We start from the raw sequence: 71,541 nt of genomic DNA, 5'->3' as shown, positions 1-71,541 counted from the left end.
TCGATCATGAAATGCTGGCCTGACGTGCTGAATGAGCAGCACCGAGAATGGTCAACGAGTGAACATAAAATGCTGGTCCGGCAGTCGAGTAGCGAGGAGTTGGCAATGCTGAACGAGCGATCGGAATGATACCGATCGGATGGATAGATGCCGGACGAATGCTGTCGTGCGAACGATCGTAATGCTGCCGATCGGATGTATAGATGCCGGACGGACGATGCCGCGCGTGCAACTACGATGACGTCGATCGGTAAGATAGATGTCGGGCGGACGATGCCGCGCGTGCGACCGCGGTGACGTCGATCGGTCAGATAGATGCCGGGCCGCGAGGACTGTTCGACCCCGAACGGGGGAGATAGATGTATGATATACTGGTCCGATGTACTAGTCCTCCCGGCCGAACGGCTCGGGGGCCTTCGGTGATAACTCGACCCCGAACGGAGGAGATGAATAATCAGGACAAGCTGGCCGTGACCAGTGAAGGCCGCACAACCCCTAACAGGGGAGGTATGATATCTGAAGATGACGACCATTCGACCCCGAACGGGGGAGATAGAATATACGATATGTTGGTCTGTGCAAAGATCTTCAGACCGGGGGGTTTATAGTCGCCGGTCCGACTGCGGCCCGACTCTTGGTCGGTCGCCCGGGAGGTTTATAGTCGCCGGCCCGACTCTCGATTTTTAACGACGGTGCTCGTCGGCGCGGTTTTTATAGCCGGTCGGCGCGGCTCTCGATTTTTATCGACGGGGCTCGTCGGTGCGCCCGCTCGGATTATTTATAGACGCCGGCTCGTCTCTCGATATTTATCGTCGGAGCTCGACGGCACGGATATTTATAGCCGGTCGGCGCGGCTCTCGATTTTTAACGACGGGGCTCGTCGGTCTCCAAGTGAGACTATATACCCGGCCGAACGGCTCGGGCCTTCACATCGAGCGCTGGGCTCGGATATAAACATCCCGGCCGAACGGCTCGGGGGCCTTCGTCTTCGGGCCTGTGGCTCAGAGATAAACCTCCCGGCCGAACGGCTCGGGGCCTCGCCGTCCCGTGGCTCGAGATAAACCTCCTACCGAACGACTCGGGTTCACCGAGCCGATATAAACCTCCTACCGAACGGCTCGGGGCCGACCGAGCCCGTGGCTCGGATATAAACCTCCCACGATCGGCTCGGGGTTTCGAGCCGTGGCTCGATATAAACCTCCCGAACGGCTCGGGGCTTCGACCGAGCCCGTGGCTCGGATATAAACCTCCGGCCGAACGGCTCGGGGCCTATATAGCTCAGATGATATAAACCCGGCCAAACGGCTCGGGGTCTTCCGAGCCCGTGGCTCGGATATAAACCTCCGGCCGAACGGCTCGGGAGTCGAGCGCGTGGCTCGGATATAAACCTCCGAACGGCTCGGGGCCTTCGCCATCGAGCTTGTGGCTCGGATATAAACCTCCTACCGAGCGGCTGGGGCTTCGACTCCGAGCCCGTGGCTCGGATATAAACCTCCCGAACGGGCTTCGCCTTCGAGCCCATGGCTCGGATATAAACCTCCCGACCGATCGACCTCGAGCACGTGGCTCGGATATAAACCTCCCGAACGGCTCGGGGGCCTTCGGCTTAGAGCCCGTGGCTCGGATATAAACCTCTTCGAGCCTGTGGCTCGGATATAAACCTCCCGGCCGAACGGCTCGGGGGCCTTCGACTTCGAGCCTGTGGCTCGGATATAAACCTCCCGGCCGAACGGCTCGGGGGCCTTCGTCATCGAGCCTGTGGCTCGGATATAAACCTCCCGGCCGAACGGCTCGGGGGCCTTCGACTTCCCGGCCGAACGGCTCGGGGGCCTTCGTCTTCGAGCCTGTGGCTCGGATATAAACCTCCCGGCCGAACGGCTCGGGGGCCTTCGACTTCGAGCCTGTGGCTCGGATATAAACCTCCCGGCCGAACGGCTCGGGGGCCTTCGACTTCGAGCCTGTGGCTCGGATATAAACCTCCCGGCCGATCGGCTCGGGGGCCTTCGTCTTCGAGCCTGTGGCTCGGATATAAACCTCTTCGAGCCTGTGGCTCGGATATAAACCTCCCGGCTGAACGGCTCGGGGGTCTTCGGGACTAATACAGATCATATAACTGACAGGATAAATACCAGAAAAACTGACCGTGATCATGAGGATGGCAGAACTACCCGGCGTCGTTCATCTTCACGTTCCAGATCAGGCGCGTTCCCACAGACGGCGCCATTTTGATCCTGTCTGGAAGCTGAGAAAACGAACCTGCCGGTGTGACGTGTCTGGAAGGTTGACCGCATCCCCATGACCCGGTCGGTGATCTGTCCGCTACGTTGACCAGATCGTCAGAAGTCCTCCTCCGGTCAACTGTACCTGTATCCAGCGACCGGGTTCCTCCCGGTCTCTGGTACCTCGGTGCTCGAGGCGAATCCCACAAATGTATAAATATCCGGATAATAATAGAATATTGAAATAAATGCAAAGAAGGTACGAGAACGTACCCTGGCCCAGGGGGGCGCCCTCGGATGGATGGATGAGTTGGTCATGGTGCTGACCGAGTCGTCGTGGCCCCAACCATGAGATGGGTGGGGACCCGCTGATAAGCCGAATCTGATGGTGGCGATATACAATGGCTCATAGGCCGATACGCGACACGCAGGCCGGATCATCATAGCAGTAATACAAAGAACAGAACATCACGGCTCGACGGCCGGAAAATACAATGGATGCATAGAAACACCGCAAAGGGCCGGATCTCAAATGTACAGCCATCGATGCGAGCTGTCAGGACGCCGGAGCTAACTGTGTGGGCCGTCGGAAGGGGCGGCAGTGGCTGCCGGCGGTGGTGACACCACCTGCTGGTGATGGCGGAGCTAGACGCCGGGGGCATCTGCTGCCAGAGGCGGCTGTGGCCGGAGGCGGATCCCACTGTAGGGTGATGTCGGGAGCTGCCGGCAAAGGAGGCGCTGTGCGCACGGAGGCTACCGGCGAGGAAGGCGCTGTGCGCGCGGAGGCTGCCGGCGAGGAGGGCGCTGTGCGCGCGGAGGCTGCCGGCGAGGAGCCTGAGAGGAAGGAGGTAGCAGCTCGCCAGCGATGAAGGAGGGGACGAGGCTGGCGGCTGGGTTGCGAGACGTGGAGATATCACAAGCGGGAGATGGAGAGGAGGAGATGGAGCGACCTGTGGTCGGCGTCGGCGTCGGCGCCGGCGAGGAGCCTGAGAGGAAGGAGGTGGCTCCATTTCCTTTGGCGGCGGCAGCCTCCTTCCTGCGTGCAAGCTTTTTTCCCCCCCCTTGCTGTGAACGGCGATTCCCCCAAAAAAACCCCTCAGCCCTAGCAATCCTCAATCCCTAAAATGCCCTCCACTTTTCTCTTAATTCCTTCTCTGCCCCCTTCATATCCGGATCAATATTAATTAATTTATTAATAATATATATTAGTTTTATTTAATATTCTTTTAATAAATTATTAATTTAATAATTAATATATAATAATTAACTCCATTTTTTATTTTCACTAAATTTATTTACGAACAAAATTTCATAAAAATATTATTGAAATTTTAATAATTTACCACACTAACAAATAAATCATTACAATATATCATAAAATAAAACATAACATAATTAAAACAGAATTAATTAATGATTAACTTATTCTTCACTAATTATATTCATAACGTGTCTAGACGTGTTCAACTAAGTCGACTCGAAGCTGGTAATGCACTTCTCTATCGTGTAGCTCGCTATAATTCTAGAGGTACTCTCGGAATTCTTGGGTAGGGTCCATGACTATTCGTGCCGGTGGAGGAGAGTCTTCATCTGACCAATTGACTGATGCATCTCCTTCATCCTCAATAATCATATTGTGTAAAATAATGCACGTATACATGATATCCCTTAAGTCATTTTTATACCAAGATCGCGCAGGACCTCTAATTATTACCCAACAAACTTGAAGCACTCCACATCCTTTCTTGCAGCCTCCTATCTCTCCTTGAATCTTTTTCCTTTTGGGATCCTGGGGACACGGAAAGCTCTTCACGAACGTAGCCCATCCGGGTATATACCATCTGTCAGATAGTATCCTTTTGTATATGATGTATCGTTTATCGTGAAATTAACATCCGGAGTATTTCCCTGTAGGACGGCGTTAAATAATGGTGATTCGTTAAGAACATTTATATCATTACGTGACCCTACGACACCAAAAAAAGTATGTCATATCCACAAGTCTACAGACACGACAACTTCAAGAATTATTGTTGGGACATCATAATCGCCTCTAGTAAACTGGTCTTTCCAAACGACGAGGTAATTCTTCCACTCTCAATGCATGCAATCAAGGTTGTCCAACATTCTAGGAAAATTGTGTCTTTGCTCATGCATTTGAAGCAAGCGTTGAGTGTCAGCAGCATTGGGTCTTCGCAAGTATCATGCCCTAAACACATCGATCATACATCGACAGAAGTTGATCAATCAATCAAGGGTAGTTCTCTCTCCCATCCATACATACTCATCTAGAGAGTCGGCGGGGGTGCATATGCCAATTGACGAATAGCCGCCGTGCATTTTTGAAGTGGTGACAAATCTTTCCTTCCAATTGCATCTCTCCTCCACTGAAAATACTCTGAATAATCTGTCAGAGCATTGACTATGCGAACAAATAACTCTTTTCACATGCGAAATCGTCGTCGAAAGACTTCAGCGTGAAATGTTGGAACATCCGAGAAGTAATCTCGAACAAGGCGAACATGCTCGTCTTCACGATCCCAATCCACATATCTCCGATTTGTAGCTCTTTGAGAACTTCGAGTTTCTTGACGTCTCTGCTCTTCCTGCTCAAGTAACGTAATCATCATTCGATCAGCATCATCTTCCGCATCTTCCCACATCTCATTTCTCCAAAATTCACGGATATTATTTTCTCTAAAGCGATGAAAATCTTCAGACATTTCGAATATAAATGAAGTTTTAAGTGGTTCAAATCAAAAATACAATGGAATGGAGAATCATAACTTCCACATCGATATATATAGACTAATCTGTAACAGCTAGTTTATAACGGTTATTTTACAACGACTAATTTATAACTGCTATTTTACAACGTCAATTTTATAACCGTTATTTTATAATGATTATTTTACAACGACTAATTTATAACAGCTATTTTATAACGACTATTTTATAATGGATATTTTATAATGACTATTTTATAACGGTTAGGTTGTATCGGTAATACAATAAAGACACTTTTTTATTTAAAAAACTCATAATGACCAACATAAATAAAAAAAACTTACAAATCAATGAACTATAAAGTACAACATAAATTTAAAAAAATATAAACGTCCACAAACGACAAAGACCAACATAAATTAAAAAACATAAACGTCTACAAATGACAAATCTATTGTAGGTCACATCTCTTTGTAATTTCTTCAACTATTTTTATATGCCAATGAAGTTGTGCTTTGTCATTCCACTCGTATCTTTCATAATCATATCATAATCCTTTTGCTTTAGCTCGAGTTCCTTAAGCGCCAATTTTTCCTTTTGATATTGTTGCATTTGTTCCCATTTCATGCTGAAGTCTTCGTCTTCTGTAACTCTGGCTTTATTCTTTCTTTTCGTCTTCTGTTGCCCTATTGGACGTGAGCAAATTTCAAAGTCACCATCAGTATCCGAATTGGTTGAAGAAGTATGTGCTCCTGATTCGGAAGTCCTCGCCTTCTTGTCAGCATGACGACCAAGAGATTAGGGAGCTCATTTCTCGCACTCTGTTATAATCTTCCATACGTGTTCATATTTGAAAGTCTTATTCTTGTGTACCTTTTTCCGCATATCATGTATAGCGGCTAAAACATCAGTGTCACTTTCACCACTAGCCCGATTGTTGAAAGAATTATTGTACCATCCTGAGAACTTACCAATATCAGGCATAACCCGATAGTAATTTTGACTTTATCGATGTCCATTCTCTTGTTGTCGTATCCGTAGGCCGATTATCATTATAGTACGTGGTGGTACATTGCCAAAAATGCTTATTCTTTTGTGATTACCAACTTTTGGGTCATTGGTAATAGTTCTCTAAGCTCTTGCAAAACATTTCTCCTCAGCTGTTGACCATATCACCTTAGCTCTATTACGAAAGGCATTCATTTCTTTGTCATCCTCCTCATCATCCTCGATGTTAATATTTTCTATCCTAGGTGTCGTCGAATGTGATGGAAATTGTGAGCATAGTATTGAAATTGGTGCTGGGAGCTCTCTATCGGATCCAGATCCTCCCAGACTCACCTGTCGAGATTATTCAACGACATGCTTGATGGAGATGGAGTAGTAAATACTTGAGAAGGAGGTTGCATCATAAACTGGCCACCCATTGAAGCATAATCAGATGGAAACATGAAAAACGAAGCATGAGGAACAACATTCGAACAGTGAGAGTATTTTGTGAAAATTGAGTTGCATAAGCAAATTGAGACGGATGAATATTGGGAAGAGAACGCGATTGAGAATTTTGAGAGTTTGAATTTCCATCTGTATTTAGAGAACTAAATAAATTATTGAATGAACCACTGAATCTTTCAGCCATTTAGCATAAGGAGATAAAAATGTCGTGGTAGAGAAATTGTGGAGAAAGTTTTAGATAGTGAGTAGAGAAATGAAAAATACTTCTCTATTTATAAGTTAAAAAAAGTTATTGTTAAATTAAAAAAATATCAAATAGCCATTTTTTTTTACCGTTGTCTAAAAAAATAGACGTTGTCAAAATGAACGTTGTCGTTCATTTTTGCAAAATGAACGTTGTTGTTCATTTTTGCCAAATAAACGTTGTTCATTTCATTAAGTTTTTTTTTAAAAGAAAAAAAATAACAAAAATAAGTATTTGCTTGACAACTAACAATGGGACCCATGTCCATTAATTTGTTTATTCTTAAAAGTACTATGAAGCCAACATCCAATTTTGGATGTTGGCTTTTTGAATCCTCACTTTTAGGAGATGTGCAATGCAATTGGGTTTACATAACTCAACTTCTTGGGTTTTGTAAACCATCGTTGCAGATACCCTTATGAGCATAAAAGCAAAAACTTTTTTTTGAAAAAAATCTGATCAATTTCGGTGATGGGCGCCATAAGTTGCAAAATATTCATCTCTCATTTTATCCTATCCGTGGGAGCTCACTTAAAGCAAGATTAGACTTACATGATATAAAAATTAGAAGTGAATTGTATTTAAACAAAGTTGGAGATAAATTTAATAAACTATATTCACATTGACATTATAAGAAAGACGTGAATTTTATCAATTTTTAAAATCTATGAAGTTTTCTGATAGATATGCTGCTAATATATCTAGAAATGTGAGTGTAAATGATGGAAAGTTACATGGACTAAAATCATATGATTGTCATGTCTTGTTGCAAAAAATACTTCCAGCGGCTGTACGAAAATACTTTCCAAAAAACATATGCGACACATTAATTGATTTATGTTATTTTAAAAAAAAAAAAAAGATAACTGCAAGATCTTTATACATAGTAGACTTATATAAAATGGAGAAGAAAATAGTTTTCATATTATGTAAGATGGAACAAATATTTCCTCCAACATTTTTTGATGTTATGATTCATTTGCAGTTCATTTACCTCGTGAAGTCATGTTAGCTGGACCTATTTCTTCACGATGGATATATCCCTTTGAATGATATTTGGGCAGACTAAAAAAATGTATTCATAATAAAGCAAGGCCTGAAGGAACTATTGCAGAGGGCTATATTGTAAATGAGCCATTGACTTTCAGGTCCTTATATATGAGTAAAATTGAGACAAGATTTAGTAGGCCAGAACGAAACCAAGATGTTCAACCCGTAACATGTAATTTAAGTGTTTTCTAGCAACAAACAATAGTATTTGGCAACCCACATAATTTGAAGTTGTCTTTGACTTTGTTTAAAAAAGCACATTGGTATATTCTCAACAATTGTAAAGAAATTGACCAATATAGGAAGTAAGTTTTTACATTATGTAATTTTATTACTTATATTTCATTATACAATTGTAACATAATTATTTGTTTATGCAGCGAACATATACAACTTCTATTACATAAAGTTCATTCAAATCAACTTCTCCAATATCATGAGCAAGATTTTCCACAGTGGTTTAGGGATAGAATGAAAAAGTTAAAGAATTTAACAAATTCAGAAATCACAAACGAGTTAGTTTATTTAGCAATGGGACCTGATGTTGAAGTTCAATTATATGATGCCAGCATTGTAAATGGTATTCGATTCCATACAAGGTCCCGTGATTCTCACATAACTACTCAGAATATCGGGGTTAGCGTACCATCATCTAATGACGATGGCAATTTAGATTTTTTTAGAATATTGAAGGATGTTGTTCAACTATTTTACTCTTTCAGATATAAAGTACAATTATTCTGGTGTGAATGGTTCCAGTGTAATCCGAAAAAAAAAATCAATAGTTGAAGAGTTTGGTCTCTTATCTATTGACACTTCTAAAACATGTTATGATGATGACCCATTCATTTTGGCCAACCAAGCATTTAAATGATATAAAGAATGGAGGCCATTGGAAGGTAGTGCAAAAGGTTCAACATCGAGAAATATACAAAGTAACTGAAGTTGATAAAGTATCTGAAGAAATTGAATCCGGAAATAATTTCAATATTGAGACTAACCAAGATAAATTTTCTAATGAAGCAACTTTAGTAGTTGGTGAAGAATTAGAGATATCCCAACTTTGTAGATTAGATGTTGAGCATCAACATATAAATATGTCAAATACACAAGTGGAGCTATCTAGGGATGCTCAAAGTTTTCTTAACGATGAGGATGAAGATACTGAAATTGATAGTGACGTAGATGATAAATTATCTCTTTTAGATGATAGTGATGATTAATTTTTATGAGCATAGAAAATATGTTTTTCTTCATTTTTAATTTATTACTTGTATATACCTATATATGTTGATGCATATTTGTTGATATATATATGATGAATATGTGACAGTCATGTCGCCCAAGAGAATTGAGCTTTTACCAGTTTTGGAGACACTTGCAGATGATAGTTCTTCTCGTGGTTAGTTGTTTTATATTTAATTTATAAAAATTTTATTTAGATATTTCATCTGTTACTTGTTAACACTATTGCATTTATAGGTCAACTGCTATGTAGGGAGACACGTGACACCCATTCCGATCGGCTGAGACACCAGATCAGTCATCAGGGTAGATTGCCTGTTACTTTCCGTCAGAGCAATGGACATCCCATTGGCTCTAACACTGCTTCATTTATGACCAAGCTAGGTGTCTCGATAAAGAAATTTGCTCCCTTACAAGCTAAGAGTTGGAAGCACGTCCCTACTGAGAATAAAAAGATCATATACGATTGACTATCAGTAAGTATACGTAATTCAACATATTTATAACCACTCTTTTATTACTAACCATGTGCAAAATAATTTGTTTTCATACTGCTTTTGATAAAAGTTTTCAGGAGGGTTCATCGTCGGTCATGAAGGAGACTGACTGATTGATGAGTGCACGATATAGAGACAATAGAGCTAAAATGCATAACTATTATAAGAAGTTATCACACCTTCCTCCTGATGAGCACCGACAGCATATTCCGATTGAGTTCTGTGAGATTCAAGATGATTGAGACTACATGTATGCTCTGTTTGAATCTGAAACATTTCAGGTAACTCATTCTATAACAAATGTCTTATTTATATAAACATTTAATTAATTGTTTTATAACTATTGTTTTATTTATACAAAATTTTGTGTTGTAGAAACGATCTACAATAAATGCTGAAAATCGAGGAAAACACCCATATAACCATCGCGAAAGTTCTAATCATTCATCCAGTATACTTACGACGATGTAAGTGTTAATTTTATAGGTATCATATATTATTTGTTGATTAAAATATTAACACATTATTTTTTTTAGATTGATCAGTCAAAAAGAAAAGATCATATTACTATTTTTCATGAAACTCATTATAGCTCGAAGAAAGGGTGGATTAGGGATACGATAAAAATTGCATATGTATGTTTTGACCTTATTTAGAAAATTTGTACTTAACCGTGCATAATTATTTTTTATAAATTTTTTAACATGTTTATTTTTTCTAGGATGATATGGTGAAACTACATGATGAGTATATTCTATATATCACAAAATCCAGAAGAGCGCATCGATATAGTTCAAGTTGCAGATACAATTTGTGATCAGGTCCGCGAAAATATTATTTAATAACCACAGATATAGTTTTGACTTTTTTTTTATAGTAGTTTGTAGTTTAAGTATCATCTTATTAATTCTACAGATCAGGTTGGTTAAATCAATTAGGGTTACGTTCGAGATATTATATACATATGCAATTTTGACTCTTGGTCAAACTGACAAACCTATAAAAGAATTCTAACAGTGCTTCCTCTGATCAGGAAATTAAAAAAACATGGAAGGAGAATAAACAATTTACAAATGCGTGAATAAGTGAATATATTTACCCCTCTTATACTCAATTTACTTTTAATGCATGAAATTGTACTAGTTCTAAAGCCATTGCTAAGTGCACTTATAATATATTTAAAAATAAAAAATAAGAAGATTTAAGGAGACCTTTTAGATACTCTGAGTTGGCACTTAATGGAATCACATCAAGCAAAGCTTTGGTGCAGCCTTAGAAACTGAGCAACTTTTGAAAAGCTTACAAGTTTAACCAGTGAGGTTAGAGCTACACACTGATGTAAACTTGCAGAGTTAAAAGAGGCATGCCATCTGCCAACATTGATTTTCGCAAGACTCCATAGCAAAAGTTTCCGATTCTAAAAGATTTGAGAAGGTGCAAGCACAAAGTCTTTCGTGCTTTTCAATATGATTCATATAGAAGTAATTAACTCTCGAGGATATCTACATTTCATAATCATCTAATTTGGTTCTATTTACTCTTGAGTTAAACCCGTATTCATAAGCTTAATATATATCATCATATCATATCATACGTTTTATTATATTCAAATTTTGTATCAAGTCCTCGTTACTTGGTCTGGATACATCAAAGAACTTGGAAGTTGACTGAAGTAAGTTAGGCCCACTTCTTGAGATATCATATCTTCATCCAGATCAACTAACGCTGTATTACGTGAAAGACTTGAATCCACCCAAAGTGAGTTAGCGAACACCAGAATTCAATTAGCAAACACCCAAGATGAGTTAGCATCAATAAAATCACGACAAGATATGTTTGAACAAATTCTTAACTACTTAGCACCTGAAGCATTAGCTTCCTTGACCCATGATTCATCTTAAACTCCACCACCTCCTCCTCGGTTTTGGATTTTGATGTTGTGGACTTTTGGATGTGAATATATATGATGTTGTTCTGGACTTGTTTTCCACTGGTTTGTATTTTTGGTTGTGAACTTGTTTGGATTGTTGGTTGTGAATATGTTTTGAACTTGTTTGGATTGTTAGTTGTGAACATGTTTTCAACTTGGTTTGTGAATGTTGTGATTTTATTTGTGTTGAAGTATAAGTTATTTGTTGGTTTATTTGCAAATTTGTTGTTAGGGTTGAGATCCTTGTTGCTGGCAATGGCAGCAGGTCTGATAGTAACTATGTTCTGGCACCAGCAACTGCTCATCGGATCAGTGGCATAGGGCAGCAAGAAGGGTTGCCAGCGACTGGAAGCTCGCGACAATGAGCAAGTAGAGCCTTTCTCCTTGTTGTCTGGTGCCCTTCGTGGCTACTGGAAGGCAGGCAGCCGAGAGGGAGGAGGGTGACCGACATCTAGGCAGTGTTAAAGAATGCCTAGAATGGTCGGTCATGTGCGACAGCCGAGCGGTTGTAGCCCTCGCTCTCATGATGAATAACAGTGGCTTTGTCACCGACTGTGATGTGCCCTCCACATTTCGGCTCTAGCAGAGAAGTAGTGATACAACGACCGACGATGGAGACCAAGGAGAGGGACATGACGCCAGCTGCTCCTACGCGGTGGCACCGAAGTCAGATGCGAAGAGGCAACGCACGGCGGTGGTTGGCCCCTTGGGATAGGAGTGCGGGGCTTCTTCGAGAAGGCGACGACGGATGCTCGTCGACGATGACGATCACGCCATTGGACACGACGCAACCGCTATAACACAGGTTGTGATGATTGTTATGTTTGTAAATTTGTATACAAGATATAAATGAAAACAAAAAAATGGGTTTTTTTTTTTTAAATAGTGATTAGCGACGAAATAACCCTATTTCGTCGCTAAACAAAGATATTAACGACGAAATTTATAATTCGACGCTAACCACTCTGATATATTACAACTCATTGTAACCTTTTTTGCGACGAACTTTTATTGTTTAACGACGATAAATATTAGTATAAAAAACTTTAGCGACGAATTTTGAGCCTTTCATCGCTAATATGGGATATTAGCAACGAAACTTAAAATGTTTCGCCACTAAACTATCTGCACAAATCGATCAGATCATTTTTTTTGCAACAAATTATATAAATCCTTGCAAAGTATTTAGCGACAAATATATCTTATTTCGTCGCTAAATGGCCCGTTATTTATGACAAGATTTTATGTGTTTTGCGACGCAAAACCCTCAAATCATAGCAAATTAAATGTTAGCGACCATATATTTTAAGTCGTCGTTAATATCTTTGCGACAATATATCATCATTTAACGATGAATATTGGAACGTCGCTAAATGATTAGCGACGATTTGTATATTTTCGAAGCTAAAATGTGTTTGCGACAATTTTATAACGACGACCCTAGCGATGAAATTTTATCGTTGCAAATAATTTTCGGTGATGAAAATTCATGTATTAGCGATGAAAAAATTTGTCACTAAATATCTATTTTCTTTTAGTGTTGTCTCATGAGCCGCAAACCATGAGCTCGTGACTAGAAGGATGAAGACCTTGCAAGCAGATATAGAGCTTGCGGCCATAACAACGGTAAGGCTCATGAGCAAGTTATAAGTTCGTGATAGACAAATAGTTCCGCTCAATTTTGAATAGATAAAAATTTGGCCAAAAAAGTAGATTAACAATCCATGCTTTGATTATGCTTTCTGACTCTCTTGGACGATTAATTCTATCCCGCGGATAGTTACGGACCCATTGTCATGTCATATTATTTAAACATTTTCTTCTGCTTCTTCGTTCTCGCTCCATGCTCACCGCGTCTCGCCGTGCCTCGTCACCGCTGGCCACCCACCCGACCGCCTGACCACTGCAGAACTATGGGAAAGCGATTGCGTCCGTGTTGGGTAGGCGACTAGATTCCGGCCGCTTGCCCAACACAGACGCGATCGCATCCAGAATCCGGCACGGTCGCGTCCGGATTCCGACGCGATTGTGTCAAGATTCTGGTCACTTGCCCAACACGGACGCAATCAAGCTAAATTTCGGCGCGATCGTGTCCGGATTCTAACGCATTCCAACGCGCGACCTGGCAGATGGTCGGCGGTCGGGCGGATGGCAGCGTAATATATATATATATATATATATATATATATATATATATATATATATATATATATATATATATGCTTGCACTAATATTTGTAAAATTATTACATTTGACATCATAATATAATTAATATCCTAAAGAACCATCATGAGTTTTATTTCCCACTTACCACATCAGCTATCAATCCAATCAAGCATATTATTTGCTCTGCAAACCATGATTTCCACCATTTCAAAGTTTTACCTTTCCTTTCTCTTGATTTTTAATATCATCGAGTCTCACATATGACATATCATTTGTTAGATGATCAGTCTTGCCTATTTAACAATTACTTTTAGCTTCTCAGTTAAAGTTATTGGAAGATAGTCAGAACTAAGATAACTTGAAGAGAGTGATTGAGTAGAGGGCTCTAGTAACATTAATGAGGGACATAAGGAGGTTTAACTCAGGCCATGAGCATATACGTCTGTTCTGAGAGGAAAATCATGCGGGGACTGGTGAGGCCACCACGTGTATCTATATCTCGAAAATGTTTTTTTCTCATATATATATATATATATATATGAGCATAAAAATTATCTTTGATTTATTACTTAATTGAATATATCATTCAAGGAACTTTTAACGTTCCTCTCTTTATAATATACTAATATTAATTTTAATATTCTATTTATTTTTTTTAATTATTATATTTTAATTATTGAAAGTTATATAACATGTATAATAATTATTTTCGTTACACAAGGGGCCGAGCTAGAATCTTGATTAAGAGCAGGTAACACTATAATATAATTAATATAGTTATATATATATTCAATTTTTTATAGTTTATTTTGATGCTAATAAATAGTGATTTTCAACAAGCGCTAATGAAAAGTATGAGAGCTTTGATTTGAGAATAAATATAACTCTAGATGTTGATTGTTGAAGATATCATAATATGGTAGTGAGTCCCTTACAAATCAAACTATTATTGAAGGTGAACAACCTTAGCTTTCCCCTATCCACCCGCCAGGAAAATTCAAAAGTACTCGTGACAGTGTATCCCCCCAACCCCCCTCTGTCTTTTTGACTTGTTAATTGTTTTTACAAGACACTATACACTATCTTGCTTAGTTGCTCCACCAATTAATAGCCGTATTGCAATATCAATTTTGATTGTGATGCTTTGTGAATCTACCAATTGTCTTTCTACCAATTGGAGTATCTTCGCGATGTGTGAGATCAAACTAAAAAAAGGTACAAATTCGTATTGAAATATGCATAAATAAATCTTATATTATTCTCATGGGTACATGGGTAATCATGATATCAAGTCTGCCAACATATTATTGGACCACTCTATGATGGCTAGGGTGTGGACAACTGCCCAAACTAGGCCATGCTCTACTCCTGATTACAACCTCTCAAATCTAAGGTGACGTTTGGTTTAGGGGTTTGAAAATGAGTGAATGAAATAATAGAAATACAAAGTGTTTCGTTAATAAGTTTGGGAATACAAATTTTGGAATCATTCCTAAATAATTTGGAATGACAAAACCCAATTAAATAAGCAAGCGAGATCCTCTGGTCCCGTCTGCCCTGGTCTGCTCCTAGACCAGGGATATTGATAAGTGGAGTCAATGACCCCCACTTATTTAATAGGTGGTGTTCCATTAAACTCCATCTATCACTTCAATGGACCAGGGCCCTGGTATACTAAATGCGGACTAAAGGATCCCTGCTCATTAAATAAGTGGATTTAAAATTCATTCCCGATTAAAAGCAGCTTTGGGTGGAGAAAATATTGGTTTTTCTTTTTCCCTGGTAAAAGACTTTATTTTTTTGCCTAAGCTCAACTTCCTCAAGTGTGACAATAGTGTCGGCTCTCCGGTGCAAGTCATCATAGGCTCTTCGAGTGCGTTCGTCGTTGTCTCCTCTTTGACTTCATCTTCCTCCCTTGGTGTCGCACTCCACAACAAGTTAGGAAGCTCAATGTATCCCTTAACCCTAAACCTTTATTTCTTATTTTGCAAAAATAAAAAAAGAGGGGGGGAGGAGGAGGGGGTAATGCGGTTGTTTGACGATTGCACTGTTGGTGAATCTGCGAGGTAGCCTCCTGAGCAGTCGTTGCCCAATCAAGCAACTACGTAGCCACTGTCGTGTCCTCTTCTTCATCAATGGCAAGGATCAACTATTTTTTTATTCATTTTTTTGGGATTGAGATTAGATTAAGTGGGGGTTCATGATGTTTAAGAAAGTGCATGATTTCAAGAATTTTTTTTTAGTGGTTTAAAGATCTACATATGTTGCCAATGATGACTACTATGCTTTTGGATACTGAAGTATAACATTCTTTTGTTTTACATATGTTGCCAAGTAATAGGCACTATCATTTTTGAAAGACAACCCCTATTAATACAGTTTTGCAATGTAGGAGAAATGTATAGTACAAGTAAACAATAGAAACTGCTAGCTATTTTTAGTGTTGATTTACTAAAAGTTGAGGTTTGAAACTAGTAGTTAAGATAGTTTAGAAACATGTATATAAAAAACAATGAAGAAAGAAAAATAAGCAAGACATTCTAGGATTAGTTGCTAAACATGTCCCAAGTTTTGAAACAAATTTGATCAAAACAAAAAGTTTACATTAAGTTTTTGAGGGTTGTAACAATTGTATTCACCAGTTAATTTTTTGGGTCCAGAATAGTCATCAATAGGTATATACTACAGGTCCATGCCACTATATTTTTCATTAGCTTTTCATTTTTGTTTCCATTTGCAGGTGGAAGTGGAACAAGCTAATTTCATTCTTTCCAACATTTTTTGGAGTCGAGCAATGAAAATTCTCACTCTAATACCTCTCAAGTTTTATTTCAGTATGCAAGATCTCACCGTATGATTTCTATTAAAGAGTTAGGCGAAACTTTTTGGTGGCCTTAAGTTGTTGACTGTAATCTCATATTTACTGAATTAGTATAATTTTGTAGAGTTTGAAGGTTGAATTCGTTAACTTTCTAGTTCATCAAATAACACACATTGTTCATACTCCTATTGAAGTGCTGATTACTTGTACGGCAGTACTCATCGCCTAAGGATTCAGAGAGCAAGTTCCCTTTCTTTCCTGGGATAGCTGATGTTATTTCTCAAGCTACACATAGTACAGGGAAGGAAGTTCATTGTCTCCTCGGATGGATCTAGTGGCTAGCGCATGAGATGTTATCAACATGAAATCAGGGGTTCGAATCTCGACAAAATCGAGGTAAATACCTCATTTATATGTTAGTTTCTATTCTAAAGACTAGTAACCGTCCGTGATTTATTTTCACCGTGTTGGTCTTAGAACGAATTGACAGGGACACTGGAAACGAATATATTCACCTTTTATCACTAAGAAAGGAAGCTCATTTCAGCATTCAACATGAGACTTGAAGAGTTGCTAGAGCTATTCAAAGGGTTGTTGCTGCTCTTAAAAGGGGTGCTAATTTAAGATAAAAGGAGGGGAAATTTAATAATATTACATATGACAAAATGAATCCTTTCTTTTTGAACTTGTTAGTAGCAATTTCACCAAATTTCCATAATTTTATTTTCATGGTAATTGTTTACTTTTACATCATGACAACCACCTTTTTTGTTACATTGTATGTTTCGTTATATATGTTGGATATTGGGGCCTAAATGGACCAATACGATTTTGAGGAGGAAAAATCGGAAGCCATCAATTGTTGAAAGTCGTAATTGACTTCAAAATTGAAATCTACGTTTCGCGTAGATAGATTTAGACTATTAATTTGCTCAAAACCGATTAAGGGTGAATGAGAAATTAATATTCAAAGTCGGCCCAAAATAACGTTGGTTATTCATTAAGGAAATGCAAGGGAGAATAGTCCCACATCGGAAATTTCCGATGTGCATTCCTTACTTATTAATGATGTTGAGTTATTGGAGTTAACTCAGAAAAGTACCAGGTACTCTCTGCTCAGGGGCGAGCGGTGCTGACCGCGAGCCCGCCACGCGACGCGCGAATGGGCGCTTAGGCGCACTTTGCATCGTCGCGAGCATTGAGGAGCATAAATTTATGCTCGGTGACATCAGGCCTACATGGCACTGGGTGAGCGGTGCTAGCACCTGTGAGCACGGCACCCGCCATGTGCGCACGTGGGCAATGGGCGCTTTGTAGGCGAACTTTGCGCTTCGCATCGACGCGAGGTTGGTTGGGCGATCGGATGGCAGCCGTTGATCAACGTTGATCACAATGAGTCACGATCTGACGGCTTGGGATGAGACATGATCTGAAGCATCGGATCAATGGATCCAGATCCGATGGCTGATAGATCTGAGGGTCACAACTCTTAGATCTGATGGATGAGATTAAAGGGGCTATGTGAAGGGTTATAACTCTTCAGTCCGGACGGCCCAGATTAATCCACCCAAAGGTCACACCCCTCCCTAAAGCCTCTTCCTTCTGTATAAATAGAACCCTCCAGATTGGAATCAAATCACTCAACTTAATCTTCTCTTCCTCAAGTATTCACTCACTCATCTTGTGCATTCAAGAGTCCAAGAAGCCTACGAGAAGGTTCGCTGGTCTCGGAAGTCGGAGTGCTACGATTCCGAGACGATTGTCGTCGTTGTATCTTGGGAACGAATTGCAACAATCCGTTAAGCACCGTAGCGGAGCAATATCGTTTACGGAGATAGTGTCGAACACTAGCCTCGACGATCAGTTTGCATACTCCGGAATTTACCGGTAACAACAGTCGTAAACGATATTCCGTACAAACTGATATGGCTACCAACGACGTTCCGACCACTGTTCCGACGGCCGTTTCGACCGCTGTTCCGACATCCATTCCGCACGGAGAAAAGCCGGAGAAATTCACCGGAGCCGACTTCAAAAGATGGCAGCAGAAGATGCTGTTCTACTTAACAACACTAAACCTTGTACGGTTTTTGCGTGAAGACCCGCCAGTCGCTACGGACGGTAGCAAGGCTGCTTGCGATACGTGGACGCACGGAGATTTTCTGTGTCGCAACTACATTCTCAACGCCTTGGACAACACGTTGTATAACGTGTATTGTTCATTGGAGACAGCGAAATCTTTGTGGGAATCGCTTGAGAAGAAATACAAGACCGAAAATGCCGGACTGAAGAAATTCATCGTCGGCCGGTTTCTGGATTTCAAGATGGTGGACTCAAAGAGTGTCTCATCTCAAGTCCAAGATATGCAATTAATACTGCATGATCTGGACGCCGAAGGAATGAAGTTGAACGAGTCATTCGCAGTTGTTGCGGTAATTGAGAAGCTCCCTCCGTCATGAAAGGATTTCAAGAATTACCTAAAGCATAAGCAAAAGGAGATAGGGCTGCAAGACCTGATCCTGAGGCTACGAATAGAGGAGGATAATCGAAAGTTATCCGACTGCAGAGGAACCAAGCGGACTATAGACGATATGTCCAACCTGGTCGAGCCGAACGCTAAAAAGCCGAAACAGTTCAAGAAGAAGGCACAAGCGAAGAAGTTCAAGGGATCCTGCTACAACTGTGGAAAGGCAGGACACCTGTCCAAGGACTGCAGACGCCCGAAGAAGTCAACCAAGGGGCCAAAGGATGCTGCGAACCACGTCGCAACCTCTCTTGAGGACTTGGATCTCACTGCGGTTGTATTTGAAGCCAACTTGGTGGATACCAACCCGAAGCAGTGGTTCATTGATACTGGAGCAACTCGTCATATCTGTTCCGATAAGGCGATGTTCTCCAAGTATACTCCGATAAATGGCGGGAAGCTCTATATGGGTAATTCCACGGCGTCGCCAATTGTCGGACTCGGAAAAGTTGTTCCGAAGATGACGTCCGAAAAGGAGCTAACACTCATTGATGTACTCCATGTTCCCGACATCGTAAGAACCTAGTTTCTGGAGCGGCACTAGTTAAGGCGGATTTAGGCTAGTGTTCCAGTCAGACAACTTTGTACTTACGAAGAATAATATCTTCGTAGGAAAGGGTACCTAGAAAAGGGTCTATTCAAAATGGTTGTAATGCCTGTACTCTGAAATATTGATGGTAATAAAATAAATGCTTCCAGCTATGTTGTTGAGTGTTTTAATTTGTGGCATGATCGACTCGGACATGTGCATAATAATACTCTTAAACGTCTCGTCAAATTAAATTTATTACCAAACGTCAATGTTGACGGAACACACAAATGTGAAGTGTGCGTGGAAGCAAAAATGACGAAACTACCTTTTCATTCGGTGGAAAGGTCAACGACTCCTCTAGAGTTAATACATAGTGATCTATGCGACTTGAAATTTGTGCAAACTAGAGGAGGTAAAAAGTATTTTATTACTTTTATCGATGACTGCATAAAGTTCTGTTATGTCTTTCTTTTAAGAAGTAAAGACGAAGCCCTAGAGGCATTTAGAACTTATAAAACAGAAGTTGAAAATCAACTTGACAAACGAATTAAAATAATTCGTAGCGATAGAGGTGGAGAATATGGTGCACCGTTTAATGAATTTTGTTCAGAATCTGGCATTATTCATCAAACAACGACACCTTACTCACCTCAATCGAACGGTGTTGCCGAACGTAAAAATTGGACACTAAAAGAGATGATGAATGCCTTGTTGATAAATTCAGGCTTACCTCAAAACTTGTGGGGGGAAGCAATATTATCGGCAAATCACATTCTCAACAAAATCCCTCATAAGAAAAGTGATAAAACTCCTTATGAACTATGGAAAGGCCGCGAGCCATCGTACAAATACCTGAAAGTGTGGGGGTGCTTGGCAAAGGTCGAAGTACCTAAACCAAAGCAAGTAAAGATCGGACCTAAAACGTTCGATGCGGTATTTGTCGGATATGCCCATAATAGTAGTGCATATCGTTTCCTAGTTCACAAATCAGACATTCCTGATATTCATGTGGGAACAACTATAGAATCTCGGAATGCAATATTCTTTGAAAACGTATTCTCAAATAAGAAGGGAAATGTTGAAAATGATAACAACGGAAGTTCAAACGAGAATGTCGCTACCGAACTTAGCTGTTATAAAAGAACTATTGACGATCAAAACAAAGAGCCACGTCGTAGCAAACGGGCTAGAGTTGAGAAATCGTTCGGGCCAGATTACATGACTTTCATGTCAGAAATGGAACCAAGAACATTAAGTGAGGCTCTCTCTAGTCCCGATGCTCCAATGTGGAAAGAAGCTGTCAATAGTGAGATTGAGTCTATCATGAATAATCATACTTGGGAATTAGTAGACCTTCATTCTGGTAATAAACCATTAGGTTGTAAGTGGATACTAAAACGCAAGTATAAAGCTGATGGATCAATTGACAAGTATAAGGCCAGACTTGTAGCCAAAGGGTACAAGCAAGAGGAAGGCCTTAATTACTTCGACACCTACTCACCAGTGACAAGGATTACGTCCATACGAGTGCTAATAGCCATTGCAGCACTGTATGACCTTGAAATACATCAAATGGATGTTAAGACTGCGTTCTTAAATAGTGAGTTGGAAGAAGAAATTTATATGGAGCAACCCGAAGGGTTCATAGCTCCAAGAAATGAGAAAAAGGTGTGTCGACTTGTTAAGTCGTTATACGGACTTAAGCAAGCGCCTAAACAATGGCACGAAAAATTTGACAAAGTAATGCTGTCAAACGAATTCAGAATAAATGAATGTGACAAATGCATTTATGTCAAAGACACACCCAAAGGCTATATAATCGTCTGTCTGTACGTAGACGACATGCTAATAATGGGCAGTAATCATGATGTAATCATGACTACAAAGAAAATGTTGACCAAAAATTTCGATATGAAAGATATGGGTCAAGCAGATGTTATATTGGGTGATCCTGTCTGAACTAGGAGTCAACGGACGCTGGGGACGTGGCGCTCCCTGCTGGATCCTTGAGTGCTCCGGCGAACCTGCAACAAGACCGAGCCGGGGGGGGGTGTCCCGGCGACGGCCCTCCGACGCTCAAGTCAGGCGAGGAAATAGCAAAGAAGTGGCTTCAGAGATCCAGACGCGCGTACCTCCGGTGAAGAAATAGAGGCCTTATATAGAGCTATCGAAAGAGCCCAGGCACGTCGATCGAAGCAGTCATCTGCTTCAGACCATACCTGTCAGAAGAGCATATATGAGGCCATATCGCTATCATATCCACCTCTCCCGATGTGACGGCGGAGCTTCCATCGCAATCTCTGCACGGCCTTATCATCGACGCGGCCTTCTCCGACATCCCATATCTCGAGACAAGCGATAGGCCGCCGGCCACCTTTGTACCGCTTATCTTGGCCGAGGACCACCGCCGCCCTTAGGTCCCAAATGAAGGACTCGCCGCCCTTAGGTCCTCCCCGCCTTGGCGTAAACCCAAGCCCATGGATGAGTTATCTATAGCCCGCCGACCATTATCCACCGGGCCGCCCTCCTCCGTCCTTAGGCGACCCTTCGAGGGTGGACCCCCATTCTTACACGGATCACTTGCCTTCCTTCAAGTCTAGTCGAAGGAGGCGTGAGTCCGACCGACTGGACTATGTGTCCGAGCGGCCGGTCTTCCGTCGCTTATAGTATCCGTGGGGCCGTTCGGCCTTCAAATTCAATCGTTCGGCTCTTCATTCCGGTTGTCTTGTCGCTCAACATAGATGTTTGCTTGTCTAGATCTTCTCGAAAATCACGCAAATCCTTTTCATTAAGTCGAAGCATGCGCGGTATGGGCGCATTAATTGTGCCTGGCGACAGAGCGCCACGTGGCTCCTCTTGCGCGGCGGTGATGACCCGTATGATGGGACGCTGGTTATTTCGAAACGGACGGCTAGATGATGACTTTGTCTTCCGTGACCTGCATCCAACGGACGAGGCCGACCAGCCTTGTTCGTATAAAGCCCTCGTCTTCGCCTTTTTACGCCGCATTCTCTGTTTTATCGCGAATTTTCAATCGAAGGTGCCCGCTGCTGCTGCATCATTCCGGCCGTCCCAGCTTTCGCCTCTCGGTGGTCTTCGGCTCTTTGGTGATCCTTTCTGTCTACCTTCCCTCAGTAAGCTTTTCCCCTCCCCTTACAAGGCCCTCCCCACTTGTTCTACCTTCTTTGCTCCCATTCCTTCGATTTCTCGCTGTCTTTTTGCTCCTTCGAGATGACAAGCTCCTCTGAACCCGCTGTTGGAGTTCAGGGCCCTTGGTACCTGACTATGGAGAGCCGATTTGATGAGGAGGGCACTCGGCGCCTTGTTCGGACGTACGGGATTCCCGATGACTATGAAATAGTTGTAGCCGACCCGTCTGATCGGCCCCATGACCCGCCGATCGGCACCATTTGTTTCTTTCTGGACCAATTCCAGGGCGGCCTTAGGTTTCCTACCCATCCCTTTATTTTGGAGGTTTGTAATTATTTTCGCATCCCGCTCGGCCAACTTGTGCCGAATTCCTTTAGGGCGGGGTAGTCGTCCTCTTTAAGCTGCACAGTATCCCTCTCGACCCCAAAATATTCCACTTCTTTTTCTACCCTAAACAATCTGAGCCGGGCACCTTTATCTTCCAAAGTAGAATAGGCTTTAGATTTTTTGATAATATGCCGACCTCCAACAAACACTGGAAGGAGTTTTTCTTCTACATCCGACTTCCCGAGCGGCCAGCCTTCCGCACCAAATGGCAGACCGCTGTGCCGACTCAGCCGGAGCTCGGCAAGTTCAGAAGCAACCCATCCTATCTTCATGCGGCGAACTGGTTATCCGGTCAGCGATACAAGATCGACCAGTTGCTTCTCAAGGGGGTGTTGTATATTTTCGGATTGTCTCCCGTTCGGGCAAACCTCCCCATCCGCATGAGTAAGGATTCTTTACTCTTAGTCTTTTTTGTCTAATTGATTTTAATTTCTTTTACTGCAGCTGAAGTCATGTGGCGCTCCAAGGCCACCGATCATCTGAAGTTGAAGTCCGTGGAAATCGAAGCGGTGACTAAAAGAGAACTCGCCGAGCGGGGTCTTATCCCCAGCCGCCCGGCAGCTACAGGAGAGGGGGGGACACAGTCGGCCCCTGAAACAGAAGTCACCTCAGCCGCTTCAACGGAGGTTGAAGCGGATCCTGTTTCCTCTGCTCCAGCAGAGCTGGGAGTCCCCCAGGCCGGGGACCCCCCACTGGAAGTTCGGCGGAAACGTCGAAGAGACCCCCGCCTTCTGACTCAAAGCGAACCACAAGTGCCGATCGGGGTAGATTCGTCGGACCGCACACCGACGCAGATCGGGACCCCTGTGTCTTCGCCTACCGCACGGCCCTCAGGTTTTCCTCCCCAAACTCGTCGCCGCTTACGTCGGTTGGGCGAAACTTCCACCATGGGGGAGTCCTCGCATCAGGCGGCCGCGACTGAAGAAGCGCCGTCCGGCCATCCGACCATCAAAACTACCCTCCGATTCCCGTCGGAGGAATATTTACTGTCTTCTGATCGGCCATCAAGCCCTGTCCACGAAATAACCCTGACGGGCCCGCTCGCCAAGCTGTTCGAGGACGCCCAGATTCAAGTGGCCCTCATGACGCCCAAGCAGCTCGGCGATAACAACATGCAGCAGGCCACTCAGGTAAATTCATTTTTCTTTCTGTGCTATGCTACCGTCCAGTTCCTCATTTTATTATTTCTCTTACAGCGCTGGGCTGAGCAAATCGCCACTAGCCATCGGCTAGGCGAGCTGGAGGATCTCTTGGAGAAACTCCAAGTGTCAGGGGGTCCATCGGCCGAGCGGGAGAAACAAACCCTCGAGGCCGAACAGAAGAAGTCCGCCGACTTGGCGACAGAGGTGGCTCGACTTGAAGGCTTGGTCAAGACACGCGACGCAGACGTGAAGCGCGCCAGCAGCCGGAAGAGGCGGGCGATTGCTGATCTGGACAAAATGAAAGTTGAAGTCCGAGCCCTAGATCAGCAATCTAAGAACCTGGAAGCCCAACTAGCTGCCGAACGGGAAGGGCGCTCGGCTGAACGCACCAAAGCGGAGGTGGACCTGAAAGTTCTTCAAGATTCGCTGATTTCCGCCCGAGCGGCGCTCAGACAATATAAGGAGGGAGAGTCGAGTCGCCTAGCAGCAGCTCGCCAAGAATACCTCCGCTCGGAGCGGTTTGGCGCAAAATTCGGTGGCAACGTCTCCTCAACTTTCCTCGAGGCGGTCAAGGTCACCATGGCGTACTTGAAGAAGGGTGGCCACCTTCCCGAGGAAATGCACATTCCAGCCTCCGACCTAGCGGCCATGATTGATGATATCCCGGACGCCTTCTTTAATTTTGAAGACCCAGAGTAAGGCGAGTTGTTTCAAGTGCTTTCTGTATTTCATCCGCTCAGCGGATGCAAAAATTTCTGTACGTGCCGTTCGGCCTCCTTATGTTTCTTTGCTTGCATTTTTTTGTTTGCCCTTCATTGTCTCGTTTTAGCGTGTTGCTGCATATTCGTAGCATCAGTTGGACTCCCCTAGCTTCCTACTAAACGGCCGATCGGGTTAACCAATTGACTTATTTCCTCAGAATCGTTTAGCGCTCGGCTATAATAATTGCCTTCAGTGAATGCGAAGTGTTGGCAAACCGACGGCCGATCGGGTCAATCAATCTGGTACTTGCGAACAATCATGATCGGTGGGGCTCTCGATCTTTAACGACGGTGCTCGTCGGAGCGATTATTTATAGCCGATCGGCGCGGCTCCCGATGTTTAACGACGGTGCTCGTCGATCTTCCGCTCGGGGATTTATAGACGCCGGCTCGTCTCGATTTTTAACGTCGGTGCTCGACGGCGCGGATATTTATAGCCGGCTATCGATGTTTAACGACGGTGCTCGTCGGCGGATATTTATAGCCGGTCGGTGCGGCTCTCGATTTTAACGACGGTGCTCGCGGCGCTGATATTTATAGCCGGTCGGCGCTCTCGATTTTAACGACGGTGCTCGCCGACCTTCCGCGGGGATTTATAGACGCCGCCTCGTCTTTTTAACGTCGGTGCTCGACGACCTTCCGCTGGGATTTATAGACGCCGCCTCTCGATTTTTAACGCCGGTGCGCCGGCGGATATTTATAGCCGGTCGGGCTCTCGATTTTAACGACGGTGCTCGCGGCGCGGACGTCGATTCGTCTCTCGATTTTAACGTCGGTGCTCGACGACCTTCCGCCGGATTTATACCGGCTCGTCCCTCGATTTTAACGCCGGTGCTCGACGGCGCGGATATTTATAGCCGGCGCGGCACTCGATGTTTAACGACGGTGCTCGTCGGCCTTCCGCTCGGATATACGCCGGCTCGTCTCTTGTTTTCTAACGTCGGTGCTCGACGGCGCGGATATTTATAGCCGGTCGGCGCGGCTCTCGATGTTTAACGACGGTGCTCGTCGGCGCGGATATTTATAGCCGGTCGGCGCGGCTCTCGATGTTTAACGACGGTGCTCGTCGGCCTTCCGCTCGGGGATTTATAGACGCCGGCTCGTCTCTCGATTTTTAACGTCGGTGCTCGACGACCTTCCGCTCGGGGATTTATAGACGCCGGCTCGTCTCTCGATTTTTAACGTCGGTGCTCGACGGCGCGGATATTTATAGCCGGTCGGCGCGGCTCTCCGGTTTAACGTCTGGGCTAGACGGCCTTTAAGGCTAACTCCTTACCAGGTCAAGCGACCTTGGCCTTCATTTCAAGTCTAGCTTGGATAATTACCCCCTGGCCGAACGGCTCAGGGTCCACTTCATCAAGTATCTTGGCTCGGATAATATACCCCCTTTCGAATGGTACGGGGCCTCCGTTTTTAGAGCGCTTGTCGCCAATTTGATCCGTATACCACCGGCCGAGCGGCTCGGGGCCTTCGTTGTCGAGCGCTTGGCTCGGAAAACCATATACCCGGCCGACCGGCTCAGGCCTCCACATCGAGCGCTTGGCTCGTAAATAATCCTCCCCGAGGTAGCCTCGGCTAAAATGTACCTGGCCGAGCGGCTCAGGCCTTCGCTCCAGGTAATAACTAACGATGCTTATATTCTATACGCAGCCCGGCCGAACGGCCTGGGGTCTTCGGGTTACGATGATAATGCCTTATATTCGCTCTTTTGACTTTTCATCTCTGCATGAAATACACAGGAATTTGTGCGTAATTGACTCTGAATTTGTGTTGATTTTCCTATAAAACAAGAATCAAGTTTGATTCCTCTTTATACTTTAATTTTTGTTGTTGTCTTCCTACTATTTTTCGTGAAAGGGAACGTATAATATATTTCATAATCTGTTAACTTGTATCCAAAGCTATTTCTTCGAGGGAGAAGGTTATTCATAAATTGTTTGCTTCTATGAAGTTGACTATTTTTCAGTTTTCACTCTTGATGTTGACTATTCGTCTCTTTGTTTTTTGGTGATGGACAGATGGAAAGATCCACACTTTCTTTAGCATTCAAGCGTTCCATTGCCGAGGCAATCAATGAATCAAGAAAGCAAAAGAAACTTTTCATGGTATACATTTCAGGTAACTTTATTGTGCACTAATTATAGCCTTTGCACTATTTAACTAATCGTTTATGGGGTACAACATAACAGGTGCTTAAAGTTTGATGTTTGCTTAGTATGTTTATCAGTTTATGTATAACCAGAAGCAAATTATCATAAGACAAGTCCATTTATGCTTGGTTGATGAAAAACAGCTATTAAGCATGGAAATGTTTGCATTACTAATCGACAAGTTTGAATAAACTTATTTCCGAGGAGCTTCATTGATAAAAAAAATACTCAGGTAATATATTTTTCTGAAAAAGGAATAAATGCCTGCTTCCTTGAACATTAAGATGAGCATGGAGTGGGGATGCCAGACCAATGAATTATCTTTTTGTTGTTATCTTTGACAAATAAAAATGGAAGATGAATATTTTGAAGGGATGAATTTGATCATCCATCCTTCATAGTTCATCCACCTAAAACTGGTAGAAAAACTTGAAATTTGTTTGAGCATAAAAATATCCATCTGCTCCATATATCTATTCATGGAAATAATTCAGGACAATTTCTTTCTCATCCCTTCCTTCCATTCTCTATCTCCCTGTATATCCTTTTTTTTTTCAATTCTTCATCTCACAAGGAAATAAACCCTAAATAACCATGACAAAGTTCATGACATTATTAATCTTAGAATACTGAAACGTTTTTTGAGTCCCTATTTTTGAGAATCATGCATTGGCATTTGTGCATGATGACCCTCGTGCCCTAGATAGAATCTCTTCTGTGGGGGAGCTCATTCTCAACTTGGTTGAACACTCAAGGCTCCCTAGGTATTGACCGTAAGGTTATTGGGTACCATCTAGTGTCAATACATTCACAATTCTGCATATGAAGCTGTAGTTTGTAGTCTTTCTTCTTTGAAGTGATCATAGGCTATTTTATCCACTTTCCATCGTAGGGAAAAACACCTTGGGATAAACTTTCTAAAAGTTTGTTAATAATTCAAGGTTAAGTTTCACTTTTAATCATGATTTTAAAAATACATTACAATAATATATGGTCCAACAACTTCATAATGCATAATGCATATGCAGTATGTAAATGTAGTTTCGGGTCGTTTGATTTAATTTTTGTGCATGGTTCTTAAAAATAGTACTAGTTATACTGATAATAATGTTTAACATCATGCTTCAAAAATATGAATTTGCCTCTGCTATATATTGTCTCATAATCTATTCAAAACCATCGATATAAACAAATTTGTGTCACTTAAAAATAACAAGCAATCCATAATTCCATGTAAAATATTTTGAATAAAAGTGTAACACTAAACAAATAAATATAACAATTCATGTTGGCCAACTAGCAGGGTACATCTGAAAGAAATTATATAGTGACCTGATACATAGAATATATTTTTATGTTTGTATTTTGAGAAACTTCTTTAATCAAAGAGATGTTAACTTGAGCATGACTAGTGTAATTCGACAAACTAGGGAGTGATTTAGTCTGCATAAGTCTTATGAGGTAATATGTAGACAAAAAACAGTCCTACATTGCATAAGCTTTTTGTGCTTGCATAAGCAGCTTATGCATAGGATTTATAAAACCATGCTTTTGAAGGGCAGAAAAATTCAGGATATTCTTTTTCATCACTCTATGAAATTGCAGGCTTTGCAAATTGTATCGATAATCTATTTGATTTGTTAATTGCTCTGATTTTCATGTGTTCTGTGTTAAATTTTGATTTAGCATCAGTCAGCTAGGTTATCATGGACCAGTTAAATTATCAACTTGTGGCCTTATGTTGCCATACCCTAGCCAACCACTCGTCGAATGAGATTTGTGCACTGTTGAGCATTATGCAAGCAACAACGATGAGTAACACTTATAAATGACAAAACAATAAAGTGAATGAATTTCGGAGTGGATCCACTTTTAAAATGGTAAAAGTACTTGTTTAAAGTGCTTATTGTTTTAAAATCTTTAATCTACCAGTTCAACTTAACTTGTTTTAAGGATTCCATGGTCATCAATGAAAACATGGTCATCAATGTAATGGGAATTGAATGATGATGTTGCATCATTTATTTATTGTTGACGAAATACATAATTGACTTATCTGACAATGTAGTCATAATGGATTTGTAATATTTTATCTTTCCTCATCAGGAGATGATGAAAACTCAGTCAAAATGGATGAAGAGACATGGTTGGATCAAAGAGTATGCTGTTGTTTCTCTTCTTATCAGATCAGATATTTAGAAATAGAGATATTTGACATAGAGATATTTGACTGCTTTATTGTGCCCACCATATTCCCTTGTCTTGTCTTCTGACATTTATGCCTTCAATTAGGTGGGTGAATCAATATCAAAATGTTGCATATTATTGCACTTGACTGCAGGAAGTGTCGATGCATCACAATTTTCTGCAATTTGTATCCTATGCTGGTCAAGTTCTTATTATTTGAAAGTTTGTGCAGGATTATTCACTGGAATTTTCAAAGCAGTTTCATATTATTTTTGTTAATTTAACTGGTCTTGGTACCATGCTGATGTCTCACCAACTGAACTGATAGTGAAATGACATTTACATTCTTTGATTCTCAACCTATAAAATGTCAGTTAAACCTTTCACTGCATAAGATGAGCAGAATCAATGATGCTATTCTTCATATACTTGGATCTCTGCCACACAACACAGATACAAATTGTTGTGGTTCATCTTGATTAATTTTGTCATGTGCTAGTCAAGGTCTCATGGGGTCATGGAAATTCCTTGTGATAATTTCTCTATACAATTTTCTTTATAATTTTTCATCTTGAGTTGCAATTTGTATTTTCCACCATACACTTTAAGAGAGATTTACTTTTGTGAAAATTCCAACTTTCATCTTCATTTCCTTTGTTGTAAAATCCACCTCCTCATGTGAAAGCAAAAAAAGGTACCTAATTATCATACTAGGTCTCTCTCCGTGCAACATCAAACCATGCTAAGTCTCAATTTCTCCATCTACCGAACTCTATAGAAAGTATCACTAATGAACTTCTCTATATATATTGATAGATTGATTGATTACATGCTAGTTCCAAATAATTCCCCTTTTTGGTTGAAAAATAGGCCATTCCTGAGCGCATCTCATTATATTGAAAGGAAATGCTCATTTTTGGTTCACTTTTTTCTGTAGTTTAGTTTGTAGTGCTAGAGAACCTAGACAAGTTTCAATATAGACAACAATGTTTCAACTTCTCAGAAGATACATTGATGAGTCCGTCCTCATACATGTTGGCTTTGTTATTTAAAGGCACTTGATGCAGCATCTAATATTAGTCAAGGTGCAATGCCATACCTTTAAGTCTTATCAGGCAGGCAACTTCTGTCCATTGTGACCTAAGCAGGTGCCTCATGAGAAGTGATAGGAGAGTGCCACTTACCAGAGAAATAAAACTCCAACTAACTCTCATAGTGGATCTTATATCATCTAAGCTATCACTTCATTACCAAAGCAGTCAGTAACTTTTGTCTTATTTTGTCAATTATTTGGAAGTGTTCACCTTGGCTATCGTCAACTTTCTCTCACTATGCCACCAAATTTTCTTTTCCTGTCATCGTGCACTCTTATAACATAAAGTCCATTTTTTTTTCTTTTTCTTTTATTATGACTTGGATTCAATTTCTGATTTATTTTCATTTCTTAATGGGTTAGACTTTGTCTAGATTTGTTTCAAGCATGGTTTAAAATTTCGAGCCGTTTCACTCGATATGGGGCGAAACATCTCGTTCCACCCACATACTGGCACTGTGCCGGTGTGCTGAATGCGTCGTGCGAGCCTGGCTGCATCGCATGAGCCCGGTGACAAGTCTAGATGCATAGCGTGAGTCTGGCAATGTTGTCCAGACAAGTCATGCTAGTCCGGAGATGCGTTCGGACACATCGTGCGTGCCCGCAGTCATCACGAACCGGAGCGGTTGTCGCAGAACAAGAAGAGGGTGAGGAGTTTTTAACTTAGGGTTTGATTAAATCCTTATACTAATAAATTTAATCAACTCTTAATTATGATTGAGATAATTTCAAGAGACTTAATTAAAACATAATAAAATTATCGTATTATATATATATATATATATATATTATTTTTAAATATTTAGATTAAATTTTTTATTTTTAGTTAATATATTTTATATTTAAAAAATACTGAAACTATATCGGTATGGTATGATTCTGAAACTACACCATTCCGGACTAGGACCGAAACGTTGGCATGATTTGAGATTTTAAACCATAGTTTCAAGTGAAATCCGTTGAATGATTCTAAGGTCCTATTATTATTTCACTTATTTACGTGTCTCGCAGTGTTTGTTGTCTTCATATTGTTCATGTTTTTCATGGTGGGAGTTTTTGAAGTCTAGGTAGTGAGAAAAGAAGATCAGAGATGAGAGGAAAAGTTGCCTTTTCTAATCTGAAGATAATTTTCTTTTCCTTTTCTTTTTATTTCCAGATGTAGCTTCCATGTATGCTAAAGTCCAATTGGCAAAACAATGCAGTGCTGACATTTGAAGTACTTGAAAAATATTTATCTTTATATCTTAACTTGTACCTTCTATGTATTAAAATTTCATGTGGCTGGTTATCACACAAATCATCTCTGAGATTTATATAATATGCTCACGGTATGAAGCTCTACAAGTTGGAACTCCTTTCTGTTTATCTTAACATTGTTCAGATCCACAGAGAGCTACTCCAAGTATTACTGCCATTGGACTTAATGGTGTTATGCTATGGCATCATGGTAAATATGAATGCATATATCTCCCTTAGGAGTGCAGATTAGTTGTTCGGACTGACAAATTTGGCTATTCCTTGTCTTGTTTGCTGATTTGCCAGTGGGATACATTACTACAGAAAATCTTATAACAAATATTGACAAAGCTTGGGCAGCACTGCAAATGCAGGTTTTTACTATACACAATGTTTTTTTGGTATTTATTGCTAGATTGTACTTACATCACACTGAGCCACTTGTTGCTTACAGGAGGCAGCTCTAACACTTTTGACAGTAGCGCTCTCATCCAAAGAGCCTGACACTCTAAATAATGTTCCCAGTTCCAGTGTGGTTCCATCTGGGCAATTAACCTCTGGTGAATCAAATGTTCCATCAACTTCATCTGATAAACCGACTGACAAGTCCGAATCTAAAACACCAACTGATTATCAGCAATTGGTAAGGGAGAGCCTCAGTCAACCAAAGAGTCCATTATGCTTTATGTATTTGTAAACATTTTTTTTCTGCGGTACTAGCTTGTTATTTACTACTGTGTTGCAGAAAGAAAATACACTAGTGGGGGAAACCAGTTCTCAAGCTGATTCTATTGCTGCTGTGAAGACTAGAAATGTGGATTGTTTAAGTAGTGAAGATCTGCATTCTCTAAAGAACATTAATTCTACAACTTCTGATCTTGGAGAAAATAATTTCCCAATTTTAAATACAACTGTTGATAACAGCCAGGCTGCAGCTTTTTCAGAGCCAGATGGGAACGATACTATACTTTGTTCAATACCTTCTCAGGTTGCTACTGAAGCACAAGAGACAACTACCCAAGTTAAGAAGATTGATTTTTATAGTGGTCTGTCAAATCCTGTGAAGTCAAATGATATTCATCTTAACATTCGTATGCCAACTGGGAACAATCTCCAGACGAAACTAACTATAAACGATACTCTGAATTCTGTGAAAATCTTTGTTGATGAGAACTTGGATAACGTTCTAAGTTTATATGATTTGGCTGTTCCTTATCCACGGAGGTTATTCAACAATGAAGGTAATCAACCTTATAAATTTTGGCAACATCTTCAATCCTACCATATTTGGTAAACTTCTTTGATTTTGATCATGTTAAGATTTCATGGTGTTATTTCTTGCATGTTGTTTGAATCACCATGCTTTTATTAATGCTATTTTGACCAATTTTATCATTTGATTCATGTTAGTCATGATGAATGACTTTTTTGTATCATTCTCTTACTTAGAGAGGCAAAACCAGTTGGCCAGTTGTTCCAAACCGAGGCTTAAAATCTTGTGTGTAGTGTTGGAGCTTTGGTTTCCAACTGACAATTTAGCGCAATAAGTTATAATATTATAATTGTTGTGACTATTGATTACATCTTGCTAATACTAAAATGAGTGCCATGCATTATATGGGAGCAATGTTAAAGTATTATCTATGCTAGAGATTCTGCATTTAGCATAAAAGTATGATCTCAACACTTAAGCCAACACTCAATATGCCAACACTTATGAATAGTGTTTAATCTGCAAATGCAATTTATGCTTTTGCTAATCAACAAACTGTAGTATCATTCCATTCTTTCCAAGTCTATGTTTCTACTTTACTGCTATGTCAGGTCCATGCACAGTATGTCCTAGATTACATTAATTTTCATTTAACTTGAAGTCCTTGCGACTAAAATTCCTGCGAACAATAACTATTTTTACCTCATCATTCTTGAGTACTTTTGAAGCCTTATCATGCTTCAACTCACCATTCTATCATCTTTTTTGTTGGCATTTGACATTATCAAGATATGACATTTTAGTGAGAGCTTGACAGTAGAGAAATGTTCTTCTGAACTCCACGGATTGTGACTTAATGGCAATGTTATGGAAAATAAAGCGATCCTCAAATTTAAAGATTTATGTATTATTTGTTTACACAGATATGCAGAGAACATTGTCTGAACTTGGGTTTGCTAGCCGGCAAGCACTGATAGTAGTTCCCCGAAATCAAGCCACTCAGCCTCATAGGGTTCAACTTAGTATGAACATGACCACCTCAAATGACAGTAACAGAGGGTATTTCGATTACGTGAAAAGGGTTTTGTCATATGTAAATCCCTTCTCCTATCTTGGTGGGAATAATAGCTCATCAAATTCTGAGACGCTTGCAAGAACTGATGGCCCCTGGCAACACAGTAAGAATCCTACTTATTCATTCATGCTCATTCAAGATTTTCGTCTTTATGTTCATCATGGATTATTTGATATTCCCCAATTCATTTTTTTTTAGCAGAGACAATTTTCCAGTCTTACAGTTTTGATTCTTCGTTGTTGCTTAATAGGAAAACTTAACTGCGCGCATCTGCTTTTTCTTTTAGGCTCTAATCCAGCTCTTCAGAATCACTCGTTGGATTCTGATAACCGAAACACTGCTAGGGACAGTAGCGCCTCAAGTAGTGCCAGGCCAAGACCAGCCAGACAATTTGGCAGCAATATCCACACTCTGAGGCATGATGGCGATTCATCTAGCGACAAGAATGTTTTCTGGAACGGAAATTCCACACAGTTCGGAGGTGACGACAAGAAATAAGGTCTCATCTGCACCTTGGGCTACAAGAGTTACACAAGCAGGAAACCAACAGAAATTAAGGCGTTAATGTTCTTGGTAGTTGCATTTTCATTTTTTTTTTTTGTTAAACCCTAGACTCGTGCGTGAGTGAAATAAAATTTCTTCTGTATGCATCATCTGAATCGTTAATGTAATAACATATCGTGGCTGTGGCTGTGGGCCAAACTGAGAATTCCCAGACAGTTTTCATGTGGCCGCATATCTTATCAACACTAATTTGTGAATGCACATTCCAGGTTTTAGAGTACTCACTACTCAGGCATGTTATGAATATGATGGTAAGAAGGAAACATTCACAAGGGTAAGTATAAATCATTTTGAAAGAATTCATGCTTATTTGTGGTACATGCTCCATTGAGGAAAAATTTGATTTGCCTTAGTTTCATTGTATACTTATTTATCATCTATCATCTCAATCAAAAAAAATTTGATACATAATTTTCCTTTTTCAAATTTTTGACTAATAAAATTTTTCTAGATAAAGGAAAGATGGAAAATAAGTTATACTTTTTTTTTCCCATAAATTGTTTCTATCCTCTTTCTTTAACTATTTTGTTTCTTGTTGTGCATGAGACATGTATATTCTCAGGATCTAGTTGAGTACTTGAGTAAGAATTTGAATCGTGATTATGATAAATAATCCTTCTATATAGGGGAATATGATTTATCTTTCTTACTTTGCGTGAACTTTATCACGTTTTACGATGTTATAATTGCAAAAAGGATAATATAAGGTAAGATTGTGTCCCATAGATTCGATGCGATCTAGTTTTTTTTTTTAGAAATTTCTTTTTGATGGAAATTTTATGTATCAAATTGTTTTTTGTATATAAATATTAAATGATCAGCCATAATTGCAGTAACCAAAGATATTTATAAAATAATTTTTATTCCACTCTCAAATTTATAGGACTTCAATGTATATACAGTGGATACTATCTAGCCACTTAAAAAATAATAAATTTATTGAAACAAAATGACAGTAAAAGTTCAAATTAAAAAAAATTAACAAGCCATTGAGTATTTTTTTTGCTTTAAGATTTGTGCATGTTGAGAGCATGCGTGTATTTTTGAAAACACACGAAGACGGTGTCAAAAACAACCTTATAATTTATGATTTCATTCATGTTTGGCAGCTGAAAATAGAAAGAGCGTGTATTTTGAAAAAGAAAATAATGGTTTGGGCAAATCGAGAAACTAGGGCATCGACAGTCGTGCTTTGACTCCGTTTCCAAGCGCTTCCCAATCTTCCTTCATCGCTTGCAATCGCAAGCACTGATCCGGCCATGTATCGGATCAAGAGTTGGCCTTCCTTCTTCGTACTAGCAGCTGCCGTCTTCTTCTACTGGAAACCGCCTCTTCAAGAAATGGCCGGGGAAGTTCCCAATTCCATCTACGATGTCCATGTGAAGGTAATATTTACCTCCTTTCGTTTCTTCCTTGTTTCTTCCTTGGTGCCATTATGTGATTCTTGATTTCGTATCGCAGGATATAAGCGGAAATGATGTTAGTCTGAGCAGTTACAGTGGAAAAGTTCTTCTTGTTGTCAACGTTGCTTCTAAATGGTATTTTGCTAATCAAATCCTCTTCTGTCCAATTGATTCGAAGTCAGGTTTTTCATAGATAAAAATTTTGTTTTTTTGTTGTCTGTTGGACATGTTCTGTTAAAATATAGTGATTACTTCTTTATGTTTGACCCATGCACCGTATGTAGGTAGATACCAGATGATTGACCTTTTTTGTTTCCTGTCTGCTATATTATCCAAATGGTCTTTCTATATTATTTCTTTCTAGCATCACTTGCCTAGAAGAGTTGTTCCACTCCCGTGATATCTCTCATTTGTGCCAAGGTGGAAGAATCATGTGCTAAAATTTGGAAACATCCACTGTTGTAGCACTTCTCATGAAATGTGAGCCTATTTCCTTGCCATACAATTCGGGCCATGTTAGGTCAAACATCTAAAAACCTTTCTTAGATTGAACTTGGGATTAGAAAATTTTCATATAAAGCTACCACGTAATTGTAGCTTACTAATCATGTCTCTACATCAGCAGCAATTTCAAGTGTCACATATTATCATTATTGTAGTAATATTCAGCAAACACTGTTATCTGTTGTATTCTGACTGACTTTTCGCTTACTGACTGTAGTGGTCTCACTCACTCCAACTACAAAGAGCTGAATGTTGTGTATGAGAAGTACAAAGATGAGGGTGTGATTCTATATTTTTTACTTGTCCTATTATATCATTCAAATATAACTTGTTCTTAAGGTATGTGGTTGCAAATTTGTTGTAGGACTTGAAATACTAGCATTTCCTTGCAACCAGTTTGGCAGTCAAGAACCTGGAACCAATGAAGAAATTAAGGAGACCGTATGCACAAGGTTCAAAGCTGAGTTTCCAATATTCGATAAGGTAATTACAGCCACATAATATTTGAAAACCCATGTAGCATTTTTCTTACAACCATATCTTCATTCTTTCTTGTATGTGCAAATTTCATGGTGTCAGAGGTATCTGTTTTAAGCAGAAAAGAGATATTGTTTCTCTCAAAGAATATTTTGATAGCACCTAGTAATTGTGCCAATAATGTATATTCTCAAGTTCAAATGTTGGAACTTCACATACAGCCAATCTGACAATTTGATCTTCATGCATCTTTGGACTAAGGCTCTTAGACATGCTGTAAGTTCATGGTTGAGAGTTTCATATTAGTTTTTGAACTGTGATGCATGCACTCTAAGCATTGGAGTTTCACTATTAAAGTTGATCAGCTAACTACTAATCCCGAAAATTAATCTTTTAGGGAAGAGACCAAAATATGTAGTCATATCCTTAACACTCCCATCATGTGTGGAATGTGGATGAGTATACTTCACTTAATTGGTTCAAACCTAACTCATGATTTGATAATAAAATATTATTGTCACTAGGATATTTGAATATTAGACCTTCCACTCTAATACCATGTTATAGCTGTCACAATGAGGTCTGGGGTTCAAATCTCGACAAAGCCGAGATAAATATTTCCCTTATGTGCTAGTCACTATTCCAAAGGCTAGTAGCCGCCCGTGATTTACCTCGTCCGTATTGGCCCTAGGACGGGTTGGCGGGGGCGCTGGGGTGAGCATATTCGCCTTTTTGCCACAATGTTATAGCTGATCAACTTAACACAAACTAGAGATTTTAAGAATCTATATATTTATATCCTTAAAAGGATATTAATACTAACTCAGCTAACTAACAATTGCTATTCCTCTCATTTATTTATTTTTTGTGGTACTACTTTTTCTAGCATAATGAGAAAGGCACATTTCTCTTCTTGCCCAATTACTAGGAAACCTTTTGCTTCAGAAGAAATATCTTCAGGAAAGGATCAGACTAAGCCAAAAGAAACTAGATGAAATTAATACATATATATGAACTTAAAAGACCATCTAAAAACCCGGAGAAGAATATGATTCCATGATAGTTGACATCATTGAGTATCGTCAACATTCCTTCATCTTTCCAGGTTGAAGTGAACGGTGAAAATGCTGCACCATTATACAAGTTCTTGAAATCAAAGAAAGGCGGGTTTCTAGGTAATCGCATCAAGTGGAACTTCACAAAGTTTCTTGTGGACAAAGATGGCACAGTTGTTGAGAGATATTTACCGACAACATCACCCTTAAAAATTGAGGTTCCACCACTAATTGCTATTTACATATTTGCTTGTACTTATATGAAGTTTACTATTATTGAATTTACTGTACTTGCAGAAGGACATTCAAAAACTATTGGGAACTGCATCAGGGTAAAAAGGTGGTCTTGTGCGATTGGAAATGTTATCTTAGGCTATCCAATAAATATGATGAGAATGATGTAGCACTTCATTCAAAGTCATATTAATCCTTAAATGTCAATATTCTTGATACTATTTTGCTGTTATTAACTGAATTATGACATGAATAAGATCATCATGGTCTACTGCTTTCTGAAGCCTATGTGACAATTTAGAACTGTCTTGCATGGAATTGAGTTTTTTAGTTTGCAAACTTGCATAGTGAAGAATTAAAAGATAGGAACTTGAGCTTTTTTTTTTTAAGCGATTAGCGAAACATGTAGCATACTCTCATCTCAACCTTACAAGATAATTTGCAAGATAGGCTCAATTGACCTAAATGAAAAATTATAAATTTTCACTTCATGTCCATTGTACGGGCCACTGTGGCCGTCCTGATAACATAGTGTTTATTTAATTACTTGAGCATCCAGAAACAAATTATACAAACCTTTTGAGTTCTGATGCAGTGAAATATACAACCAATATGGAAAATCAAGCTACATTTTTCACTAGACGAGCTAAAATATTACACCTTCAGAAACATTTAGGAACATTTACAAAATCATTATATGTTACATATCAGTGTAAATTATCTAAGTATGACTTGATATGTAGGTAACTGTCATGAAGTCTTAGGTCAATAAGGGGAATCAATCAATTTAAATACATCTCAACAAACAGATGCAAGTCATGAGTTGCCAAAGTTCTCAGTCATCAGTATTTTGTTGTTTTTTTTCCTTGTGTTCACTGGTGCCCACAGATCTGCTCCATTGCTTTGTGCAAGCTTGTATATCGAGTTGATCGGCATGAGGCAGAGACCGCACCTTCTCAGACTGTAAGGATCACTTTCCTTCATCCAATTTACAGTATCCAAATTATAGTATATATGCCATACTCTATATGTCATTTTTGGTAGATGACAAGTATATTTACTTGAGAATGTTTCACAGTGAATTCTTAGAGGTTACTCACTTCGATCTTCCCTTCCATTGTTGTCTCAAGATATGGAGCACTCAGCACCTGGACTTGTTCTTGGAGGAATTTGATGTATGCAGCGGCCTCAGCAAGCACAGAGGCTGTATCTGTCTGAGTCCATGCAAAAAAATAAAATAAAATAAAAAGTAGATTTCTACTTGTAAGTTTCAGTTATTGGCTCTCAAGTCGATCTCTCAATTCCAACCTTTCCAAAAGGTGAAACCAGTTGCTGAAGCTTTGCTACTCGTTCTCCAACCTTGTCCTTCTGCCGCACACCCCAATCTCAAGCATCAAAACATCGGTATCTGTATCGAGATCAAATTTGTAGAAAAAAAAGAAGAACACAGACCTTGGCAGGGATGTCAGTCTTAAGCCTCTCCTCACCAGCTAAGTTTCTCAGGACAAAACTATTATTATTACTGCAATTTCTTCTTCTTTTGTGATCAACCATTTTGGCCATCATCCACCATCATCTTCTCCTTCTACCCTCTGAAAGATTGTCTTGTCACTGATTTTAATTCTCAGTTTAGAAGAAAATCTCTGAAAGATGAAGAAGAATTAGCACTAATTGAGGAGTTACTGTCTGCTTTTATTCCTTCATTAAAGTGGAGCTTTATGAATGATAGGTAGAGGAAGAGAAGAATAGACAGATAGGAGACAGATTATGGTGAGAAATTGAGGAAATTTATATGGGCAAATATAAATAATTTGATGGTTTTTTGTGGCTTTCACAGCTAATATCCAACCCATGATGGTGCCCACAGATAGTCCTGATGTCATTCTCTTAGCTTGAGGACAAGAATTCAAGCTTTCAACTAAGGTTGTAGCTAGGGTTGCCCCTGAGATGCTTGTGAGGACTATTTAGTGTTCCTGTGGCTTCAAGCATGTTTCTTTTCCCTCGAATTGTTTGAGCTGCTACATGATTAGGGTGTTTCTATCCCAATAAAGACACATTCTGGAGGTCGACTTTTAAGTGTATATATATTGTGATGCAATACCAAAGTCGAACTGTCGAATTGCCTAGGACTCAAAAACGAAATTGATGGAGCAAATAAGAAAATAATCTCACACAGAAAAAAAAAAAAACTAAGCCAAATTGGAAATTATATTAATTCAAAAAAATAGAAACTTTATATTGAATAAAAAAATATAAAAATTTAGTAGGAATTATAATTAATTCTCTATTTATTGTTTAAATAGAAAATAATGTTTATCATATAACAAACAGATTAAATCTTTAGTTTCGAATATTTTTTATTTATGCAGATGCATTACTCTTGAGTATTGTTTGATTTATTTTCATTATTGCAGATGAGCTAATATTGAACATTTTTCAATTTATTTTCTTTTGTCGCCATGAACCAATTTGAAATTTATTTTCAGATTATTTTTTTTTTCAAAATTATTATTATTATTGTATAATTTAATTCCTTGTCTGTAGTAGATTGTGCTTTCGAATTTATTAAGTAGGCGAATTTGAGATGAAGATTATCTACTTTGAGGATTAATTGGACACTTGAATTACAAAAATAAATAAAACTATTTGTTTGGTTTTTTTTCCTTATTCAAATCAGGCCTCTGATAAATTTTGAATTAGGCTCTCATGTTCAATATGTTCCAATTGGGATTTTGCAAATATTATTTTAAAAAGTCAAATATATTTTCTCATATTTCCATTGTATCATTGATGCATTAAGTAGACATTCAATGTTATAAAAAAGAAAATTTCAATCTATCAAAGACTTTATTATTTTTATTTACTTATTATTGTTTTTCAATTTAAGTGTTTGTATCAATTTATCTCGCACCATTTTCTTATATTTTATTTTATTAATTTTACGAAGAGATAATTACCTCTAAAAACTAAATTTTAGTCGATCAAACGTCCAATCCTTGTTCCTTCTACCTTAATATATTAATCATCCAAATATTAACTTGGAATCACAAGAGGAATGATTATTTGTGTTGATAACGTGAATGCAAATGAACGAAATTAACTCCGATTAAAATGTGAAATAGTTTGATATCGAGAAATTTATAATAAAAAAGTTAATTTATATTGAATCACACCAGTACAATTATACAAGCACTGGTAGATGAAATAATTAATTTACACTAAAATTAATAGACTTGGCTTGATTTACGCTAAAACTAAATTTCTATAGAGGTGTGAAGTTAGTCCCCTCGGATGGGTCTAGTGACTAGCATATGAGGTATTGTCACCAATGAGGTCTGAGGTTTGAATCTCGGCAAAGTCGAGGTAAATATCTCCCTTATGTACTAGTCACTATTCCAAATGCTAGTAGTCACCCGTAATATATCTCCTCCGTGTTGACTCTGGGACGGATTGACGGGAACACTGAGAACGAACATATTCATCTTTTTTTTACCACCAATATAGAGGTGTGAAGTTGAAGATTATACCTTTGACAGCTAAGAAGCATCACTCTACTCGCCAAAGGTCATGAGTGATAGAAGATGTAAATTAAGAACAAAGTCATCGGCTGAATTGAGGTGCAAGAAGTTTATCTTGAAAAAGGATTAGATCTATTTATACTCCATTTTATCCTGATTGTTATTGTAACTCGAATAATAATAATAATAATAGAAACATATTATATAATCAATTATTCAAAACTCAACTCCAACCTCTAAATCAAAACAGATCTAAATAAATTTTAACTTCGAACTCCAACAAATTTTTTTACTAGACAGTTAACCTAAACATTGGCCATCCGCTGAGTTTTCATAGATGAAAAATTTATATAGAGCCTCATCAGTCATTCCCAAAAGAAAAAAAAAAAAAAAAACAATCCTGCAGTTCTCCACCTCACAGTCTCACACCCCCTCTAATGGCCAGGCCCTTTGGGGCTTGGCCCCGAGACCAGCCCCTCCCTCAAGCCCGCACTGCTCGTCTCCCTCACCGCCGGCGTCCAGGGCAGCGCTCTCCTGGCAGCCATCGCTACGCCGGCAGAAATGATCACGAGAGCCACCATGAGCAAGAACGACCAGGCCGGCGCCACTCTCCTCGAACTCATCAGGCGGCAGCAGCAGGAGTTGGATTTACAGTTAGTTAGTTGCAGAAGGTATAATATAGCTAGCTAGCTCCATGACTTCAGTGCCCGCCTGCATGGAGGAGTACGTGGGGCGGTGGCCGGGAACGGCCGTAGCGGCGGAGAAGACGGTGGCTCGGCTTTTGGAATAGTATTATTGTAAGGGGGAGGTGCTGCGAGGAAGGGGACAGGGCATGGGGAATGAGAGGAGGCTGAGTGCCTTCTGCTGCGTGTGCGGACATCTTTGTACCAATTTTGCAGGTTTCGAGGGTTTGAGGGAGGTATTTTTGGGGTTTAGTAGGGTTTAGGGTTTGATAGGGTTAGTAGGCCTAGCGTATCATAGGCCGGCAGTTGCTGCATGGATTCATGCAGTGATTGATGCAAGTTTTGTTTATATTTTTACTTTATTTTTAGGGTCTAAGAAAAAAAAATCAAAATCAGGAATTTACCAAAATGCGGATTCAAATTTTCGAATTTACAAGTAGACGCATGCTACTTTATTATTTATCAAGGGATACACCTTTTGAAAGTCCTTTTTACATTCTATATTGATTACTTTCCTTTTTATTTTCTCTATCATTTCTCCTTCTTTTTTCTTTTTTCCTCCTATGCATGTAATGTTTTTTTTTTTTGTACGTCGATTCTTCTAAAAATATTTTAACATCTCTGGGAAATCGAAATAAATAATGGATAGTATATTTGAACTCCTTGCAACCCCAGAAATTCACAAGAACTGAAATGAGTACAATCAGAGTTCTCTAGGTTCATCAATGAATTTTGATCGAAATCTATTGATGTTCTAAAGAGTTCCGATTGCATCTATTTTAGTTCCTGTGGATTTCTGGGGTTACAAGGAGTTTAAATATGTCATCTATTATTTATTTCGACTTCTCAGAGGTATTAAAATGTAATAAGGAAGAGTCATCAAAATTTTTCATGTTGGACCTAATATGGAATCATATCAGGCCCAACGTGGAGAATTTGACGATTCTTTTTTATTATATTTAACACCTCTGAAAAGTCGAAATAAACAATGGATATCATATTTGAATTCTTTGCAACCTCAGAAATCTATAAGAATTAAAATGAATATAATTGGAACTCTCGAGGTCCATCAGTGGATTTCAACCAAAATCCATTAATGGACATAGAGAGCTCTGATTGCACTTATTTCAGTTATTGTGGATTTTTGATGTTACAAGAAATTCAAATATGCTATCCATTGTTTATTTCGATTTCTTATATATGTTAAAATGTTTTAAAAAAAAAAAATGTGCAAAGGAGAGAAAAAAAAAAGGAGAGAAAAAAACATATAAAAAGATATATACTTTGATAAATAATAAATAGGCTTTTTGGTAAATTTAAAGACTTGAATATATCTTATGGTAAATTGCCGAAAAAATAGAGTTGGTAGGCAGAGATGATTGGAGTTGTTTATTAATTGTAATTGAGGATTCTTTTAAAAAATACAAGTAGCTATCTAATTAGTTGTTTGAATCGATTAATCTTATTAAAGATAATTAATTTAAATTTATGAAAATTTCTCACCGAAATAGAAGAAGAAGTACAAATAAATCTTAATAAACGGCCAAGTATTTTTAGTGACTTGAACACACCATGAGCATATGTGCAAAAGAGCTGTCTTTTTTATAATCATATCATTGTGACAAAAAATGAATACGTTCGTCCTCAGCGTCCTCGTCAATTCGTCCTAAGGTCAACACGGAGGAGATAAATCACGGGCGGCTACTAGCCTTTGGAATAATGACTAGCACATAAGGGAAGTATTTATCTCGACTTTGTTAAAATTCGAACCCTAGACCTCATTATGACAATACCTCATGTACTATTTACTAGACCGATCCGAGAAGACTTCTTACAATCACATGATTCATTCCGGACTATAGAATTCATGACTCTAATCAATATAAATACATTATTTGTTTGATACACTATGGGGCAAAGCTTCTGTTGGAGCATAATAACTTAGTTATGGTATTAGAAGTTAATATGGTGTGTATAGTCAATATTGAATGGATGTTTGATGAGTGAAATTTATGATGTGTCAAGGTTTAACATATGCTTGACAAGTGAAAGTCTAAGCATGTCAAAATTTATAGTAAAAATCTTAATATTTAACAAGTCAAAGTTGATCATATGTTTACTCTCGATAGATAACATTGATCGGATGCTTAATAAATAGAAGTCAAAGTTAATAGATTGCGTCAAGTTGACAATATATATAATAGGTAAAATAGTGTTATTTGCAAAAATATATATATATACTTACAAAGATATTTTATAGTCAATTAAGACCTTAGACACAATACTAAGATAACTCATCTTACTTTATAAATTGCATCTTCACAATTTTAAAATCACCAAAATACCACTCCTACTCTAAGCCATTAGCATCATTGCCGCATCTAATGTACTAGAATACAATTTTCAATTTGAAAAAGTGAAAAAAAATGATAAATGGGCGGGGAAAGTGAAAATGAACCAAAAAAAGATCTCATAAGATCAACTGTTTTGACTTTGACGACTTTGCAGATTAATTAGAACAAAAGAAAACGCAGCGATTTAATATGCGGTAGGCGCATCACCGTTCAATCCGACTCCATCACCCAGGTCCCGCATCCAAGATAACATCGGACGGTCAAAAGCACAGAGTCGCATATGCTTTATATGCAGTTGTCTTCACGCGTCGCGTTCTGGTGCACCGTCTGCTAGGCTAGTCAAGGACTTGCCCTTCCTTCCAACTCTTCTTTTCCAAATCAATATTTGATTTTTGTTTTTCCAAACATCAATTTCAAGGGCTTGGCAATCGAATTGAGTAGGCGGCGGAGTTGTATTCTTGTTCTCTTTTCGATTCGAAGAGGCGGAGTAGTTGATCTGTGTCGCAGTTCTTCTCCCCTGAGAAACTTGCCGTAAAAGAGGTAACTTTAATTTTCTTTCCATGTAATCGATTTCGTCTCGAACAGAGTATCAATCCAAACCTTGTGCTTTGCGTTTAGTTTAGCTTCAATTTTCTCCTACAGAATCGACAACGTAGAAATCAACGAAGAAATTTTCCATTTACTTCCTTAATTAGGTATTACCTAATTATCTCTCCATCTTGCAGTTTTCATTTGCTAGGCTTTAAGTAGTTATTTGGTACCCATGAACTTGTTGAATGCTTGGAATCACCTGTACTGAATGCTAATATTCTTAGTTATCTTGGTTGCTGTGCAGATTTTAGGGTTTGGTGCTGCAATGGACGCCCCTGAATCAGATCCTTGCCCAGTGAAGGAGAATGTGCCTTTGTTTAGTTGCGATCAGTTTGACAAAGCTGTGGCACGAAAGATCTCGCAGATGCTACTCTTTGGATTGTCCACAGCTTGTGTGGACAATACAACTGGTCTGTTCAAGGGTCCTGCTTCAGTGGCTGTGGTCATTAGGAAGGAGATGGTAGACTATCTCAAACAAAGAAGTCAAGCGTATATTGCAGAAGCCACAATCCAAGGCGGTGCTAATGCCACTTCAGTGGATGAATTTCTTGAAGGTCCGACTGAAGTCGTGTCCGTTCTTATCGATGAGTTTGTTGGTACAAAGAGGAACTTGTTCAGTCGTGTTTCGGGGTGGTTATCGAGTGAGGGCCGAGAGGAGAAAATAGATGATTTTGTGCAGGAAATGGAGACAAATGTATTTTGGCCAATAGATCGGAGGGAAGCGGTTGCGGCAATTCTGATTCAAAATGTGGATTTGAGGAATGTTTTCCACTGTTCAATTAAGTTTGATTCTGCTGAACAGCTTGCTGAGCATAAAAGCCAGTGTGGATATAGGACATTGAATTGCATGAACAATGGATGTAAGGCTAAATTTTCTGCTATGCATGCTGAAAAACATGACTTAGAATGTCCTTTTAAGATTATCCCTTGCGAGCAAATGTGCTCAGAGATGATTATGAGGCGCGAGATGGATAAGCATTGCATTACTGTATGTGCAATGAAGCTTGTGAATTGCCCTTTCTTTCAAGTTGGCTGTGAGTCAGCCTTTCCTCAATGTAACCTTGAGAAGCACTGCTCGGAATTTCTTCAGTCACATTTACTGTATGTCCTCGGAGTGATTCACAAGCAAGAGGCTTCAATGGAAGAGCTAAGGATGCGTGTACAGTTGCTCGAAAAGGTGATATTATTTCTTCAATTTAATTCTATTATCATCGTCATGTTTTCTTTGAATCTTTGTCTAGTTAGAATTATACTTCCGGATCTAGATCTTTCTTTGATTGTATCATGATTATCGTGTTGCCCTTCAACTTGTAGTTGCTATTCTAAAATTCTAAATGCTTATATTTACTACTTGTTTCAAGTGAACATAGTACACTGTCCTAAAATAGTACAAAAACAATACCGTACCATCACAAACTAAGTTTTATGTTCCAATCAAAATTCGGTATAATGCAAACAACATATAGGCAAGCAATATGATATCTCAAGGATTAGTCGAACCTTTCTTAAAATGTTATTTGTCCATGGAACCTCTTCTAAATTGCATCTCAGTTCTCTCAAGTTCCCACTACTAAGGCACCATGTCATTTTTAATGTGGTTCAATATATTTTCTTTTTAGATTGATAGTTCATGCCAATCTTTCGTGCATGGCAAATATTTCGTAGTATTTATGAAAACTAATACTTGTGAATAGTATCTGAATATATAAGTTAGAAGTCACTTGCCTATACATTTATTAGACACAGTCTGCAAGATCTGCTAGGCGATTGTGAAATCGTTTGTTGATTGTCAGGAAGTATCTAGGCATACAGATTACGAATAACTTAGGGGTAAAAATTTCTCTATTTTAGATTCTTCCTGGAATAGTATTCTTTAGGCAAAGAGATGCTTGATGTATGCTGCATTTCAACATGATGCAAGTGGTAAATGTTTAGGGCGAATCATATAGGATTTGGTTATAATAATTAAAAACTAATTATTATGGAAGGGATGTAAGCAAGGTTGTTAGGATTGAGTTCCTATATAAGAACAATCTGGGGTTTGTAGGTTCGAGCAGGATCTTAAAAATTACAATTCAAAAACTATATATTTTTGTTTAATAGGGATCTATAACTCATTTTTGAGTTTCTAGCTTACTACATTAAACATTACATCCTTATAATAGCGTAACACAATTAAAACTACTCATATAGTAGATATATAAACAATGTTAAACGTTAATCTGTTACATATTAGGTATGAAATAGTAATTTCTTGTCAATGAAAAAACTAAAAAGATTTCTTTTCAAAAATTAAAAAGGCTTCTTATATAATTTGAATTTTTTTGATGCTACGATATGATGGTAGCTTGCTAAGTTCATTAGAACTGAATCCAATTTAGATCTTACTTAGGATCTGGATTGTCAAGGGAGATTTAGTCTATAAGCATTTTTATACTCTGGAGAACAATATTAAAAGAAAATATCTATAACTTGTTTCCACATGTTATTGAAGCTAAACCGAAAGCAAAAAATGGATGTGTTGGGCAAAAAGGAAATCCAATCCGTCAATTTCTAGTTGTCTAAACGAGGATAGGACAATGAAAGTAGAGTCACGAAGCAACCTCATGCCTTCCTAATGTCGCTGGTAGTGATGTTATTTGGATACCACCAATGGACATGAGTGTAGCTTGTAAAATAAAATCTTAATAATCAATGTGAAGCACAAGTAAGCTTGAAATCAAAGTTCACATTAGGAAACCTATGGACTTCACTAGTGAATTAACTCACAAATTAGAAATATAAATTCCTTGCATAGAACAGTTGTTGAATCATGTTATTTTCTGGCAATTGTGCACTGTATACTTGTGCCAAACTAATTATGCATGAGAAATGCCAAGTGTTCATACTTGCTGATGTTGTTATCACTTTACCAACCTAGCTATAAAATAGAGGCAGTAGTTACTTCTTGCCACAACTCTCTAAATTTCAAACAGTGTTGAAGTGATGTTTTTGGTTTTGCAGTCACACTCGATAAATGAGTTATCTGAAGCCTTGGATGTGAGATCACTTACCCTTGCGATTAAGGAGCAAGAAGCAAAGATGAGGAAACTGGAACGCAATGTCAGTAAAATTCAGAATCAACAAGAGCTAATCAAGAATACAAAATGAGCTATAAAATTCTCTTCTTCTGCTTTTCTTCAGTCGTGATCTCCATTTATTTTTTTATTTGGAGTATACAAATTATTTCTTTGCTATGTAAATTAGATGGATTTCATATCAATATAAGTTCATGAAGAGGTGTCCCAGAGCTGCCTTGTCTGGGATGGTTTCAAACTTCTAACTTGGATTTGGAATGGGGATATACAAAGGCTATCCACGATCATTTCTTCAATGTTATTTCATTTGTTATGACAATTGCCAAAACAAAAACAGGTTTACCATCACAATTTGTAACACCCCAAAGGTCATTATAGATACAACAATTATCAAGTTTTTATCTCATCAAGTGAAGTTGACTATATAAATTATCCTATATCATTGGATTAGATTCTTTATTTTATCATCATTTATATTTAAATAAATTTTATTATATTTTATTATTCTTAATCAAATCTTCTTTAGCTTCTCCTTGATTAATGTACGTATTACCTAATTGAAGTATTCATCGGTTGGTTAGTATATTTTTATATCATTTTAAATGCATATTGGAGTTTCCCTTAATAGGTGTACTTTGACTTGTTTTTTTCTAATGTTTTTATTGTTTATCCTTAATAATATTCTCGTATATCTGCATATTCATTTTGACAGTCTCATTGCACATCGTATAAAACCCAAAGGATGAGTACAAATGTAAAGAGAATTTAGCTTTACATTGTAAATGTCATGCACTGAAGCTACAAGGTCTAAATAGAAAGATAGTGAAGCTTCCCACTATACATAATACATGCCATAAGTAACCGAAAAAATACATGTGAATTGATACCATAGATGATATAAAATGACTATTCATCTAAGACACATGATTAGAAAGGCCAGTTATCTCTTCCCGGCGGTGTGATGATTAAGACATGAAGTGTTATCATATGAGATCTTGGAGTCGAAACTTGGTATGTCTGAACATGTCTTCTCTTATATTTTGACCACCTGCACTAATGATTAGTAGTCATCCATGATTTACTTTCTCTGTGTTGACTTGGGGATGAACTGATGGGATATTAAAGTGAGTGAATCATCTTTTGTCACATGACAAATTACATTGATTTTTTTTAAAGTAATTTTATATTTTTTGGGGGGGGAATCCTTTTTTTGACTTCTCGGTAGGGAGTTTGTCTCGTCGACTTCTTATCCTTAAATAACATCTTTGCTCTTTCTGTCATAAAAACAAACGAAAGAACCAAACAATGTCTTTGTATGTCTTTGCTATGGAGCTACCAAAAATCTCCACAAGAGCACAATCCATCTTTGAAATGGTGGAACCTACTTGAATCCCTTACAGTGATTTCTCTCTCGACAATCTTGGCTATCACCTGGATTGCGGCATGGCAATCTGTGCACGCTCGTATGTTCTTCATCACAACTATGGGTGTTCCAGGACCCGTGTTTAGGATAGCGAACGCAATCGCTAGCCTTTCGCTGTGGTACCTCAAGGACACAATTTTGCTCTCTTCATCCACCAAATGAAATGCACAGCCAGTATCTGGTCTATAACCTTCCTTTTCCATCTCCTCACTTAACTTATCAAGTAGATCTTTGATCTCATTAATCTGAGGGTTCATGTTGTCATTGGAAGAGAAAACATAGATTTTGTGCATGATCTCGACCCAACTATATGCTGGTTCCTTCCTCAGTCCTCGGTCCCTCATCATTTTCTTAACCTTGGCAGCAGCATCCCATTGGCCCGCTCGAGCATAGACATTTGACATGATGACAAAAGGAGCCGAGTCCTTGATATTCATACTAAAGAGTCGATCAGCTGCATGTCTAGCCAATTCTTGGTTCCCATGTATCCTAGATGAGTTCAGGATAGAGTTCCATATGATCTGATCTGCCTCGAAAGGGATCTCATCGACGAGTTTTTCCACCTCATCTAGCCGCCCGACACGACCCATCAAATCTATGACACAAGCATAATGCTCTCTCTTTGGCTTCAGTCCGTATAATTTGCTCATGGAATGAAAATATTGTAAGCCTTCTTCGACGAGGCCATTGTGACCGCAAGCGGAAATAACACAGAGGATAGTGACAGAATCTGGTTTGACATCCTGTCGAAGCATTTCTTCAAACAGTTCGATGGCTTCCCTACCCTGTCCGTTCTGCGCGTGTGCAGATAACATTGTGTTCCATGAAACTATATTCTTGTTGGTCATCTCATTGAAAATTTTCCGAGCCAAGATAAGGTATCCACATCTTGCATACATGTCAAGAATTGCACTCCCTGCAAACACATCGATCATGTATCCGCACCTGATAACGTTAGAATGTAGTTGCTTCCCGAGCGAAAGCAAAGCCAGACTAGATGCAGCTCTCAAGATGCTCGAAAATGTAGCTCTATCGGGACTCATGCCACCTCTTCTCATCTCACAGAACAGTCCCACTGCTTCTTCGAATAGCCCATTCTCTACATAGCCTGATATCATAGCAGTCCATGAAACTGTGTCCTTATCTATCCCATTCCTGAATATCAACATAGCAGTCTTGAGATGACCACATTTTGAGTACATATCGACAAGGGCATTGCAAGAAATGTTATCGCATGCCGACCCTGTTAGAATCACTTGAGCATGGATCTGCCTCCCCATTTCAAGATCTGGTAGACTTCCTGCAACACTTAGCAGACTTGGAAAAGGAAATTGACTCCTATCGAAACCAAGGAACTGCATCTCTGTAAGGAGCTCAATTAGTTCCTCAATGTGCCGATCCCAAGCATAGCCGGATACCATAATATTGTAAGAAACATTGTCCCTCTCTTCCATCCCATCAAATAGTGCCCTGGCCTCAGTTAAGCAACAGCACTTCGAATAGAAATCCAGCAAAGAATTGCATACGAACACGTTCCAACTGAAATTCGTCTTAATGACGAGACCATGAATTTGTTGGCCTAGTCCAAGATTAGACAAACCAGCAGCAGTGGTTAGAACTCCAGAAAATGTGAACTGAGATGGCTTCAGCCTCAAATTCCTCATGGTGACAAATAGCTCCAATGCCTCAGAGTAGGATCCCTCTTTTGTGTGACCCATTAGCATTGCATTGAAGGTAACAGAATCCCTTTCTCGTGCCTCATTAAACAACTTTCTACCCAACCGGACATTGCCGCACTTGCAGTACGAGTCCACCATGGTATTGTAGACCATAACTGTGTTGCCTAATCCAGACTTAATGATGTGCGTGTGAACCTGAACGACGCAGCTCGATGTGTCTGGTGAGCTGCAAGAACTCAGCAACGCCACAATCGCCACATGATCAGGACTGATTCCCGATCTCCACATGCACCGGAAGAGGTCAAAAGCTTCTTCAGGTCGGGCAGCCTGGGAGTAGGCATTGATTAGGATAGTCCACGTGACCGCAGTGCGGTCTGCCGTGCAGTTGAAGAGTCGACGAGCCTCTTCGAGGTAGCCATTCTTTGCATAGCCAGAGATCATGCGGTTGGCAGTGAAAGTGTTCTTCATAGGCATTTCGTCGAACAGCTTGCGTGCTCTCAACAGTTGTCCCTGGTCAAGCAGAGACTGGAGGTGGTGATTAGAGTGGTACGTTTGGAGATCAAAGCCAGTCTTGATCATGTGAGCATCGACATGGAATGGGCTGACAATGGACTTGAGGGGAGACTTGGGATTTACTGAGGCAAATGCTTTGAGTTTAAATAGTTTCATCACAAATGCGACAGGAAGATTCTCAAGTCCCAACTAAAGCGTTTACTGAGGCAAATGCTTTTATTTATTTATTTTCTTTTCTTTTATCATGGATGAAAATTTTATATTTAATTTATTTTTAAAAAATATTTTCTTTCCCACTGTATTTTTATTTCCTTCTTTGTATTACTATTTTTTTTTTATCAAAATACTATTTATCAAATTTAGTCAAAATTATTCCAATTTAACCAAATCGCTTTAACTTGATAAAATTATTTAAAAATTATTATAACAACTATAACTATAGTTACAGAAACAATTACACCATCGTTGCATAATTATAATAGTTTGGAAGTCATTTTGACCAATATAAAATAATTTTTAATAAGTTTAGATAACTTTAACCAAATTAATAAAAAAATATAAATCAATTTATTTTAACAAATTATACCGATAGTAACTACTACAAATCCTGAAATATGAATATTTTTAAGATGAAAAATATACTAATGTGCTGTTTTTATTTTTTAAAGAAATACTCAATTAAAAAACTTAAAATAATATTGTTAATCCAGCGTCTCCATGGAGATATTTGACTCTCAAATATCCCTTATTGAAAGGGATTAATATGATAATAAGAATTACATATACTCGGAGACGGGACTGCCGGGCTCAGACCAGGCCAGGTCTACAGGTGATACAACATGAGGGACCAGAACAATCCTTTTGTCCCGGTCCAAGAGTGGACCAGGACAAGGGACCAGAAAATCCGGTCCCGATACAGCACAGCAACTTGATGGGCTGCGGATCTGCTGTCTCTCACCATCACGCTCCGTCAAGACAGTGATGACGATCAGCTTAGAGTTAATCTTTGTGCTGTTTAAATTATTTAATAAGATAATCGTATTTAATCAGTCGGAGAAATATTCTCACCACCGTGGAAGCTCTTATAATGTGTCAATAAAGGAATTTACGGACTAATTTAGGTTCAATTTATTTAGATAGAACAAACAAAAGAGTTGAAAAAAAAAATAATCATAAAGTTACGCATAAAACTCCATTATGATATTATTAAAATATGACTCTTATTGCATACACGACAAGGTTTGAAAGACAGTGATTCACTCCCGGGCAATCACCACCAACTGTTTCCCGACGTTGCGACCGGAGAAGAGGCCCACTAGAGCCGCCGGAGCATTCTCGAGTCCTTCAGCGACATCCTCGACGTATGTGATCTTCCCTTCCCTTATCAGCTGCACCACCTCGTCCTCAAACTCTCGGTAGAGATGATAAAATTCGGACACCAAGAACCCTTGCATCCTGACCTGTTTAATGAGGAGACAAAACAGGTTGTGCACAGGATCAGGCTTCTCCAGGTTTAACTGAGATATCATCCCACACACAGGGATTCGACCATGGGTTCGCATGTTGGGAAGAACCGCATCGAGCATCCGGCCTCCTACGTTCTCGAAATAAATGTCGATCCCTTCGGGCAAGCACCTAGCAAGGAAGAATTGTTGTTGACAAGGAACAAGCTAAGGGATTCTCAGAACGTAACGAGGTGTGTGTATATATATATATATACTGACCTCTTTAAGGCTGCATCTAGATCAGTTTCTTGCTTATAATTGAAAGCTTCGTCAAAACCAAACTTGTTCTTCAATAGGTCCACCTGAACAATAATATTCAAACAATTTAATTCAGAATGGATCTTGAATCGATCCGCTGTGAATTTGAGTTGCATTTTGGGACAAAACCTTTTCATCAGACCCAGCACTCCCAACCACGTAGCAATCCATGCGTTTGGCTAATTGCCCAACAAGTTGGCCAACGGCACCTGAGGCAGAAGAAACAAAGACCCGTTCGCCTTTCTTCGGCTGTGCGACTTGAGAAAATCCAGCATAAGCTGTAAAGCCAGGCATGCCTGAGACCAAAAGCAATGGAAAAGTAGATCGAGTCACAAATCCTTAACTAAAAAGTCCATTGAAATGGAGTTGATCAGATGGATGGATGAATGTTCGCTGCGAAGTTAAGACCTTGGAGCAATCAAATGGTATGCAGTTTTATGCAAGAATTCCTTCAGTTTAACCTTACAATTAAATCATAAAAATTAACCAATCGGCAAACGTCGATGCAGATCAGATGCATGGAAAGATGACGAGGAGACAAATCGACAATTTGAGGCATAAAAGCTGACCTAAAAGACCGGTATAGTAAGAAAGGGGCAAGTCCGTGTATCTGATCTTGAAGAAACTCCCCAAATTCGAGACGAGGAGAGTGTACTCTTCCCATCCGGTAATGCCCCAAATCAGATCACCGACTATGAAATCGGGATGCGTGGATTCCACCACTCTACTCACTCCGAGGCCAGTAATCACCTTCAAACAGAGTAAGAAACATGCAATCGAATCTCATTCAACTATTATATATATATATCACAGCAATCGAAGTCGATTTTAGGGATGCGATGTGCGTACAGAGCCGGGAGTGAAGTCGGGGATGTAGCTAGGCGTGTCGTGCTTGGTCATGCGGCCGCGCATGTAGGGATCGCAGGAGAGGTAGAGATTCTTAACGAGGATCGCCGGCGGAGAGCCCTCGGGAATCGCCAGAGCGACGGTCTCCGTCGCCACGACCTCCACGTCGCTCTCCCTGGGGCTGCGTCCGGCCTCCACGTACTGCTTCAGCACTACCTTCTTGTTCCTCACCGCTTCCGAACCCATCGCTCGCTCTGCTTCTGCTTCTTCTTCTTCTTCAGAGGGCGTTCGATGAGTAAATAGAGGTTGAAGAAGGTTGTAGATTTATAGAGACGAGAGGAAGGATTTAACAGCGACATCCGATGGGCTGGTGCTTACGGTGCGAATCATCCATGCAACACAAAATTTAATAGATTCTAAAATTTAAATAATTAATTAAAAATAGTACGTTTGGATAAAGCTTAAAAAGGGAGGTGCCCGATTAAAGGAGGGAAGAAATTTAATGTGAATAAAAAGGGGCAAAAAAGGAAAAAAAAGAGAGGATATTTTGTGAGGGGAGAGGAAGCTTTTAAGTGACCGCGATTAAGAATGACAATATCTTTTGGATATATATAAATTTATGTTAATCTGTATCCATCCGTTAAATGATAAGTGAGAAGAAAATAGATATAATATCAAATTTTACTTTTGATCAAAGAATATTATGGGTCTGGTGTGGAAGATTAGGATCCCGTTGGTCCTCGTCTACAATTAGATTAGGCCCAATGTGCTCCTGATCTATAGGAGATTATGTCTAAACGTTTTAATTGAAAATTAGTATAATATTGGAACACCTTTAAGGAGTCCGAAATATACCTTTAGACTCCTTGCAATCCGAGAAATTCATAATATCTGAAATGAATACAATCTGAATTTTCTAGATCAATTTTGATCGAAATTCACGGATAGACCTAGGCTATTTGGATTTCTGTAAACTTACACCCATTCGATAAGATTGAGTGAGATGCAGGTAAATATGATGTCAAATCCTAAATATTATGTCAAGCCTTGGTTCTGATTAAGAAACATTGTGGGCCATGTGTGGGGAGACCAGGACAAAGTTGGTCCTACTTGGTCTTAGTCTGCCATCAGATCATGCCCAACATTGTTCTGGTCTTTAGGAGCATACCAAGACCAAGTTAGGTATGGTCTACCCACACCAAGCTCACAGTGTTTCTTGATCAGAATTAAGGTTTAACATCATATCTATCTTCTTCTCACTTGATCATACTGGTAGTACCCCAAGGTAGTTTTGATATGATGAACTAAATCAGGTTAGGTCATATTGATTTTTAACCATGTATCTAAGTGTGCAGGAATTTAGGAGCATAGGAAGTCGAGTGAAAGACGCAGATAGCGAGAAGGACGGAACAGGAGAGAGCCGACGAGCTCAGTGCGTCTGAGGGACGAGGTGTTGCGAAAGAGTACCAGGCGGACGAGAAGGAGGCGCGCGACGTTTATGAGGGACGAGAAGCCGAAGCGGAAGATTGCTCGAAGGCCGGAAGTTGGGTTCGAGTGAGTCATATTCTGGATGACCGAGATCACCTATGGGAGTAGAGCCAGAGTGGAAGATTCGGAATAATGCGAGCGGGACCAGAGAGGAAGACCCGAACTAAAAAGTCAACTAGAAGTTGACTTTCTGGTCCGAGCGCTCGAAACTAAAAAGTTAGCCATTTAAGACGTAGCGTGTCCCATTCTAATAAAAAGTTAGCCATTTAAGATGGAATTTTTATCCCATTCCAGGCGCCTGGAACCCTTCCAGGCGCCCTCGAGTAGGGCTATAAAAGCAGACCTGCTCCCAGAAGCTAAATACAACAAGAAAAAGAGAGAGAGAACACTTGTAAACGATTTCTTTTGTCTATCTTCATATTTTTAGTACTTAAACTGCTGTAAAGAGGCTTCTCCACCTGAAAAAGAGTTTAGTGCGATTTTCATCTTCCTTGGATTAACAACCTCCTGTTGGAACCCCAAGGTTGTTTTGGTGTGATCAACAAGTTAAGTTAGGTCTTGTGTGTTTCTAACCTTGTGTCTAAGTGTGCAGAAGCTTAGGAGCACAGGTAGTCGAGTGGAAGACGCAGCTAACGAGAAGGACGGCACGCGGTGCGTCCGAGGGATGAGACGCTGCGGAAGAGTACACCGGTGGACGAGAAGGAAGTGTGCGGTGGTTCCGAGGGAGGAAAGTCGGAGCGGAAGACTGCTTGAGGAGCAAGAGACACAGCTAGCAAGAAGGACGACATGCGGTACATCCGAGGGACGAAGACTGCGGATGAGTACGTCGGCGACGAGAAGGAAACACGCGGCGATTCCGAGGGACGAGAAGCCGGAGGGAAGCCCGCTCGAGAAGACCGGAAGTTGGGTTTGGGTGAGCCCTTTTTCGGATGACAGAGATCACCCAAGCAAGCGAATCCGGAGTAGAAAAACCGGACCGAGGCGGGACTGAAGCGGAGAAGAGGTTTCCGACAAAAAAAGTCAACTTCTGTTGACTTTGGGCTCCGAGGCACCCGGAGTAGTCCGGGGCACCCGGAATGCTTCCGGGCGACCGGACCTTGAATGTTGACTAGATCGAGATTTATCTCGATCTGAACATTGGGGGATAAAATTTACCCCCTTAGGGCGCTCGGAACCCTTCCAGGCGCCCCGACCAAGGCTATAAATATAGCCTTGGTCCAGAAGCTTTTCAATCAGTTCAGAAATTGTAACAACACTTGTGCGCTTCCACTATTTAGATTAGATTCTTTCTTTCTGTGCCTACATTGCTATAAAAGAGGCTTCTCCGCCTGAAGGAGATAGTAGTGCGATCATTTTCCTTGGATTAACAACCTCCCCGGTTGTAACCAAGTAAATCTCGTGTGCCTTTTACTTTTCTGATTTTATTTATTGCTTTTCTATTTTATATGCAAGTGTTAGTTTGAAAAGTCGGGAAGGGTTTTGTTTTTATTTTTTCAGGGTTATTCAACTCCCCCTTCTAGCCAGTCGCAACGGTCCTACAAGTGGTATCAGACCTGAGGCGTTTCAGGAGGACTAACCGCCGAACGAAACAACGAGATGAGCATTCTCCGGACTCGTACTGATGGTGAGTTATCAAGACGACGACTGTGATTCAAGCTCTTCCGAGATGAGCATCGAGAGCATCGATGAAGGGGGAGCTTCGTCAGAAAAAAGCAGCAGGTCAGGAGGAGACACGGACAACGAACTCGACAAGGTAAGTCAGGTACGTTCTCTTCCTCCCGATAAACTTTTTAAGTTTGTTAAATTATTAACTAAAGACTGCTGTAAATTAGAAAAAGAAATAAAGAATTTAAAAATAATTTTAGCTAAATCATGCCCTTTAGAAGAATTAGATAAATCAAAATTAGAAAATGAAAAATTACAATTAGAAAATAAAAATTTGAAAATTCAAATAGACAACTTGAAAAACTATGCATGTTCACCTAAAACCAATTTTAGAAGATCTAATAATTTAAATTGGTACTTTAGATATCAGGGACAAATTATGAACGTTTCAAGAAAATATGTCCCTAAAAATTTTTTAGTTAATCCAGTAGGTTGGAACCTATATTGGATTCCTAAATCATGCTTAAACTAAAATTTAAAATTAATGCTTTTAGTGAAAAAATTAAACAGTGAATTTCTCTATGAAGCTTTGTCTAAGGAAGTGGTTGTTGCTCCAATAACCAAGAAGGCCTAGTGCCTCACTACGACCTGGAAGCCAAAATATTGAAATAAATGTTTAATTAACTTTCGGTCAAAGCATTAAAGTTAGAATTAATTAATGCTTTTAAAAGTTTTTCAAACATTTTTTTTCAAATTTTTTTTAGAAAAATACTTACATGGAATTTTTACTTAGAAAATTTCACTTAGAAAAATCTTAAGTTAGGATTTTTCTTTGTATTTTCTTTCAAAAATAATTTTTGTAAAGACATAAAATTTTTTTGGAGATTTTTTTTAACTTAGAATTATTTTTGAGTACTTTTTCTCCTTAAAAAAAATTTTCTTTTATACTTAGAAAAACTTTCAGAAAATATTTTTTTTGCCTAAGTTAAAAGTTGTACTGAAATTAAAAATTTCTGCTTAAGTTTTTTTTTTTGAAAATTTTAAAAAAAATATTTTTGCAAAGCTGTTTAAGTTAGAATTTTTTTTCACTTAGAAAATTTTCTTAAAATCTTACTTAAAATATTTTTAAATAGACTGTTTATTATTGCAAAAATTTTTTAAGGATCTTAAAATTTCTAAGTGTTTACCCTTAGATGTCTTCTTAGAACCCCATTTTTTTGTGATCAAAGGGGGAGAAAAATTAGTATAAGTATAGGGGGAGGTAGACCAAATTTAACTTGTTTTATTTTTGTACTTAATTACAAATTTAGTTAAGTTTATTTCATGTCTATTTTCACCCTATCTTAACTTGGGTTGCTCACACCAAAAAGGGGGAGATTATTGGAACCCCAAGATTGTTTTGGTGTGATCAACAAGTTAAGTCAGGTCCTGTGTGTTTCTAACCTTGTGTCTAAGTGTGTAGGAGCTTAGGAGCACAGGTAGTCGAGTGGAAGACGCAGCTAACGAGAAGGACGACACGCGGTGCGTCCGAGGGACGAGGCGCTGCGGAAGAGTACACCGGCGGATGAGAAGGAAGCGCGTGGTGGTTCCGAGGGATGAAAGCCGAAGCGGAAGACTGCTGGAGGAGCAAGAGACGCAGCTAGCGAGAAGGACGGCATGCGGTGCGTCCGAGGGACGAAGACTACGGATGAGTACGCCGGCGGACGAGAAGGAAACACGCGGCGATTCTGATGGACGAGAAGCCGGAGGGAAGCCCGCTCGAGAAGACCGGAAGTTGGGTTCGGGTGAGCTCTTTTCCGGATGATAGAGATCACTCAAGCAAGCGAATCCAGAGTAGAAAAATCGGACCGAGGTTGGACTAAACCGGAGAAGTGGTTCCCGACGAAAAAGTTAACTTCTGTTGACTTTGGGTTCCGGGCCCCCGGAATGATTTCGGGCGCCCGGAGCAGTCCGGGGCGCCCGGAATGCTTCTGGGCGCCCGGACCTTGAATGTTGACCAGATTGAGATTTATCTCGATCTGAACGTTGGGGGATAAAATTTACCCCCCCAGGGCGCTCGGAACCTTCCAGGCGCCCCCGACCAAGGCTATGAATATAGCCTTGGTCCAGAAGCTTTTCAATCAGTTCAGAAATTGTAACAACGCTTGTGCGCTTCCACTGTTTAGATTAGCTTCTTTCTTTCTGTGCCTACATTGCTGTAAAAGAGGCTTCTCCGTCTGAAGGAGATAGTAGTGCGATCATTTTCCTTGGATTAACAACCTCCCCGGTTGTAACCAAGTAAATCTCGTGTGCCTTTTACTTTTCTGATTTTATTTATTGCTTTTCTATTTTATATGTAAGTGTTAGTTTGAAAATTCGGGTAGGGTTTTGTTTTTATTTTTTTCAGGGCTATTCAACACCCCCCCCATTCTAGCCGGCCGCAACGGTCCTACACCTTCTTGGTTGTAACCAAGCAAACTCTTCGTGCCTCTTCTTTGCTTTAGTTTCTTATATTTATTTTATGCAAGTGTTAATCTTAATTAAGTTATAAAAGTTCGAGGAAGGTTTTTCATTTTTTCTTTGCAGGGCTATTCGCTCCCTTAAGCCGGCCGCCAAGGGTCCTAACACCTACATGTAGTTACAAGTTTGCATAAATCCAAATATCCTAGGTTAATTAATGAATTTTAGTCAAAAGTCATTAATTGATCTAGAGAATTCAGATTACATCAATTTTTGGTCATATGGGTTTTTAGATTATAAGAAGTTTAAAGGTGTCATCCATTAATTGTTTTGGGTTCCCTAGAGGTGCTCTAGTATTATACTAACTTTCAACTAGAACGCTTGGGCTTGGTCTGCTCCTAGAGACTAGGATCATGTTGGGCATGATTTGAGAGTAGACAAGGGCCAAGTTGGCGCTACTTGTTCCTAGTCTCCCCACACCAGACCCATATTGTTCTTTGATTAGAACTAAGATTTGATAGCATATTATCTTCCTCTCTCTCAACCCTACTGAATGGTTGCAATTTTACAAAAATTTAAATAGTTTAGGTCCATAAGTGAGTTTCAGTCAAAATCCACTGATTAACCTAGAGAGCTCAAATTATATTGATTTCAGGTCTTGTGAGTTTTTGAGGTTGCAAGGAATCCAAATGTGTTATCCATTGTATTTTTTGGGCTCTCTAAAGGTGCTATAATATTAATGTATTTTGCTAACTTTTAGGTATAACGCTTGGCTTGATCTGCACTCATATTAAAGACAATATGGTCCCAGTCTTCCCACGCCTGCCCCTTCCTTAATCAGAACAAAAGTTTGATATCATATCTACGTTCTTCTCACTCGATAGGTGGATGCAAGTTAATATAAATCCAAATAGTTTAGATCCATCACTGATCTATCCAGAGAGCTCAGATTGTATTCATTTAAGATTCTGTGGGTTTTTGAGATTGCAAGGAGTCCAAATATACTCTCAATTATTGTTTTCGAACTTCTCTAGTGGTGGCCAAGAGGTTTTGCCTTGTAGAGATCATAACTTTTAACTCAAGATAAATTTTGAAGTGTTTGAGGAGCCAAAATGAAGCTTGTTTAAAGATCTATGATTTGTTATTGGGTATTTTTTAGGAGAAGTTTAAAAAGTGTTTTTTTTTTTAAGTTGGCCTTTGTATCTGGTTTATGTCTATTAATTTTGGGATGATTATCTTGGTCCATAAAAAATTTTCATCGACTATTAAGATAAATAAAAAAACTTTAATTATAAGTGACTCATCACTCCAATATTTACAGATTAATTATTTATTTATGTATTAATTTACTAAGACTGAAATTCGATCGTGCCTGCGAAATTGAGAGACGTCCTACGGGGTCTAAAGAGAGCTTTTGTTTTAATGGTGAAGAGGCCGTGTGACTGAGACCGTCCACGACTCCGGGATTGCTCTTCGATTATGAGCAATCTCGTGGCGCCATGGGAGACATTCGAACGAGGTAGGTGGATAGCTTGTTCCGTCTGATTTTGAACGGATTAAAAATATTAAAATATTAATGCACGAGTGAATTTTTTAATTTATATGTCTATCATTTTACATTGAATTAAAGGGATATCCATTCCATCTTCTCTTATGGAACATCTAGAATGTTATTATAAGCAGCATATTAATATAAATGAATTTAATGAACATTATTAATTAAAAAATATTTATCATTTTAATTAAAATTATTTAAATTTTATCAAAAAAATTAGTTTTAGATAAAATATATTAGGATATTATTTAAAATGTTAAAAACAAAAGAGAGTCTTTTAATAAATAATAATAATTAGGGCGTTCTTTTGAAATAAAAGTATTTAGAAAATAATTTAAAGGTTCAATATTCTATTCTTAGTGAGGAATTCCAATTTAAAAAATAATTAAAAAAATGGATAAATCAAGACAAACATAAAAGCAAAAGTGTTGGTTGTAAAGAAAATTAATATTACGATTTCAATGTCTTGCTTGTAAAGATAAATAAACATTAATTAATTTTTTGACAAAAAAAAATGCCATCGAGTCATTTGTTCAAATTAAGCCCACAATTATAAAAGATAGTGCAATTAAAAAAGATATTATATAATATAATTGAATTCTTTCGCTAGAGATACAATCACTTTAATATATAAATAATTTTTTATTTATTTGAATAATATAATTTATTCATTATTATAATATAAATTGGGACGAGAGTCTTTATTATTGTTTTGGTCAAAAGATGTCTTTGAAAAAAAAATTAAAATCTTAATAAATAAGGAATAAGAAATTAAATTAAAAATTATATTAATTTCAAAATAATTAAATATACAATATAAAGTCGACTCGACTGAATAGTAAAGATGAAGATAAATTTTTTAAATAAAAAATCTATAAACCGTAATAGAGATTATAATTATTCCATATTTATTATTAAAATAGAAAATATCAATTATCACATACATATTAATTATTTTTCTAATTTATTAAAAGTGCATCAATTTTGAATACTTTTAAATTTATTTTTATTTATTACACATGCGTCAATCTTAAATATTTTCTATTTAAAATTTTGTAAAATTTCTTTCCTTTTTCTGAACGTATCTAAAATTTATCTTTAATTTATTTTCTTTCCAATGATATTTGTTTCATTACCTGCATTACTATTTTTATCAAAATACTTTTCATCAAATTTGATCAAAATTGTTCAAATTTGACCAAAATTGTTTCAAGGCTAGAACAATTATGTCATACTTGCTATAATTATAATAGCTATGATATAGCTACAACAATAATTTTGAAGTGATTTTGATATAATAATTTTGATTAAGTTGAATTGATTTATTTTAACATATTATATTTTTTAAGATGAAAAATATACTAAGGTGTTATTTTAATATATATATATATATATATATATATATATATAGTTCAACAAAAATGTAAATGAGGGATACTCTTTACATTTTTGCTCATATAAATTTCTATCCCTAACTAAACTCATATTTCATAGAATGGAATTCAATATATTTCTTTGCTAAAAGCAAAATTCTAGCATTACTTAATGACTTGTTATATCTATGCATATTAAAAGGGTGATTTCACTCATTTATTTAGTCAATTAGTAATACTACAAATAAACATAAAGGAGGAGTCTAATTCAATATAAAATATCAAAATACCTAAGTGATGATCTTAAAATAATATTGTTAATCCTAGTTATAACGAGTCAATAAAGGAATTCTTTTAGCTTCAATTTATTTAGATAAAAAAGCAAAACTTAAAGTTAAAAAAGTGCAATTGATATCATTGTAAGGCAATCTTGTTATTGAAGTATAAATTCAACTTTAACTTCTTGTTATTGAAGTCTAAATTCAACTTTAACTTCTTGTTATTGAAGTCTAAATTCAACTTTAACTTATTTATTAAGTAGCCTGAGTAGATAATCGCATGTTGCTAAGTATGAATGGATAAGTAGCTTGGGTGGTAGTTGGGTTGTTGGGAAGACTTGGTCGAGATCCGAGGTTGAGATGTCTACCAAGATGTTTGTTGAGGCTCGAGGTCGATATGTCCACCGAGACACAAAGCTGAGATGTTTACCGAGGCATGAGGTCGAGATGTATGCTAAGATCACTGTTGAGACCCGAGATCAAGATGTCCACTGAGACACGAGGCCGAGATATTTGCCGAGACTCAAGGCCAAAATGTTCACCAAGATGACTGCCGAGACCCAAGGCCGAGATGCCCACTAAGACACGAGGCCGAGATGTCTACCGAGACACGAGGCCGAGATGTCTACCGAGACACGAGGCCAAGATGTCTGCCGAGACACAAGACCAAGATGTTTGCCAAGACCCGAGGCTAAGATGTCCGTCGAGACATGAGACCGAGATGACTTCTGAGACCGAGGTCGAGATGTCCACCGAGACACGAAAAAGAAGATACCGAGGCCTATGTTTGATGCAGTTTTCTTAAAACAGATTCATCCTCCTCCGATAGTACTTCGAGGTTACGATGAACGCTTATTTTCCATGATACAATGGAGAAACCATGATCGTACTCCAGCATAGATTGTTCGTGATGAATTGAGAATGCATCATAGTACTATTATTGGTTGACTGTCGATCAAAATGAATCGGTAGAGAAGAAAGACGGGGAACGAAGGTAACAATTTTTTTTTTTTTTTTTAGCTATTGCATTCCTCTGCTCTCAAAGTTATGACCTCCTTTTATAGGAGCTCCATGCCTTCACTACATTGACTGACCGAGCAATAACCATTCATTGCCTCTAGCCACTTGGTCATCAATAGTGATCGTTTGCAATCGACGGTTATAGATTCTCCATTAATCATTGATTAATGCAATTGTTCCATTTGAGTGGCAAATAAAAAGATTCAGGTGGTAAAATATTGGTTGATTCGCTTTGCTTTGACTGATCCGACATTTGACACACGTAAGTCGTGCTCGCACACGAGTCAATTTGGTTCACTACAATCCAGACCATAAATTTGCATCTCCTGTGGGCCCATGTATGAGCGAGAGTTTTTTTTCCATACATTTATTCACAACATCAATATTTGTGAATCAATATAAACCAATAAAAGTGCATTTAAACTTCCAATATGAGGCTAAACTCTCAATCACAATGGAATTTCTTTCATCTCTATATCTTTTTCATTCACATATATCCAATAATATGTCACATGAATGAAAACATAGTATATGATAACAGTTAGCAGTTGAGTCCAATATATAATAGATATATTTTCATCCTTTGAACATTTCCTTGAAAAGATTTATTTGCTTATTAACTAACAGTAAACACAATATCCTTGAATTGTTCTACAATCTATATAAGCATTAATATATTTCACCCATAACTTTCCCTGATAAAATTCAATTCTCATGAGTGTATTTATTCTTGGCTATGAACAGTTCTGTGAGAAATTTTAAAAATTGTGCTTCCAATTTTCTTTGAAGCGGCCCCCCACTTCTTTCTCATATAAGTGATCTTTTAAGATATTCCATATTACTCTATTGGATCATTAAAAGCTGGGTGCTGAACCTCCGTCTTTTATTAATACATTGGGTTATTCCCCCATAGTAAGTAACTTTGTCGATGTAAATAGGTTGTTTCTTTGAACCTAGTTCTTGAGATCTCTAGTCTGCATATGTTGGGTTTTCTTTGCACCAACATTTCTTATTGGCATTAAGCTCATTCGTCACGATAAGTTTGCAATAGACTTTCTATTTAACCCTTTAGTTAACGGATCTACTAGATTATCCTTTGACTTTACATAGTCAATAGTGATAACTGTCGTTGAAAGTAGTTTTCTAATAGTATTGTGTTTACGACGTGTATGTTTAGACTTATCATTATACAGATGATTCTATGTGACTATGTATGACCCGCTATAAGAAATACGTCGATTAGTGATTGAAATTTTGGTCGCTTATTTTTTGGTCACTGACATCATTTAGAGATGAAAATTAATTTTTTACTGCTAATTAGCGACGACATTTAAATTTTGTCGCTAAAATTAGCGATGAAATTCATTTTCGAATTAATTTTTTGCCGCTAAATTTAGTGATCGAACATTAATTCCATCGCTAAATTTAGCAATGGAAAATTAATTCCGTCATTATATTCATTTGTGATTGTTAAATTTAGCGACAAATGTTTAATATCTATCACAAAATTTAACAGTGAAATTAAATTTTTTGTCGCTAATTTTAGTTCAAAATTTTCCAAAACATTCCTAAAAATATTAAAATCATGGAATATTATATCACATAATTTAATTCAAAAACCTTAAACAAAACAACATTCAAAATTCAGCTTATATTCATGCTCCAATTAAAATAATATCAACACAAATCATCAATATCAACACTAATCATCAAAATAATATTATTAACAACATCCAAATGTATACAATTATAATATCAATACTAATCAAAATTAAATTTACTAACAATATCCAAGTGTACACATTATTGGAAGCACTATATTTAACAACATTAATCAAAATCTTCCTTGTTAACTACATATGTCTCAATTCATTCTCCAATCTTCAAAGTTCCAGCAATTCTTCATGGATTTTCTAAATTTGCAATTGCACTTCAACAAATTCCCTTATCCTTTCCTCTTTTTGTTTCCTCAGCTCCTCCAAAAGTGGCGCAACAGCTCCTCCAGGCATGACTATAATTACAATATTAAGATAGTAACAATTGATTCTAAAAAGATATGGGAATGTCATGTCATATGATGGTCCTATAAGACAATAAATATATGGTAGGTATAACATTTAGCTCACATGCTTTGTCCACATATCATGAACATGAAAATTATGTCTCAATACACAACTCATGCATTCAATTACAGAACTACCTAAGTTTCCACAAAAAATTTAAAAACTAAATAATGAAAAAAAAAAGTTTAGCTAAATACCTCACTTAACACATGGATAAACTGACTAGCAAATGAGGGCAGTAAGATAAGAAGGTAGGTAAAAGAAACAAAGAGTTATGTATGATTAAAATCAAACAGTATGAATCAATGAATCAAAATAGACAGTCATTTGCAATATATATAAAACAAAGATTTTTATTTTATGAGCAACTCATTCTTGTAGCATGAATCTGAGTGAGTTTGTTGGGGGCCAGCGTATTTATCTTTTGTTACCATGAATCTGAATGAGTTTGCTAACGCCATCAAGGAGAATTTTGAGGTGCATAGCAAACAACTACAAACCAAACTTCAAGCAAATAAGCCCCAATTCAAATATTGGTTTTAGTAGGGCTAACGATATATAGAAGGGAACAATTAATCCCTAGATTGGTGTCCAACAGTTAATTAAAATAAAAGTTGAATTATTTTATGGAGATTGCTTGTAATAATAAATGATCTTTTTAAAGTATTTAGGTTTCCTTTCATTTAAATTAATCTAAAAACAAAGCGAGCGCATGATTTTACATATGGTAGGGCAATCAACAATTCTCAAAGCTATATAGTAGTAATATAGACTTTAATATTAGGGAGCACTCAATAAACCTATTCTAAATGTAAGCATTAGCATTAGCTATTTTAAATTCGAATTTTATCAAGAAGTGGCTGAGATTTGAGAGGTAAATACCTTAAATACAATGTATAGTTCATTTAGATAAAAGTCAAATTCTTCAGAACTATTAAGAATCTTGGTAAGCATGTCAATTAGTTTTGCACGCCCTTCTCGCAGTCTAATCTCACATCTTTGGCTTGATCAAAGTGAAACTATAAGTAGAAAAAGATTAATAACAGATAAAAAAAATATCGTGAAAGACTTCAAAATTAGGAGAAAAAATGTGGCAAGTTAAGAAAATTGAGAATTGAACAACCTACTGAGAGTGTGCAACAATATTAGTATGTAACAATAATGTAGTAGACCTCCAACCAGATCAATTTAGGGGATAATCATATGAATACAACGGATCAAGTATAAAGAGCATATTCCCTTGCATGAATTTAATTTTATTTCCAATCTGTCTGATTCAAAAAATAAAGACAATTAATTAAAAGAAAATTGAATTAAAAAGCTTGGAGGACCAAGCCAACTCCTTTATATTCTAGATCAAAAGCTCAATGAGGAAATGAAGACTAAATCAATGGACCTACAATCTTGACAAATACTTATTCAGACTTAAGATATAGTAAATGTATCATTTACAGAAGTAGCTAGCTGAGCTCTGTGTTCACAAGTCAGCCAGATCAAAAGTTCTAGACATGGCCTTGTGTCAAGATTCAGCCCTTCCCTTTCTCACTTCTTCAAATAATTCGGGATGAAATATTGTATGCTTTTCTTGACATCCAGAGGCAAGTATATATCCATTCTTCAGTCCAGACACCAATAGCTAGTCCAGCAGCATAAGCTGCTCCCAGAGCTGAAGTTTCAATATCTGTAGGTCAAGCCCATTAGATCAGTCTACCATATAGAAGATATCGAGAAATTTTGCTAAGGTCTATAAAAACAAGTGAAAACATGTTGGCAAAGTCAATGGTTGCAAAATAACAGGGTAAAGTTTGTTGATTCCGTCCGGAAGCTGAGTCGGATGAAGGCGAGCCGCGCTGTTGCGGGGGTTGACGGAAAGTCGCTATAATGCTGGGTCGATCTGATACTTTCCGGGAGATCTTACACGAGCGGATGACGGGAGGTGATGACGAAGAAAGGATCCTGCGCACACTCGGACGAGCCCACGAGTCATTAGAGACCAGAAACCAGGGAAAAAGTCCTCGGGTCAGGCCCTCCGACGTTCAAGTCTGGTACTTTTTTCCCAGAAACACAGAGAAAGGACGAAAAGCAAAGACGAGAATGAAATGACGAGTGAGCGTGAGCGTCAAAGTGTACCTACGTAAGGGACAAAACATCCCTTTTTATACTACAACGGGTGCTTCTGGAATTTGATGGGTGTCAGGGAATGTCGAGTGTCAACCTTTGTCTGGCGGTGAATGACACATGGTGTCCTCCTATAGGTTTAGAAAGGAATCAGAGGGCGGTGAGCACCAGACCGTTGGCATATTCTCTAACAGACGGTGATTATTCCCTAACAGGTTATTACGATTCCCTGACTTGCTTGTCGTGTAGTGCCTGCTTTCCCCGATTTGCTAACCCTGAGCTGGGTCCTTGTATCCGCCAGTCTTGACCTGTGGGTGTCGACCTATCTTTCCTGACCTGCGCTTGCTGCTTCCCTATTCCAGACCTGCGTGTCCATTCCTATCCGACATGTCCTATCCTGTGAACGCTTGACTTGCCTTACCTTGTAAGTCCCGACCTGTATGCTTTGGTCCATGTACTTTGTGTCGCAAGGCTTATAAGTCCCGACCTGTATCCTTGGCTGGCACGTCCCGATCTGTACGCTCTGATCCATGTACTTTGTGTCGTAAGGCTTATAAGTCCCGACCTGTATCCTTGGCTGGCACGTCCCAACCTGTACGCTTTGATCCATGTACTTTGTGCCGCAAGGCTTATAAGTCCTTACCTGTATCCTTGGCTGACACGTCCCGACCTGTAAGCTTTGATCCATTACTTTGTGCCGCAAGGCTTATAAGTCCCGACCTGTATCCTTGGCTGACACGTCCCGACCTGTACGCTTTGATCCATGTACATTGTGCCGCAAGGCTTATAAGTCTTGACCTGTATCCTTGGCTGGCACGTCCCAACCTGTACACTTTGATCCATGTACTTTGTGCCGCAAGGCTTATAAGTCCCGACCTGTATCCTTGGTTGGCACGTCCCGACTTGTACGCTTTGATCCATGTACTTTGTGCCGCAAGACTTATAAGTATCGACCAATATCCTTGGCTGGCACGTCCCGACCTATACGCTTTGGTCCATATACTTTGTGCCGCAAGGCTTATAAGTCCCGACCTGTATCCTTGGCTGGCACGTCCCGACCTATACGCTTTGATCCATGTACTTTGTACCGCAAGGCTTAAAAGTCTCGACCTCCGAAAGTGTCTACTAGATAGGTAGGCCTGGTGCTGGACGCCACGTGTGCCTGACCCAACCCCTCTTGTAGCTGGGCCCTTTGAACTACACGTAGACCAGACTTCTGACCTCCACATAAGCCAGACTTTTGACCACCACGTAAGCCAAACTTCTGACCGCCACATGAGCTTGACTTCTGACCGCTACGTGAGCTTGACTTTTGACCATCCCGTGGTTTTGACTTCTGAGCACATCATTTCTTCGACCCCACAGTCATGCACCGTATCACAAGCCTCCCCCTCAAGTCTAATCGAAGGAGGATATAGTCTGACTGACTAGACCCAAGTCCCGTTGTTACCCGATCTGGCTCCTGCCTCTCCTTACAGGCTGACCCTTTTTCCAACATCTCGCTCAGAATTTATCGCCTTTGAAGCCAGATTTTACTGTATGCATGCTGATTCTTCAATTTCTGATCATGCCACTATCTTATAAATACCGCACTGTTTCCCAAACGTCGTTTTAATTTTCGAGGTGATCCCTTCCCCTTCTCCTTTATAAAAGGGTCGAGTATACTTCTACCATCTTTTCTTCAAACGACCCCCTTGTTAAGAAAGTTAACTTTCTTCTCATCCTCAAGCTTCCATGGAACCTGCAGTGGAATCTAGCGAACTCGCTTCTTTGCATCAACAAATTGCCAATCTGACGGAGTTACTGGCCCAGAAAGATGAGGCCTTACTGGAGCTGACGGAAAGCAAAGATCTTCAAGTTTCCCTTACTCGTGAGATGGAAAGCCTCTGACTGGCCGCCAAATCTCGAACTCGGACCGAGATTGCTCTCAAGCTTAAGGCACAATCAGACTTCTAGAGTCAGGTCTACTATATTGTTTACCTGAAGATGAGACACGAGGATGAGGTGACCCTCCTGAAAGAGGAAGGTCGGATAAAGGATGAAATCATTAGCCAACTGACTAGCACCGTCGACCTTATCAAGGAAGATCTAGCTTGAGCCCAGGCTTATCTGGCCAAGAGGGATCAGGTCTCTGTATTTGGATCTCGAAGGTTGTGGATATGTATTTCTTTGTCTCTGTATCCCATAACATCGGGTTCTATGGACGCATGTCCCAAAGCAAATTGGCTAGAAGAGATAACTTAAAAAGAATAATTTAATTACCATACCTCTTTCTTACCAAAGAAGGGCTAGAAGGTCATGGTATATACAGGCCTATCTGTTTGCATTCTGCATTGACCATAGAAGTACAGCTGCTGCTATGTTGAACACGAGAGTATACTTGTGGATTCATATTGAGGCGAGAGGAAAAGATACTGACCGAGAAAGTTGTTAATCGTGAGGGCAGACTCACTTATAACTCGCACTGGGGCGAGAGTCTGGAACACCGACCTGAACGGTCGTTGGGCATGAGAGCATAGCTCACTTATAACTCACACTAGGGCGAGAGTCTGGAACACCGACCTGAACGGTCGTTGGGCGTGAGAGCATAGCTCACTTATAACTCACACTGGGGCGAGAGTCTGGAGCACCGACCTAAACGGTCGTTGGGTGTGAGAGCATAGCTCACTTATAACTCGCATTGGGGCGAGAGTATGGGACACTGACCTGGATGGTCGTTGGGCGTGAGAGCATAGCTCACTTATAACTCGCACTGGGGCGAGAGTCTGGGACACTGACCTGGACGGTCGTTGGGCGTGAGAGCATAGCTCACTTATAACTCGCACTGGGGCGAGAGTCTGGGACACCGACCTGGACGGTTGTTGGGCGTGAGAGCATAGCTCACTTATAACTCGCACTGGGGCGAGAGTCTGGAACACCGACCTGAATGGTCGTTGGGCGTGAGAGCATAGCTCACTTATAACCCGCACTGGGGCGAGAGTTTGGGACACCGACCTGGACGGTCGTTGGGCGTGAGAGCATAGCTCACTTATAACTCGCACCGGGGCGAGAGTCTGGGACACCGACCTGGACGGTCGTTGGGCGTGAGAGCATAGCTCACTTGTAACTCGCAC

General features: G+C 39.2%; 6 protein-coding genes across 7 annotated transcripts; 3 read left to right on the top strand and 3 right to left on the bottom strand.

The window, feature by feature from the left end:
• Window positions 1–26,818: 26,818 nt before the first annotated feature.
• LOC122008541 (plant UBX domain-containing protein 11-like) lies at window positions 26,819–34,593 on the top strand. The gene is made up of 9 exons (XM_042564301.1): window positions 26,819–26,969; window positions 29,108–29,160; window positions 29,294–29,375; window positions 31,663–31,728; window positions 31,824–31,891; window positions 31,972–32,160; window positions 32,263–32,758; window positions 33,654–33,908; window positions 34,092–34,593. The coding sequence occupies exons 1-9, from the start codon at window positions 26,870–26,872 to the stop codon at window positions 34,301–34,303; spliced, it is 1,521 nt and encodes a 506-aa protein (XP_042420235.1). The 5' UTR covers window positions 26,819–26,869; the 3' UTR covers window positions 34,304–34,593.
• An 879-nt stretch (window positions 34,594–35,472) lies between these two features.
• Window positions 35,473–38,325, top strand: LOC122008539 (probable glutathione peroxidase 2). Its single transcript, XM_042564299.1, has 6 exons — window positions 35,473–35,754; window positions 35,831–35,907; window positions 36,494–36,555; window positions 36,641–36,759; window positions 37,859–38,026; window positions 38,106–38,325. Exons 1-6 carry the CDS (start codon window positions 35,629–35,631, stop codon window positions 38,142–38,144), a joined length of 591 nt encoding a protein of 196 aa, XP_042420233.1. The 5' UTR covers window positions 35,473–35,628; the 3' UTR covers window positions 38,145–38,325.
• A 536-nt stretch (window positions 38,326–38,861) lies between these two features.
• Window positions 38,862–39,633, bottom strand: LOC122008540 (transcription factor bHLH153-like). Its single transcript, XM_042564300.1, has 4 exons — window positions 39,495–39,633; window positions 39,351–39,410; window positions 39,143–39,256; window positions 38,862–39,003 (listed from the first exon to the last, which is right to left on the bottom strand). The coding sequence occupies exons 1-4, from the start codon at window positions 39,606–39,608 to the stop codon at window positions 38,878–38,880; spliced, it is 414 nt and encodes a 137-aa protein (XP_042420234.1). The 5' UTR covers window positions 39,609–39,633; the 3' UTR covers window positions 38,862–38,877.
• A 5,282-nt stretch (window positions 39,634–44,915) lies between these two features.
• On the top strand, window positions 44,916–48,671 carry LOC122008537 (TNF receptor-associated factor family protein DDB_G0290965-like). Of its 2 annotated transcripts, XM_042564297.1 has the most exons (4): window positions 44,916–45,137; window positions 45,240–45,292; window positions 45,433–46,365; window positions 48,192–48,671. In XM_042564297.1, the coding sequence occupies exons 3-4, from the start codon at window positions 45,454–45,456 to the stop codon at window positions 48,336–48,338; spliced, it is 1,059 nt and encodes a 352-aa protein (XP_042420231.1). In that variant the 5' UTR covers window positions 44,916–45,137; window positions 45,240–45,292; window positions 45,433–45,453; the 3' UTR covers window positions 48,339–48,671. The 2 variants fall into 2 exon arrangements, with proteins under 2 accessions (XP_042420231.1, XP_042420230.1); XM_042564296.1 differs by lacking the exon at window positions 45,240–45,292.
• A 403-nt stretch (window positions 48,672–49,074) lies between these two features.
• On the bottom strand, window positions 49,075–52,055 carry LOC122008536 (putative pentatricopeptide repeat-containing protein At2g01510). The gene has a single exon (XM_042564295.1). The coding sequence runs from the start codon at window positions 52,034–52,036 to the stop codon at window positions 49,598–49,600; it is 2,439 nt and encodes an 812-aa protein (XP_042420229.1). The 5' UTR covers window positions 52,037–52,055; the 3' UTR covers window positions 49,075–49,597.
• A 1,003-nt stretch (window positions 52,056–53,058) lies between these two features.
• On the bottom strand, window positions 53,059–54,809 carry LOC122008538 (2-alkenal reductase (NADP(+)-dependent)-like). Its single transcript, XM_042564298.1, has 5 exons — window positions 54,493–54,809; window positions 54,213–54,393; window positions 53,773–53,939; window positions 53,605–53,687; window positions 53,059–53,515 (listed from the first exon to the last, which is right to left on the bottom strand). Exons 1-5 carry the CDS (start codon window positions 54,733–54,735, stop codon window positions 53,137–53,139), a joined length of 1,053 nt encoding a protein of 350 aa, XP_042420232.1. The 5' UTR covers window positions 54,736–54,809; the 3' UTR covers window positions 53,059–53,136.
• Window positions 54,810–71,541: the final 16,732 nt, after the last annotated feature.

This window comes from Zingiber officinale, chromosome 8A (genome assembly GCF_018446385.1).
Source record: "Zingiber officinale cultivar Zhangliang chromosome 8A, Zo_v1.1, whole genome shotgun sequence".
In the NCBI taxonomy this organism is placed as follows: domain Eukaryota; kingdom Viridiplantae; phylum Streptophyta; class Magnoliopsida; order Zingiberales; family Zingiberaceae; genus Zingiber; species Zingiber officinale.
This window is presented reverse-complemented; position numbering and strand designations above follow the sequence as displayed.

Coding starts and splice junctions, on each gene's coding strand:
- LOC122008540 (XM_042564300.1), bottom strand. CDS start 39,608: ATGATGGCCAAAATGGTTGATCACAAAAGAAGAAGAAATTGCAGTAAT. Junction 39,257..39,350: donor TGGTTTCACCTTTTGGAAAG/GTTGGAATTGAG, acceptor GCATGGACTCAG/ACAGATACAGCCTCTGTGCT. Junction 39,004..39,142: donor CAATGGAAGGGAAGATCGAA/GTGAGTAACCTC, acceptor TGATCCTTACAG/TCTGAGAAGGTGCGGTCTCT.
- LOC122008537 (XM_042564296.1), top strand. CDS start 45,454: ATGGACGCCCCTGAATCAGATCCTTGCCCAGTGAAGGAGAATGTGCCT. Junction 46,366..48,191: donor GTGTACAGTTGCTCGAAAAG/GTGATATTATTT, acceptor TTGGTTTTGCAG/TCACACTCGATAAATGAGTT.
- LOC122008541 (XM_042564301.1), top strand. CDS start 26,870: ATGGAAAGATCCACACTTTCTTTAGCATTCAAGCGTTCCATTGCCGAG. Junction 26,970..29,107: donor TTTCATGGTATACATTTCAG/GTAACTTTATTG, acceptor TTTCCTCATCAG/GAGATGATGAAAACTCAGTC. Junction 29,161..29,293: donor AGACATGGTTGGATCAAAGA/GTATGCTGTTGT, acceptor GCCTTCAATTAG/GTGGGTGAATCAATATCAAA.
- LOC122008539 (XM_042564299.1), top strand. CDS start 35,629: ATGTATCGGATCAAGAGTTGGCCTTCCTTCTTCGTACTAGCAGCTGCC. Junction 35,755..35,830: donor TCTACGATGTCCATGTGAAG/GTAATATTTACC, acceptor TTCGTATCGCAG/GATATAAGCGGAAATGATGT. Junction 35,908..36,493: donor GTCAACGTTGCTTCTAAATG/GTATTTTGCTAA, acceptor TACTGACTGTAG/TGGTCTCACTCACTCCAACT.
- LOC122008536 (XM_042564295.1), bottom strand. CDS start 52,036: ATGAAACTATTTAAACTCAAAGCATTTGCCTCAGTAAATCCCAAGTCT.
- LOC122008538 (XM_042564298.1), bottom strand. CDS start 54,735: ATGGGTTCGGAAGCGGTGAGGAACAAGAAGGTAGTGCTGAAGCAGTAC. Junction 54,394..54,492: donor CCGACTTCACTCCCGGCTCT/GTACGCACATCG, acceptor CTCTGTTTGAAG/GTGATTACTGGCCTCGGAGT. Junction 53,688..53,772: donor GTGCTGGGTCTGATGAAAAG/GTTTTGTCCCAA, acceptor ATTATTGTTCAG/GTGGACCTATTGAAGAACAA.